Raw genomic sequence first — 72,089 nt, forward strand, 5'->3', positions numbered from 1 at the left:
GGTAATAAAAGGTCAACTTAGACAAGCTAGGAAGACGGCAAAAAGGTTGGCTATTGACACCAACCATCTTCTCAATCTTCCACCAAGGAACAACCCATTTGATGGCAAAGTCGCAAGTTTCAAAGATTATACTCTACTCCCGGCGGCCCATCTTTATGGAGAAGCGCTTCTTCCTTCTTACAAAGAAATTTGGTGTATATTTTTCAATATTGTCAGGGGGACTGATTAATTCAAGTCTCTCCATTAGCCACACCTGCAAAAATTCAATGCAAGTAGTTAGTATTACTATACGAAATTAAATATTTTTGATTTCTGCAATTAAAATTATTTATTTTCTACTTGTAATAAATTGGAGAACGAAGAAGAGGTGCTTTTGGATCTCTTTTTAGCTCATCTAAACTAAGCGTTGTTTCTCCAACAATTAATGGCATTGGATTTCTTCCTGATTCAATTTGCTCCATGACAGACACTAATATTGCTTGACCCTCACGAATATTACCACTAGTGAGAAGATATTGGCTAAACATGCAAAAGAGGAAAGCCCTTCTCTTATAAACATGAAAAGACTCCGAGCGTGGTCTATCAACATAAAAGCGTGCAAATTATTTCAAATTGACCACATTCCCACGCACAATATCTTTTAAGTCCCTATCCTTAAGGTTAAGGAAACGCTCAAAATCTTTATAATAATACTCGCTCACCTTAGGAATTACTGCAAGATTTAAAGAAAGGAAGCCAAGGATGGCACCAAATTCTTCGGGTAAAAGGCATATTTCATCATGACCTAATCTAAAGCAATGAGTGTCTAGATCCCAATACTCTAAGGCGGTATAAATAAAATCTATGTCAAGATCTACCCCCTTAATGCCAAGAAAACCCCCCAAGTGAAAAAAGTCAAGCTCTTTCCTCTCTTTAGCAGTCAAAGATCGACACCACTAACGAGTAAAATCACTAAAACTCTTAGACATGATGAAAACTTAAAGCGGAGATTATTTTTCAGTTCAAATTATACCAAAATCGACGGATTTGGGGGCTACTTATAAACAAAGCTGACGCAAATTGAATCCCGAAAGGATTCGGAAAAATAAACCCAGCGCGCCGCGACTATTTAATTTTTTCTACATCAGAATTACGCGTTTCGCTGACCATATGTTATCCGACTTTGACCCGGATTCGTACTTTGACTGTACGGTTTTGATTCCTTTTGAAGCGTTATCCAAACATTATCCCATATTTTTAAGTTTAATTAAATTTAAGCTTATTTTTAGTCAAATTTGAGTTTATTTTTCATTTCTTTCTTTGGGGGAGAAAGTCGAATACCCTCCATTAATAATAAAAATGACAAAATGACGGAAATTTTTGCGTACAAAATTAGTCACATTTTTCATACACTCATATGCACATAAAATGAAAAAAATACAAAAGATAAAATAGACATAGTAATCATAGGATATATATACAATATGTCTAATATAAGAGTCAAGTCAAAATAAGCAAAGTCCTACAAAGTCAAAATAAAAAATATATACAGACACAGCTATGATGGCGGAGTACGCAAATGAGGAGGAACGTCAAACATGTCAAAGGAACTGTACAGTTCGAGGAGTCAACCCCTCACCAGCATTAGGATCGCTAGTGGTTGGGATCGAAAGAGTGGGGCCAGTCCATCCTGCCTCGCGCTGCCACTGCACTCCCAACTGCTGAGGCTGCTGCGACGATGAGCCAACCTCATACGTCCCACCACCCTCTAAAGGAGTCGATGTCGCGCCTCCTTGGCCAGTCGGCCTCTTCGAAGCACCCTCAGACGAAGAGCCGAAATCCTCCAGTACTACGGTGTGGTCTGACTCCACTCGACCACCCTGGCTCCCAGCCGAAGTACGTCGGCGCCTCGAGCCGATTCCGAATCTCTCCCTCCGATCCTCAAGTCTCGTACGAGTGCATGTCGGAGGAACAGGCTGAAATAGAAAAAACAAATCAAGTTAAGCATGGAAAAATAAGCACATAGAGTAAGGAATAAGGCAAAAAGAAATACCTCCATGCCATCATCTCCACGACGACACCTAGCTCGGTGACTCAATCTCATGAGCTGATAACGAAGGCGTCCATGCCTCTCGCCATTCTCGTTATCACCTCGCGGGAGAACTATCAAGCAATAAAGTTAGAAATAATCAAAAAACATCTATGCAAACAAAATAATGACGAAAGGCTTACTAAGGTCTGGTGGCGAGGTATCGACTGCTCTATCAAGCGCCAGGGCTCAGGGGCAAGTGGAATCATCTCCTCGATCAGGCTGAAAGACCCTTGATAGGTGATAGACACCGGTGGAGGCATAAACTCCCTAGCCGCTGTCGTAGCCTGTCAAAATAAAATCTAGGTGATTAAAACTTGCTGGGGGGGCTATCAAGAGAATAAATCAAAGGCACAAAATTAATCTGCGCCTCCTCCGATATACAAGGTGGTGGAGCCAAAGGCAGCATACGACTCTCGCCATAACTCCAATCCTGATGGATATAACGCTACTAGTCTGTACTAGCAGACAATCTATCTAGATGGACTCTCATGGCTGTCTGGTCCAACATGTGCCGTGGGGGACGAGCAGGAACCACAAAAGACTCGGTAGAGTGTTAAATCGCAACTCTCTCGCCCAGATGCACCACAACGTCATACGTCCCCTGGAAATAGCGACGTTGAGCTGTATACTGGAAAGCCCGTGCAGGAAGGTCGAAATCGGCCCATGGCCGAAATTGGACCTCAGGCCCCTACAAAATGAACACCCGTGAGACAGGATCCTACTAAACAACGGAAAAAGAAAAAATGTTAAGCAAGGCATACCGTGAGAATCAACTCTTGAACGTGGGCAGTAGCAGTCAGGTCATTGTAACGGCCACCCCAACCGGCAGCAATGGGGAGCCCACGAGGCGAGGGCCTCGCCAGTGAAAGAGACGGGAAGTACTCGTAGAACCAGACCTATAAATGACAGAGAAGCATCAGCGAGTGCTAACACATATCTAAAGTAAGCTTTAGTAAAGAGAAACAAGGTATACCTCTACAATCCTCCAAAAACTAGAAAGAGTGACCTCCTCCTCAAACTTATGATGGCGACAAGCGAGTCGCAATCCAAGCAGGAAGTCAGCATAGGCCAAGCTGGCCCAATCATATGTCCCGACCATATGAAGGTCACGAAGAGCAGGCAGGTATTAGAGTAGCACTCGACTACCCTTGTCAGGAAAGAAAGTCCCTGACAAAAGAATCAAAACAAAGATACGCACCCGCTGCTCCGGGGTGGTCGCATCATCTCGGAAAGCCTCTACTAGCATGGTCAGACGAATACATCGGCTACTAATATGCAATGGTCGAGCCTCGCCGCGAGCTCGAATAGCGATAGGACCGAGTAGCTTCTCTACCTCGGGAGAGAAAACGGTGATATAGCTGCCAAACAGAACCGTAGCAGTCGAGAACTCGAGTCCGGTGATGAGAGTGAAGTCGACAAGAGTGATAGTCATCTCACCCCAAGGAAAGTGAAAAGTGTTGGTGGTGTCCCAAAAGAACTCCACCCAGGCTCGAATCAGAAAATGACTCGAGGACAAAGAATAGAGAGCCTGAGTGGCCTGCAACAGTGGAGTCAGACCACAAGACTCCCACAGCTCACGCAACTCCTCGTTGTTGCGAAAATAAGACTCGTACAGCTGCTTGAAGGTGTCGTTGCCCGAGCCATGGCAACGAACTCGCTCGTGGATCATCCCGAGGCGGACTCGCTCCGAGATGTGAAATAGAGGCGCAAAGTACAAAGTACGCCCATCCCACTCAGGGAACTCCCCCATACTGGTGGAAGTACCCTCGCTGGCATCGACAGGCTTGTCCTCTCGGTGAGCCCCACGAGAGTGTGATTCGGAACCGTGTCGTCGAGACATGCTAATTATGCAAGCAAACAATAAATCAAAGGTTCTATAGTATCTAAGGTTCGCCTAGCCGCATGATATTATGTTCGTAAAAAAAAGAGTACGTAGCACGAAAACAGAGCATGATTTTAATTCAAACAAAAATAGCATTTTCATGCAATCAAATAATTTCTTGCAATACTAGGACGAATATTGTCACAAATTGAGCATGAATAGCTAGCAAAAACATGAAGAACAAACTACATTGTTCTCACGAACTCAGGAGTTCAACAATGGCAAATCGCTCATTTCTTCACAAAATTGAGCCAAATAAGTCTCAAAACACTCCTAAGGTGATATACAAACATAAAAAAGCAAATTTATGGCATAAATTAAACAAACAAAGCAAATTGAGCAATATAAGTCTCGATTTTTTCGGAAAACCGCGAGCAAACAAGCACAAAATTCGCACAAAAAGAGTAAGTTTGAGCAAAAATTACATAGATCGGCAAACTAGAGATCAAGAGCTTTAATTTGCAAAAAATTTAAGTGAATTTCATTGAGAAACGAAGGAGAACGAGCGAGAGGAAGTTTTCGAACGAAACGAGCAAGAAATGAGGCATGAACAGCGAAATGAAGGAGAAGGGGTTTAAATTCGGAAAACTCGACTCCAGCGCGAAACGACAGGCATGTCTCATCGCGACAAAGCGTGGCAGCGCGTGCTGGATTCTTTTCCTCAGCGACACAATTTGTGGCCCCCATATTGATTTATGCGGACCTCATGCAACAATTTTGGGTTCCTTGGTACGCCAGTTAACCCCTATAAGCAAATTGGCATGATTAGTAGTCAGCTCAATTACAATCTTGGTAAGTGATCGACCTGATGATGATCGTCTCACTTAGCATAAAGCGTCTAAGCATTGGCTCATCACAAGCACCAAGATATTGGTTCATAAAGCAAACACAAACATCAAAGGCGCATCAAAAATACAAGCAACAGCACAACAAGCATTACAACAAAGCACCAGCAAGCTGAGGATCAACAAGCAGTGATCTTTGATAGCTTTCCAAGGAAAGTTATCACGCCAAATAGGCGATTGCTACAATCAGAGTGATCTTCGACGATAATCCCTAAGATGTGGAAAATCGTCATAAAGGCCGAAGATGGCTACAAGCAGAGCTATCTTTGACGGTTTTTCCTAAGATGTGAGGAATTGTCAAAAATCTGAGGATGAATACAAGCAGAGTTATCTTCGATCGTGTTCCCTAAGATGTGGAATATTGTCACAAAACGGTAGAAGAGTGCTACAAGCAGAGCAATCTTCGATGGTGTTCCCTAAGATGTGGAAGACTGTCACAGCGGAAATTGAAAGCAGCTACAAGCAGTGCAGTCTTCAGGCGATGTCCCCTAGCTTGTGGAGGTCGTTACAATAAAAATGCAACAATAAAATCGGTTACCCCAGAGACGTGTGCTCGACGGTGCAAGATACGCGCTTCTTATCTCTTTTTTCTTTTTAACTAACGCTAATTTGCAGGTATTGGCGTTATAAGAATGATTTAGGATAGCAGAACATTTTGAATCATTCTTCGTCCCTATCGCTACTTTAACTTTTGTTTTCGAAACGTGCGTTTCTCCAAACTCAGTAAAAGTGGGGGCTTCTGTAGACACATAATCGTGTCTCCCAAAAAACCAAACCCAGTGATGAGTACCTTTCACGTCATTTGATTATCGAACAAAGTGAAAGTGTGAAAAGTCTTGTGATGCGGTTGTTTTAATAAAAATAACTCTTCTTTTTGTTTTTGAAAATGTACTCTATTTATGAAAATGTCCAGGACAATTTAGTTTGGTCCATAATAAGGGTCTAATAATAGTGTAGTTGGATGGGCTTGAAAAGAGCTTTCCAACGATATATTATAAGCCCAATTCCGGTGAATAATGAGGAAGTTATGGCTAAAATACTAAATTGGGCTTGATATGGTTTTATGGCCCAATGATCTAGTTATTAGGATTGATTTTAATCTTTTAGAATAATCTAGAAGGTTGTTTTAAGTTCTAATGAGATTAGGATTAATAATTATATCTTTTATGAAAATAAAGAATTCTATTTGGATTAAAACAAGTGTTTTAAAAGAGATGAAATCTGATTTTCAAAGATAAGTACGGGCGTTGTTAATCAAATTTAATTAGATTAAGGATTCCGTATGGGTTTTTAGAAAATGCGTGAATTAGCGCGGAACGACAAAGCTAGCGCACCACGACAAGCCTGTCGCACCGCGACAGGGCTTTTGCGTCGCGCTGGACCCTGTCGTTCTGCGACAGGGGCAATTTTATGCCTGATAGGATTCAGTCTTTTCTGATCGTTTCCGGGCTATTTTCTCTATAAATGGGGTCATATTTCCCCGTTTTGATTAACAACAATCAATAATTTTCTATTCTCTTCTCTCTCAAGCTAATAGCTTTTCTTTCTCCCTCTTTCTAAGCCTTCCCTTTTCAAATACAATATACTGCGTTCTCGAGTTCTAGACACACCTAGCCAAGCTTAAAGTTGCCTTCGCCCTAGATGTGAAAGGTTGATAATTTATGAGGGTTTGGTCCCAAATCCCTATTTCAATTATTTAAATTAATTGTTAGATTTAATATTTTCCTTTAAGTTACTAACGTGGGTATTTTGTTATTAGATTGAGATACAAGGCAACCAAGTAAGTAGTTTTTATTACTATATTTCTTTAGAAAGCATGCTTAGATTATTTTAATTCCTAGTATCATGTTAGGATGTTATTTATTGATTTCTAGTATCATTATTAGGTTGCTTCCTATTTCTTCTATCATGTTAGGGATAAAGCTTTGATCTTTATTGTTTAGTGACATGCTAGGATTTGTTATTAATCTTGTTAGTATCATGCCTAGGATGTTGCTAATAGTATTATTATGCTTTTATGAGATTGAGATTATGATGATGATGATTATTATTATATTACTTGATATTATTATGTTATTGCTTGATCATGCCCTCTCTTGCAGGATTAAAGGGAATTTGTACTTGTGATCATGCTAAATAAGATAATTAATAATCTTGTTTAGGCTAATGTGATTATAATTCAAGTGATCGCCAATAATAGATTTTTTTGTGCATTAATATTCAACCAACATAGATAAACAGGTTTAGGATTAATATATTGATTGTATGTTAGTCAGAAAGCGCACATGAATATGAGAAGTATAAAGTAATGGCCTAATTTTAGGGCAGGTTAAATCTCTTTTAGGTTGGATTTATACCTTTATCCCCGAATATCCAGTCATGGTTCCAGCCACTATGGAGTTAGCGATCTCATGGATCGTGAAGGGGTGTAACCTTCACCCTATGAATGGTTTACAAGTTCCTAAAACTTACTGGCGACTCTTTTGCTCTAGCTTCCTTCCTTTTGGATGCCACCATACGTAAGTGTATGATCACAGTAGGGCTCAAGTGTGGGATGCTTGAAATATTCCCTACACATATTCATAAAGCACTTAATCCCAAGATCGCATGAATAACACACAAGACACATAATCATACCTTTGAAGCGTGAATTCCACGTAGCAATTAGACAGGAAAATCAGGGAAAGAATAGAGCCCAAGCGTTGCTCCTCTACTTAGTCCACGGGATTCAAACGAGTCGTATACCAATACTAGATTGGTCGAGTGAAGGAGGAAAATCGCGATCACCACCTTTAATGGACTGAACTGACTACCACAAACACCACACTGGCGCTGAGGGAGGAGGAGAGAGCCGTGAGAGAGAGAGAGAGAGTTTGAGAGGGGTTTGGTTTCGTGTTTGCTAATTAGGGTTTGATCAATTTGATCACTCAATTTCCAATAATGAAAACCCTAGGCACTTAGTCTGTTTATAATCACATTATAATTAGACCAAGTCTTGAAGCCCGAAACCCTTCATACTACTCTATATGGCCATCCATGCTAGAGGATGAGGCCCATCATAGGCCTCGTCCTCTCGTGCTCGATCTAGGCCCTCTGTGTGACCTTATATGATCCGTCCAATTGGGCTTTGGCCTATTTTACTTGTCCAAAGATCGTTAGTACCTCTAGCTATGATATAACGACGACCAAAATGTATGAACTTAATTATCTCCATAATTTGATCCATTTATCTAGTAATTGCACATGACGAAGACATAAATCTTTCACTTTGCCGTGAACGCGAAAAAGGAAGAAAAGAATGTGACATTTCTAAAGTCAGTACAGTAAAAGGACAAACCTGTCTATGGAAGCTTTTACGTAAAGCACCACTACGGAACGTCTTAAGACACGCTCACGAAAAACGTCCAAATGTATGCTTAAGGCAGGCACAATGCACGGTGTGCATGCAGGATGATACAAAAAACTATCAAAGAAGAAAATAAACTACAGGATGCAAAGAAAATTAAAAGATTTTGATAATTTGTGCGCCATTACGTCTAACAACGAGCAAAAACCTTTAAAAATAAATCAAACGGATCAAAATCAGAGTATCGGTTTTTAGTGATCAGCATCCACGCGCAACTCAGTGGGTCACGCTCGCCAGGCGCGCGCATCATTCTTAGTTACGTTGGGTAGTCACGCGCAACTGATTGAGTTGCGCGAGACATTTAAATCAGCAAAAAGAAAGTCCCTGAGCGCGATTTTTCATTTCGCTCTCTTTCTCCTTCCTTCGCCATTTCGTTCCTTTCTCCCTTTAAAAAGCTCGAAATTTTCTGTTTTTTGAAGCTAAAGGATGTTGATCTCGCCCCTTATTCATATTTGCCATAATCCAATGTAAGTTTCTTGCTTTTTTCTTTCGTTTTTTTGCTGAATTTGGGGGATGTTCGAATCGCAAAACCCCAAATTTCGAATTTGGGGTTTTTTATTTAGTCCATTGTTCTTAAAATTATTTGTTCCATGTTGTTACGCTATGTTTAAGGAATGTTTTGCAATAAATTTCACGAAAATAGTTGAGTATTGAACCTTGTATGAGCATTTCTTTGTTTAAGCTTGTTTTTGCCATGTTCGAACCTCAAGATTGTTTGGTAGACGATAATTATGCTTATGTTATTATTATTCGTCTAAAGATAGTTGATTCTTTGAGATTTAGAAATGTAATCCCTAGAATACTTTAGTTGAAACTGGTACAGGATGGCTTTCTTGGGTGTTAAAAGCCCCCATTTACTAAGTTTAATTGCAGGTATCGTAGCCTCTAAGCGTGGGTGGCATTCGATTTTTGTGTTTTGCACTTTCCACAATCGTTATGCTGCCAAAATGAGTCTAGAACACATATAATAGTCTTTTTAGGAAAAAACAAACTAATAAGGAATTTTATCTGTTATAGCATGGATTCCCCTCCATTCGTCGACGCCGAGGAGGAAATAGGTGGACCCGGACCTGACGAGCTAGTTCGCCCTTAAAAGAGGGTGACACGTCCTCGTGAGGAGGTTCGGGAGCGACGCATCGGAGCTGATCGACATCGCCATGAGGATGTGGTCTTGGAGGCTCCTCCCAACTGGGACCCTTAGGTCCTCAAGTGGGACCTAGACCATCACGTTTCGATTTGGAGTTGGCACGACATAGTGAGTTCTTTTGCGTCTCCATTTTGTTTTATATCATCGTTTCTCTCTTTTTGAAAAGCCATAACCGCATTTTTTCGTATATTTCTTTCTTAGAGCGAGCCTAACATGTGTTTGTACGTCTTGGGTAACTTGAGAGGACGCTTCGAGAGTTTACCCAACGTGGTAAAGGAGGTAGCAGAGCTTTCGGGGATCAGCCCCCAGGTGGTGGCTCTTCGGGATCTATCGAGTCAGCCTGCATTGTCAGCTTTCCTTCGTGGGTTGTTGGAGTGTTGGTGGGATTCCACTAACACTTTTCATTTCCCATGGGGAGAGATGACGGTTACCCCTTTTGACTTTTCTATGATCACGGGTTTTCCTTTCGGAGGTGAGCTTGTGATTATGGAGGTTGTGAAGGGGTTAGACGAGAGGCTGCGTGACCTTGTGGGGGACCGTCTTGTGGCGGCCCTTCATGTGTACGCGCAGTCTTGTCCGTACTCGGTTCTTGCCGACAAGCTGTCAGCTGACGAGGTTGATCGACAGTGTACACCTGAGCAGCTGGCTCGAATATACATTACCCATGTTCTTTCCGTCACTATTCTGAGTGATCAGGGAGAACGTTTCACTGTCGGATTACTCATTTGCCTTAGTGATTTGGGGCAAGTGGGTAACTTGAGTTGGGCGGAGGTGTCGTATGCCCATATGCTTACTGATGTGAGAGCATGGACACTACTTTTGGCCATATTGACTATTGTTGACTTGATCAAGATCGGAAAATATTTGAGCTTGATTTGAATTATTTAGATGATTTTCCTCGTATGTGGGATGTGACTTAGGTAGTATTTTTTATCAGTTATTATCTTGTAATTAATCCTAGCCTTTCATTTTGTATGGTTTAGATTTAATGAGGTTTAGGGTTTTATTTCATGTATTAGTGCCTCCCTATAAAAGGAGTTACTTTATGATGTAAAAACTTAGACTTGTTTTGAATATTGAAATTATGAGAGTTTTTCTCTTCTTTGAGTTCTTTGTGATCTCTCCTTTGTGGTAAAATCTCAATCTTTATCAAACTTTGTGGTTAATTAGATCGAAACTCTTGTTTCTCTCGACTTTGTGATTAGTGAATTAAGTTATTTTGCTAGATAATCTTACTTGGTGTTGATTATTTTAGCTTAGATCTTATTCCAAGATCATATCTTTATTTTTCTTGCATTAAAAAAACTCACAAAAATTCTCAAAAATTCATTATTTTTCTTTGATTAAAAACCCCTATTTCATATATCTTGGTGATTGTTGAGATAGGTTTATCTTATTTTGTTGATTTGAAATTGTTGTTACTTGATTTTCCCCCCTTTTTCTTGTTTTTTCTTGGTTATTTCATATCACTTACAGCTATGGACAATGCGACCAGGGTGATGGATTCTGCGGCAGCTACTGAGGTGCCTCGGAACTCCATTTCATGGCATGGTCGTATCCTCGAGGTGCGTATCTTAATCTTTTGTATTTTTTTCATCATCATTTCGGCTTTCAATTAATCGTATTTTTTTTATTTAGGCTTGGGGGTACTCGTACTTGCCTTTTCTAGCCCCCAAGATACTTGGGGAGGCTAGTTTTCCTATCGGTCATCGTCTGGTCATAATTAGGAAGAAACGAGCGAATTCATCTTGCGACTTTCGCCAGAGGATTCTTTCGGCGACTTGTGCGTTGGCGAGTATTTTAAAAACACACATGTTCATATGTACGCAAATTTTTTGAATGATTTTCTTATGTGGTTGTGTTTTGTAGATCGACCTCCGTCCTTGGAGTTTGATCGTCGGGGTCACTGAGGCTGTCCGCAAGTATTGTTCGCTGCAGTTTTCGAGCCCTTTATCAGGGACTCCCTGTGCTCCAAAGGACGAACGCTTGGTTCTTAGGCGAGCGCATTCTTTGGCAGTCTTCGTCCGAGGAGCCTTTAGTTCCTGTGAATCCTCCGATCCGGATGCTGCGTCTGGACCTGCTGTTTACCGAGGATCGAGCTCAGGTGATCCTTGGTTATCCAGCGGAGCATCTGGTGCTGCTGGGTGCATCTTACCCGACGTTCGTCGCATCCAGGCTGACTCCTTTTCCAGCTTTCGTTCCGGTTAGTATTTTTCTCTTTTTTTTTGTTTATTTTGCGGAACCTTGACTCCTTTGTTATCGTATTTGTAGCGAGTCGATCTGGGTGGTTGGGTGCCTCCCATAGCGGAGATCACGTATACCGATGCTTTTGGGTCAGTAATTCGTGAGATTCTTCTAGCGGCGAAGGATGAGTACATACCGTTCGTACCGGAGACGGTTGAATCGATATGTTTATTTTGTACATGTATATCCCTTTTTTTTATATATATATCATACACAATTGTTTTATAACTGTCCTTTATATTTATTTTTTGGAACAGGTTCCGCGGGAGTCCGTGAACGACATGGTGAGGACTATGCGTGCTTTTCGAGCAGCTTATCAGAGAGCCCTCGTGGCTTTGTCATGTCATGATCATCGGATGGTCGCGATAAGTTTGTTTGCCCTTTTTTTGTTCGAAGTTATTACACATTTCGTATATTAATCTTTGTTTTAGATTTTGCAGGATGTACAGCAGCCTTCCGGGAGTCTCCAAGCATCCTGACCTCCTCTTTTATATATTATTATTATTTTTATGCTTATGGAAATTGTACATATACACATTATTTTTATTTTTATTGTTGTACATATGATACATATTTTGTATATATCATATTTTTTTCATAAGTGTTAACAAGCGAAAAAAAAAATATTCTGAGGGAGGGAAAGGGTTTCCGACTTACGCCCCCTTGAAAAAAATAACCAAAAGAGAAAAGAATTGGAAAAAAAAGGAAAAGAAAACCAAAGGGGGAAAGAAAAAAGGTAAAAGGAAAAATAAAATAATAAAATAATAAAAAAAAGAACTTGAAACAAAAAAGAAAAAAGAAAGTTAGGAAAAAAAAGAAAAAAATAAAATAAAAAGGATGAAGAAGGGAAACAAAACTAACAAAGGCAAGCGTAAGGATTAGTCATAAGATTTTGTTGACATTCCGTTATTGGATAGTCCGAATTACGAAAATAAACCAACCAACATGTCGTGACAAAACAGAGCGCGCACAACTGGATGGGTTGCGCGCAGCTGTCGCGCTCATGTAAATTGGTTGTGCGCGGTTGGCGCGCGCAACTCATGAGGTGCGCGCGCCACCTGCAGGTGAACTTTCCTTTGGGCGACAATTGCCAAAAAAATTACCACGTTTGGGTCTATTTAAACGTGGTTTCGTGTAGGCTTTTGATCTTCTCACATTCATTCGCTAGTAATAGTGTCAAGAAAATTATTATTCTCTTTTAAAAAAAAGGTAACAACCTTTAAGCAACGTTTGAAACAATGGGTCACTTCCCTTTCAACCGAGGATAAATTAGCTTTTAAAATATACCACCTTGACCCCCTATTAAGCTATATGCAACTCAATATAAATTTTGATTTTCTCCATGATGCAATTAATCATTGGGACTCGAACCACCATCTTTTCCTCTTTAAAGGGGATGAAATTGTCCATTACCTGGCGAGTTTGAAGCTCTACTAGGCTTCCCTGCAAATACTCTCCCCGCGACATATGCCCTTACCTTGTCAGATTCCAAACCTGTTTTTCAACGATTTTTTGGCTTGAATGAAATTGATATGGCCAAAATTGGGACAAAAGAATGCGTGAATTTAATTCAATTTATTAAACACATTGTCGCCCCTCGTGACAACTTGACTAAACAACGTTTTAAAATTCATGCTTTATGTTTTTGTCTTGTTATCAATTGTTTGCTTAGGACAGGTAAAGAATAAGGAGATTATTCTATGGTGTCCATAGTGGAGCAAATAGAGGGGTGTCATTCACCCGCTCTCTTAGCTTTGGCGGAAACTGTTCTGTTGTTGAATCGCCTTAGAGGAGACCCTAACGAAAACGGTTTCACGTGCCACCTGCTGGTGTAATATCGCAAATTAATGTTTTCTTCTTTTTTTTATTTTTAGATTTGGCTCATGGAGCGTTTGTGAATCGTGGATCAGCCACAAAATCTTGAGGCCAACGGAGTGAGAACGTTCTCTGGTCGTCGCATTCTCTACAAACATAAGAATGAGGGAGAATGGATGTCTTTTTCTGTCATGGTGTTCCTAACATACGCTTTGTGATTTCTTGGTGGAACATAAGTAGTATGATTGGGAATAGTTTTAATTGTCCCTACATTAGGCTTTTAGGCCTCTCTAGCACTACTTATATCTTTCCTTGCAGGGTGATGAGACAGTATGGGATGAAACAAATTATTCCTCCACAGGATTGTGATGCCCCTAAGGATGTGAACTTTAAACCTGAACAAATTCCCCGTTGGATGGAATATTAGTCTAGTCTTCCAAAGTGGGTGGTGCAAAATCCCACGGAGAGCATAGTACTATCCTCCTTTTACAAGGCTTGGATGAATGCGGCGGACAAAAGGGAGTTAAATAAGGCTCGATCACAAAATCAAGCTGCCTCGGCTGGCAATCCACCAAAGCCTTCGATGCATTAAGCCACTACTACTCCTCCCAATGGCCATAACAAAGGAGTGAGAAGAAAGTTAGACTGCTCCTCATCACCCAAGGCTCGTTCAAGAGAACCTAAAAGAAAGGCTCCTCCTAAACCCGCGCAACAAGGCGTGAAGATTAAAGAACCTTCACCAAATCCTCACAAAAAGGCTCCAACAAATAAAAGGACAAGGGAAAGAGAATTGAAAAGGTCCCTATTCCTAAGTTGAAGCATAATGTTTAGGTCAAAAAGAAGGGCGAAGGGGAAAGCTCTAAGGTTGCCGAAAGTACTGCAATGGAAACTACTCCTCTGTCAACTGTGACGATTGAAAACATAGTAAAACCTTAGAGTGTTACACAATATAAGTAGAGTAATAATTTTTTTGAATAAAGTGTAATCACTACTATGTTTTTTTTTAATTACTTATTATCTCGTTCTATAATGTCTTTTTAATTTTGATTGGAATAAAAATGAGCTCTTTTTTTTTATATGACCGAATCATAAAGATTGCCTACGTATTCGTATCACGAAATCAGGTATTTGCGTAGTTCTTTGCAAAAATTTATTTGTATATATATTTTTTTAATTTTTCTTTAATCTTACTTGTAGAAATTAAATGAAAAATTAATCAAACTTTGTTTAATAACTTAAATCAAAGATTAATTTTGTTTTTTTTCGAGTATGCATAATGTTTGAAAAACGCCCTTATTTTATCACTAGTAAAAATCGAGACTTTAATCAAGTGTGAAATTATGTGTTCGTAGTTCGTCATCAGGTGGCGCGCGCAACTTATTGTGTTGCGTGTGACATCCGCGTGCAACTGATTTAGTTGCGCGCGACACCTGTGCTATGAGTGTTAAAGTTTTTTTTTTCATTATTACCCCCAAGTGTGAAGAGTTTTTCCGTGATGTTCGAAAAAATCTGAACACTTTGAACGGTACATTATTTTTTTAATTCTCCCCCCAAGTGTTATGAGCTTTACCGTGTGATTCGGTAAAGTGCATAACACTTAGAATCTTTAATTAAATGCTAATAGACATGATTGTTAATTATGAATGAACGAGTTTATCCGGATTTTATATGTAATACTTTTTTAGTCGATCAATGTTTATTAATTGACGGATTTCATCGCCACCAATATCCATTAATCAAACGGCTCCTCTTGATAGAATTTCAATTACGCGGTACGGTCCTATTAAATTAGGTTTGAATTTCCTCTTGGATCGGTTGGTGAACCTGTAACCACTTTTAGTACAAAGTCACCTTCTTTAATATTATGGGGTCGTACCCTTTTGTTAAAGTGTCGCGCGATGCGTCGTTGGTAGACTTGAACATGATGCAAAGCTTTTAATCGTCGCTCATCGAGGAATAAAAGCTCTTCATACCTTGCTCGTACCCATTCAGCTTCCGGTAGCTTACTTTCGAGTATGATGCGTAGGGATGGTATTTGTAGTTCAACTTGTTGAACTGCGTCCATGCCGAAAACTAAGGAGTATGGAGTTACTCCTATTGATGTTCGTATAGATGTTCTATAACCTCATAGAGCGAAGTGTAGTTTGTTCGGCTAGTCCTTATAGTTTTCTGTCATTTTCTTAATGATGAATGTTATGTTTTTATTTGCTGATTCTACTGCTTCGTTCATTTGGGGTCTATATAGAGACGAATGGTGATGTTTTACTTTATAATGAGCCAAGAGGGTCTCAACTACTGCTTTGAATTGAGATCCCTAGTCACTAATTAGTTCATGCGGAACTCCATATCTACAAAATATGTTTCGTTTCAAGAAACTTTGCGACATGTTTAGAAGTGATATTAACGTAAGAAGCGGCCTCAATCCACTTAGTAAAGTAATCGATGGCTACTAGTACGTACTCGTGTCCTCTTGCTCCTGTTGGATAAACTTTTCCAATTATGTCAGATCCCCAAGTCGATAAAGGCCAAGGGAAAGTGAGGTTATATAGTTCGGATGGTGGAAGGTGTTGTAAATTAGCAAACATTTGGCACTCTGGACATTTCTTGACATATTGTATGTAATCATGTTCCATTGTGGACCAAAAGTACCCTTGTCGAGAGGTTATTTTAGCAAGCATTTTTCAATTCATGTGAGGTCCACAAACACCTTTATGAGGATTCTCCATAAGGCGTGTGGATTCCGGGTGGTCTATACACAATAAGCTTTGACCATTGGGTCATTTTTTGCAAAATTGACCATTTAATAAACCATATTGGGCTGGGAGTGTTCTCAAAGCTCGTTGGTTTTTCGATGAAGTATTTGCAGGATATGTGCCATGAGTAATGTATTGGAGGATATGATCATACCAAGGACTTTCTCCTTCGATGTCATTTATTTCCTCTATTGTGTTGCAATAAGCTGGTTCGTCTCTTCTATCAACTCATAATGGCATCATATTTAAGTGATCTGGAATGTTGATCATTGAGGCTAATTTTGCTAGCGCATCGGCAAATTGATTCTCATCCCTTAGGAGGTATTTGAAATCAATATAATCAAAATACTTGATGAGTTGTTTTAGGTGTGCTTGGTATAATATCATTGTGGAGTTCTTAATTTTTCATTTTTTAAGTATATGATTTATTATCAAGCTGGAATCTCCATATACCTCTAATTTTTGCACACCTATGCTAGCTGCTGCTTCTAGTCCAATAATGCACGCTTCACATTCTACGGCATTATTAGTAACCTCAAAGTCTAGTTTGACAGAGATTGGAGTATGTGCTCCCTCTAGACTTATGAGTAACACTCCCACACCACACCTTTTTGATTGGATGCACCGTCGAAGTACATTACCCACTTGTCATCTTGTGTCATGAGAATCTCTTCATCCAGAAGATGAGTAGTTTCTGCATGACTTGTTTGAATAAGATGTTGAGTCAGAAAATCGGATATTACTTTTCCTTTTATTGATTTTTCAAGAATATATTTTAGTTCGAATTCGACCAACATTACCAACCATTTGGATATTCTTCCTTACATGGGTGGTTTTTCAAACAAATACTTTATCGGATTTTGTTGTGAAATCACATGAGTGGTGTGGGGTAGCATATAATGTCATAGTTTTCTAGTTTCCCACACTAATGCTAAACTTGTTTTTTCTAAGGTGCTATAATATTTGGTTTCATATTGGATGAATTTTTTGCTTATATAATATGTTGCACGCTCGACTTTTTCTACCTCTTGTGCTAACATGGCTCCCGTGGTTGTTTCTGTAACGGTGATGTATAGCCTAAGAGGTAGTTTGGGTACTGAAGGTGCTAAAACTGGGGGACTTTTGAGATAATCTTTGATTTTCTCAAAGGCCACTTGGCATTGATCGTCCCATTCATGTTTATCTTCTTTTTTCAATTTTTTAAATATTGGCTCACAAGTCATCGTCAATTTATTAATAAATCGACTAATGTATTGTAGTTTGCCAAGGAATCCCCTAATTTCTTTTTCTATTTGAGGGGAGGCATAACAACAATTGCCTTTATTTTAGAGGGATCAATCTCACGTGTGCTAATGATGGGATGAAGAACGGTAGGTCGTTGGGCTACCACCCCACCCAATCAAACAAAATTTGTAACTCAACTAACCCCTATTTAGTGTAGTGGTAAATCAAGGTCGAACCCAAAGGAATGGAGGTCGAATGCACAATGCCTAAGTCAAGCTATTCCGAAGTCTAGTAGGGGTATATGGTAGAAACTAGAGCTAAGCTAGGCAATGCAAAAAGCTTGTACTAAACAAATGCAAAGGCACTAGGGGAATGGATCCACACGCATCAACAACGAAGTTCAATCAACTTGGGGATTCAACCAATCAAGTCAAGCAATGTGAGGGAAAACCGAAATTGCAACCAAGAGAGTATATCAAGCTATTCTCCTAGAGGTCTAATTAGCGTCAACTACATCAAACACTAGCTAGGAAACATCACAAGATATCTCAATCGAGTAAATGTAAGCCACAAATCAATGGTCCGTATCAATGTGAACTCACAATGCAATCTAGTGTGAATAACAAGGGTGATCAAGCCTAATCAAGCACACACATGCACAAAATCAATCAACCAATTTAATCACATTATCAACTCAATCAATTTCCCCCAAATTAATCTCACTTCATCATCAATACATGCTTCACCACTACCCTAGAAAATAAACTACTCACAATCCATGAAGAACATCAAAATCAAAGCTAAACTAATCATCATTCCCATATTCATCAATTGAAATCAAATTGAAACCAACAAATTCAATCAAAATCAATCAAACTATCAATTAACCAAATCAAACAACAATACTAATGAAATCAAACATTTAATTGCATTAAAGAGTAAAGAATCCTTACAAACTTGATAGAAATCAAATCAAATGTAGCAATCTTCAATCATCAATCATCAAACCCACATTTTCTCTCTCTAAAAATGCTAAGAAATAGTGTTTTTCTCTCTCTAAAATCTAATCTAATCTAAATCTCTCTCCTCTATCCTCATTCTCTCACACTCAAAAGGAAAGAAATAGCTATCAATACAAAGAGGAAGTTGGGATTGACGTCCAAAAATAGACCCACGCCGGTGCGGGCGCTCGGAGGAGAGAGAGTGGCGCGCACGGGAACACACCCAGAAAGGTGCGCCCGCACGCACCTGGTGTGCGGCCGCACTCGATAGATGTGCGGCCGCACACTCCTCGAGTGCGCCCGCACAAAGCTGCAACCTCCTTCTCTTCTTCTTCGTCCTAGCTCATGCGGTGCACACATCCTAGATGATGGTGATGGAGGACAAGGTAGGCAGGAACTTTCTTGAATTTCTTGAAGGAAATAAACCATGAAGAAGGCATATACAAGACCTTGAAGCATGCTCCTTTGACCCCCCTTTGACTTGAAACTTCTTGCACAAGCTTTAGGCATGAAAATCAATGAAAAACCATGGAGGAGGCTTGGGAATCCTTGGACAATAAATCACAACCTACAATCAAAGGATAAAAAGCAAGTAAAAGGGAAAAATAGCAAGTAAACTAGAAAATGCATAAAATGGAGAAACTAACTACAAAAAGCATGAAATGAAGAAAACTAGAATAAAATTAAGGAAAACTAAAGAAAAGAGAGATAAAATGAAATAAAATTCATCCAAAAAGGGACCAAATGAGTGCCATAAATGTCACTCATCAGCTAACTACGTATTCGAGTAATTTGCCAGAAGTTACTCCGAAGACGCATTTTTGTGGATTCAATCGCATTTTATATTCTTTTATGAGAGTGAAGAATTTGTGTAAAGCTTTTATGTGTCCCATTCTATCTTTGGACTACAGAATCATGTCATCCACATATACTTCTATTTCTTTATGGATCATATCATGCAAGAGAGTCGTAGTCGTTCTGTGGTACGTAGCTCTTGCATTTTTTAGACCAAATGGCATGACGGTATAGCAATATGTACCCCAAGGAATAATAAAGCATGTGTTTTCTTCGTCTTCTTTTGCCATTAGTATTTGATTGTAACCTGCGTATCCATCCATAAAGGATAACATTGCATGTTCAGCCATGTTATCTACCAATATGTTAATATGAGGTAGAGGAAAATTGTCTTTAAGAGCGCCTTGTTGAGGTCCCTAAAATCGGCACACATGCGAACTCGTCCATCCTTTTTAGGGACTGGGACGATGTTCACTACCCATTTTGGATAATTACATACGCGAATAAAACCTGCGTCTAATTGCTTTTGTACTTCTTTTATTTTCAAAGCGACGTCAGGTTTCATTTGTCGAAGTTTTTGTTTTATTGGTTTAGAGGTAAGGTTCAAGGGAATGGTATGTTCCGCAATTTCCCTATCTATTCCAGGCATGTCTTTGTATGACCAAGCGAACACGTCTTCGAATTCTTTGAGTGTTGATATGAGGATTGATAGCTCTTCCGGATTGGGTTAAGCCAATTTTGACTTCCTTTTTGTTCTCATTTAGTCCTATATTAATTGTTTCAGTTTCTTCAATTATAGGATTCTTTTGTTCTCGTTCATTCATTAATTCAACTAGTTTGTTAATGTTATCATCTTCATTAGATTGATTATTATAAAAGATTCGAGAGAAGGCATATACTCGGAAATAGAGCTCATATTATTAAAATAAAAAGAAAGTACTCAAGAGGAGAATCCTTTTTGGGATCCTCATCCTTAGAACTAGAAAATAAAGACTCAGAACGGCCACAAGGCCTAAATTTTCAGCTTCCTTAATTAAAATCTAGACTAGACTCATCATCATATTCTTCAAACATCTTCCCTTTGCCTGTAGTGATCTCCAGCTTGTCACCTTTACGGTTAATCCACTTGAAAGTCTTCCTCCATCCATGCTTGAAAGTTTCATTGAAAGAGGTGATCAACGAGGTTGGATCAAAAGCTTCATCTTGGATGACATTTTGATTACTCATTGTAGCAACATGGTTTTGCTCTAGTCTAAACAGCAAGTTAAATGCTTGCCTATCATAGCACCTTAGAGTTGGGTGTTTTGATTAAACGATTCTGAAATCGTCATTCAAGAAGTAGCAATCGTGGAATATTTGGAATCTAGGCTTCTTGATACCTTCAAGAACTAATGGTTATGGAAAGTCATAGCATGGGTAATCTTCTCCTCCCTAACAAATTGGTCGTTGAGGGTTTGATTGTAAGATGGGAGTAAAGAGATAATCCCTTTCTTATTATTGTCTCTACGTGCTTTGATCATCTTAGCATCGTGAGATTCGAGTTCTTCTTTGGTTGGCTTATATCCCAATCCAAAAGAAAGGCTTTTCTTTGGGATAGGAAGTAAAAGAGATTTCTTTATTCCTATTCCCAAAGGCATCCCAGGAAAGCAACTACTCTTGAACAAGATGTTGTTTACTATTGGGGTGGAATTTGGATCAAGCTTGAATGGTTCATCAAGGCTTTCCTCCATTTCTAGTGTGCAAATTGCCTCCGCGGCGAATCCCCACATTGTTGGGTTTCGATGAGTCCGACTCATCGCGGAAGAAAATTCGAGCCAAGATCACACTCACAATAACTATAACCATAAAGCATAATTAACTTAATTAACAAGATTAGGAAAGAGATTATTACCTTTGGCACGTGCTTCGCTCACTAAAAGAGCTCTTACTTCGAAAGCTCTAAGCCTCGCTCACACGAGGACCTCCAACGAAGTCCACCCGCAACCCGAGCCCCGAAAATGGTCCAATGCTTAAGAGTTAGCTAAGCCCGACCTAAACCCGAGTAATTAATTGTGTTCAAAGGTTTTCACAATGGTGATGCCTTTTTCAACACTTACTCAAGCAATTTTCCCAATACCCCAACTTGGGTATTTATAGGGAAAACAAGAGTGAGATTTGCTCTTCCATCAATGTGGGATAATTGATTTTTCCATTTTATTTTTAAATCAAAACTAAAATTAATTATCAAGCTACTAATAAATCAATAAGTGGCATATTCATGAAAGGGGTTAGGTGAGGACCATTTGGAAAGGGGGGACCAAACTTGCTCCCCAATCCTCTCCCATAGTCGGCCACCTCAAGCCTGAAGCATCCAATCCACGCACGCCACGTGGCACCCACACTTGGGCACCAAGGCACCCCAAGTGTGGGTTGCTTTCTGCTGCCGCACACTCAGCCCAACAGGCCACACACATATGTGCGGGCTGCTTGGCCGTGGCCTGCTGCTAGCAAGGCGCAGCACAGCACGCCATACTACTGCTAGCTGCTGCGGGCTAGCGCGCCATGCGTGCTGGCCCTTGTAGCTAGCTGCTGCGGCATGGCTACTAGCAAGCACGCCCATGCGCTCTTGGTGCTAGCGTGCTGCGGCCAGCCTAGCTAGCCATGGAGCGCTAGCACGCACCGGTGAGCCTGGGGTCGGCTTGGTGCGCTTGCTAGCCACCTTGGTAGGCCATATGCCCCTAGCACTCGATTTTCTCGGGGTATTCCGATGCTAGGGGTATCTTGGTAATGTTTTTGATTTATTAGTAATTTTCTCGTTTCGTCTTTTATTATTTTCGACTCGACTTTCGACGCTCAATTTCGACACTCCAAGCTCGAATTTCCGACGTCTAAATATTAATTACTCGGGTACTCATTTATTCCTTCCGATTTAATTCGTCTCATCGGTTCGTTAGTTGCTTGGGTGTGACCCGAAGGGTTCAGTCAAGATTAAGCTGTAATGTTAATTATTTATTAATATTACTGATCGGAAGCGGCCTCCACCCAGACATTCCGATCACTTGACCTTACTGAATAATTAGCTTTCTAATAATTCTGAACCCTCTATCGGAATAATACACTTGTTTGAAGGACACCATTCCTTTCACACATGTCCTCTTCATCATTATCGTGGTTTATTTCAAGAAGTGATTGATCGTTTATTGCTATTTTAAGAGGAGAAGAATGTATAGTCATAGGAAGACCTTGATAGTTCAACCTAATCATTTGATGGAGCGAGGATGGTATTGCTCCAAGCTCATGTATCCAAGGACGTCCAAGAAGAAGGTTGAATGTAAGTTTAATGTCCATAACATGGAATTCAACCATTTTTTGTATTGGGCCTGTGGTAATTGGTAGCTTGAAAGTTCCACACACCGATCTCCTTGAATTTTCATAGGCCCTAATGCTTTGTGTTGTTGATTGAAAGTCTTTTTCTGGAGTAAGGCCTAAGTATTTCGCAGTTCGTAATGGGCATACATTTACGGCAGACCCATTGTCAACTAAAGTAAGAGGGATGTTGTATCCTTTGCACCCCACAGTTAGGTATAATGCATTGTTGTGGATAGCATCTTTTGAGGGCAAATCATCACTAGTAAAGGTGATTGATTTGTTGGATTTTTCTCTAGTAAGCAAGCTAATGAGATCCTGTGGAGTTGTGTCCGTACTTACGGAAAAAGCTGTGAGAGCATTCATGAGAGAATTCCTATGTTCTTTAGAAGTACTGAGGAGTTCCCAAATGCGAACATTTTCCATAGATTGGCAAAGTTGTTTGACCAATGGATCTTCTACCTCAGGTGGAGGTGGTACTGGATTTTGAACTTGATATTGAGTGGTCGAAGATCCATTTGGTTGTGTTTGATAAACTCGTCCAGAACGAGTTAGATGATCAATCTCATTTGGGTTAGTTGTAGGACTCGTGAACCAACTTTCTTCTAGAGGCTTCGAATGTGCCTCTATTTCAAGATGTTCCATGAGTTGTGCTTGATGCCATTGTTCATCCAAGGAGAGATTCGATAAATCATGTGATTTCCCCAAGAAATGATCCCAATCAAGCGCTCCACTTGTTTCGTTTTGTAGACAATGTGGAGGTGGGACGGCGGCATACTTAGAGACATATTAGTCTTGGAAGTCGTCATCCGATAACCCACACACTTCATTAGTTGCCCCTATGAGTGTTGTGGTTAGAGGCTTCTCTATGGGAGTGATATAATTCAAAGGATTGAACGTATCGCTTTCCATATGGTTCTCATCAATGTGAAACGTCCCCAATAGGGATACATTATTGTTGGGTTTAGGCGTGGGAATTATGCCATCGTCTACTAGATCTTGAATTTTATGCTTTAGGACAAAGCAACGTTCAGTATCATGCCCAACACCTCTATGATAAGCACAATAGCATTTCCATCCCATTGAGAGTTTCTTTTTTCTGGAGAAGTGGGTGGCATTTGCCCTGTTGGTGCGAGCAATCCTTTTTCATTTAATTTTTCTAGCAACTCTTTATAGCTCATAGGAAATTGTGTAAATCTTCTTTCTCTTGTCCATCTATTCCGAGGGTCATTATTATGATATTGCATTGTGCCATTATATTGCTTGGAAGTCGCAAATACATCAATAGAGGATGAAGTGTTATCATTCCCCTTTTTGTAGTTGTTCTTAGGTTGATGATGATGAGGCTTATTTGCCTTTTCTTTAGCAAGATCATCTTCAATCCTAGTAGCCATACAATAGACCTTTTGAAAAGTGTCTAAACCAAGGTAGCGTAGATGTTTGTTATACTTTTCATGACAATTGTCAATGAAATTTTATACTAACACTACCACAAAAATAGGAATAAGTAACACACAATACACAACTGTCAAGTTGCATAGGCGTTCTCTAGAATTATACAGAGCGCCTATGTAAGATAAGCGCTTAGTATGTTAAACCCTTAGAGCGCTTATCAAAGTTAACCGCTCTATTTTATACATACAAAATTTTAACTGGACAATATAGAGAGCCTCTCTTGGTTAACCGTTCAATAAGTATTACAAAAAAATTAAAAAAAAAAAAAAACCGTGTATACCACTAAGTCACTAACCCTAACTCCTTTCCTCTTAATCAAGCCGTCACTTCTCTAATTTCTTATTTCATTCCACATCTCCCTCCTCTAACCCATACTCCTTCTTTGAGTTCTCTCTCCTCTAAGTTCTAACTTCATCCCTCAATTACACCATGTTCTACTACCATCATCACCTCCAAGGCTCCAACCCGCAGTAGATTAAAGCAAATCAAAACCCTCGTTCATCACCATCATGGCAGCCCCTTCAACCTTGGTTTGTCGGCGGTGGGTTGATCTGAATCTTTCCACGAACTAACGCCGTCGATCGAGCCGGAGAAGCCTAATTTTGTTTTCTAATTTCTATGTACAAATGTTGCAATAAAACTCATTGAGAAGTCTACATATGCAATAAGGTATATCAAGATTAGTCTCATTTGTGTTCTAATTTCAATGTTCAAATTTTTTTTTGGTTGTTTTAAAGTGATTGATATGATTTTTTTTTTTTTTTTTGGCTTTTTTTCCGATCTAAAGTTCATGATTTCATTCTTTTTCAGATATCTGATCTGATTTTTATTTTAATATTTCGTTTTACTTCTCAATTGTTTTAGATCTGTGGGTTTTTGGTGCGGGTTCTCTGTGGGTTTGATTTTCAAGTTATAACCTTTGATTTTATCAATTTTCTATCGATATTTTACTTTAGATTTTATTCTAATTTGAATTTCTGATTTTCATTTTATCATTTCGTTTTAAGTTTCAATTGTTAATTTTAAATCTCAAACTTCTTATTTACACCTTTAGATTTGGTTTAATTTTTATTTTTTGTTAAGTAAATTGGAGTACTCAAAATAGCAATAATTATGTATCTTTTTTATTTTTTTATTTTTTTTTTTTTGCTGCAGTGTTGGTTCTTGGTTGTTGTTTTGATTTTTGGGTGGTTGATTCGTGAGCAGGGGTGTGGGTTGCGGCTGCTCTGATTGTAGTGGTGGTTGTCTGAATTGTTGCTGCATAAATTAGAACGCGGGTGCAAAGGAGGTGGTTGTATCACTGATTAGGGCGGTGCTTGGAGGTGTTGCTGGCGTTTGGTGTTAAATTAACTGTTAATAGCAGTGGTGGTCGCCTAAACTTGTACCTAGCAATAAAATTGTTTTTATAATTCATTATGGTGTTTTATTAATTTTCCATGTGTACTATAGCTTAATTGTATCAATATTCCTTTTTTTTTTAATGTAATCAATATTTCGTATGATTTTTTTTATTAAACGATGTAATCAAATGCGATTTGAGTATCATACTTTGTATATACAAGTACTAGTCTTTTATTTATCACGGAATGCAGTTATTATTGTTATTACTAATTATTAATTAATTAATAAATAATAATAACAACAACAAAAATAATAATAATAATTTTTTTTAATAAAAAATAAGGAAAACAAAACTGTCATCTACTATAGGCGTTCTGAAACTATACAAATAGAGAACGCTTTTCCTAAGATGACAGTTCTGTTTTCCATGTTGTTTATATATTTTGTACATAGTATAAGAATCGTCTATTCAAGATAGGCGTTTTGTATTATAATGTATACAGAACACCTCAAATAGGCGTCTAGTATACTTTATAAGGCACCCTAGTTGAAGAACACCTCTAAAGTGTTCTATATTGCCTATTTCAGGCGTTCTATTTTGCTTATTTTGTGGCAGTGTAACTCGAGTTCAGGTGACCTTTGGGCAAGGTGGGCCGCCTTTTTTCGCCATCTACCATAGAAAGCAAGGAAACCTTCATCGTCGCCTTGCTTAAGCATTTCAAGTTCACGTGAAGTCGACTTGAACTCTATGTTACTCTCCTATTGGGTGATGAAAGCCGAAACTACATCTTCCCATGATGTTTTAAACTTAGCATCTAGTCCATAGTACCACTCTCTCGCGGCTGGGTCTAGAGATAAAAGGAAAGTCAAAGCATAAAGCTTAGGATCAACTCCCTTTAAAGCCATGGTGCCAGTAAAACTCATTAAATGGTTTTTTGGATTATTGGTCACCTTGAATATTGGCAAGTCCGTAGCTATGAACTTTTATGGTAAAGTGAGTCCTGTAGGAGGAGCAAACTTTTCGCATAAAAGTACTTGTTCCCCATTGTGGAACAAAGAACAAGCTTCTCTAATGACTTCTCTTTTATGGATAGTTCATCTATCTTTTGTTGCAAAGCCAAAGCTTCGGCATTTTTCTTTTCAGCTTTTTCTAGTTTCTTAATTCTTCTCTCCTCGGCCTCTTAAGCTCTTTCCTCTCTCAAGCGAACAATCTCTTCTTGGAGTTGCTCTATGATTGACATCGTTGTTGGACTAGAGTGAGTTGTTGAAGGAAGATGGTTTGAAAGGGGTGAATTGTTTGATGGTAAACGTAGAATGCGAGTGTCCGGGAGTCTTCATTCCCAAGCTTTGAAACCTGCCCTAAAGGAAGTACAAAAGGTTAAGGAAATCGATACGTTTGTGTTTGAAAAAATAAGAAAAAAGATGTATTCGAATGTATACCATCGCCTTTAAACAATTCATTAATAATGATATTATTTGTACGAGTCAATTATTCTTTGAGAAATCAAAAGTACCTCGTAACAGTAGGCGCACGCAAGTAACCCGGTTGCGCACGGAAGGCATGCGCATCCCTGGCTCTTGCACTGGTCATGGTTGTGCAACTTCATCATTTGCGCACGCCACCTGCTCGTACATAATTTTTTTTATTTTACGAGCAGTTTTTTTTTGGATTGCGTCTTCTTTTTAATGATTTTTTAACGATTTTTTTTATGATACCCTTCGAATGCGACTCAAAATTGCAAAGGGACAACTTCGCAATTAGGAACCTAACCAAACTAAAGAAAAGCTATCCTAAACATTTCGCATATAGTCATATAATTACATAAACATACCATAAGCCAAGATTCATATAATGCCTTTCTAAGGTCAAAAGCTTGGGTGTCCAAAGGTACCATATCTTAAGGAATGACGCACAAATCAATCACTCAACGTGTTGATTCATGACATAGCCCTCCCAACATTTTGTTGATGATATGGGTGGGATGATTGTTATTGATTTCGGGATAGAAGCCTAGTGTTGGCAACCCGCCAACCCCTAGTCAATGAGCCAATCCCCAAAGGTTATAATGTGCTATGATTTATGCATGATGCAATGTTGCTTGTTTGGTTTTTACTTTTGTTAAAAAGGAAGATATTATGCGTTCAAGTCTCGCTCTCTAACTAGAGATTATCCAAGTTAATTCCCGTGACAACCCATAGGCAACCTAGTGTTGGAAACCTTGGACCATAACTAAAAATTAATCTTGTAACCTCTAAGTCCCCAGTGGAGTTACCATTGTAAGGAGGGTGCGCCCATTGTAGGGGATCCTTCTCCTTAAATGTCCATGGCCCTTTAAAAGCCTATAACTTTACACTTATTAGGGTGTATTAGGATTTGAATTCCTGACTGTTTGGGGGACCTTGAATTAGAATTGATTCTATCATTACGCTTTTTTATAAGAAACAAGTAGGAGTCACCAATGAGTTTTAGGAAAACTCATGAACCTCGTTCATGTCTTTCTCCCAAGTAGAATTCAAGGGATATTTAGCACAAATCGTAAGTTTACCCATGCCCAAATTGGTCTACGTGTACCAGAAATGAGTTCGAAAGCGAGGATACTAAAATAACGTTCCCTTTAAGGGGAAATCGCTATTCTAGCCTAGTACGGCCTCTACTAGCCCTTCCTTTTTCACAATGTCATCACCAAACAATATATGCAATGTGATACCTAAAACTAAGTTAGTTGATTTTATTTACAAGCATTAATCACGTAGCAATTACATTGCAAACATCGTTATTCTTATTTAATCAATATTCGTGAAAAGAACGATAAGTAAACAAGATTCGCCTTGACTTTGGTGATCAATCAACAATGAATTATTCAATTCTATTCTATATTTAACACAAGTACTATGTGGATTTAATTAATTAAAAGTTCGTTTAAAGTGATCAAGCAACATTAATTAATTAATTAAAATTTATTTAAACAAGAAAAATAAAGGTGATTGATCTAAGTGCTCGGGAATTTACCACTTCTCCTTGCTAGATCTTCGTTTAGAACACTTATAGACTCCTTCATTTAGAACACTTAGTAACAAGTATCGAGAAGGTGGGTGTTTAGGACAAGAGGGTTAAGAGTACACAAGTTCACAAAGTTTCTGCTAGAGTTTTAGGATAATTTCTGTCTGTTTCAGCCTCGTATTAAGCCTTTATTTAGAAGGAATGGATGCATTTAGGGTTTCGGGGATTCTGCCACAGCAGGTGTCACGCGCATCAGAATGGGTTGCGCGCGACAGCCCAGCGGAAGTGATTTAGATGCGCTGCTCAGGGCAGCGCAACTAGATGTCTTGCGCGCGGTATTATGGTAAGATTCGATTTTATATTTTTATGAAATTCTGAATCTTTCGCAAGCGATCACTAGACATTGCGCTGGATGTCCTTGTGGGTTGTGCACACCAGACTAGCACGACTCATTGAGATGCGGGCGGATTTCTCTGCGATAGCATTGATTTTTAACCTAGGCGCCTCTAAATCCGTCATAATTAGGTTTTAACCTCGAGCTTAAGCCTAATTATGACCGGGCTTAGTTAACTTGGACCTTAATTCATTTTGTTTTGGGTTTGGCTAGTTATTTTGCAGTCTTGTGACTTAATTAGTTGTCCATAAGCATTCCTCACGTTGATCCAACCTAAAGATGGCTTTATTTATCGTCATACCACTTCCTGTCGAGAGAGGAAGCCAAAAGTAGATGTCTACACCCCCCTACTTGTAGTATAACAACAATTGATATGTGGGATATTTTAGTTTTTTGAATAGCATGCATGTACAATATAATATTGAACCCTGAAATTACGCTAATCGTTAATTTGAATTTAACAAACATTAATACTAATTCTAGTGACCGCATTGAAGTAGACTGATTGAAAAGGATCGATCCTAGCTAATACCCATAATACATCCTATATTAATTATTTGGTCTTAATTAGAAATATTTAATTCAATGGTGATAGTAAATATGTAAAGAAATAAAATTATACACAATAATACAACAATACATATAAAATATACAAGAAAAATGATAAACATAGCTCTAAGGGCTATGTATAGCCCTAAGGGCTATGTTTAAGAAGCTAAAAAAAGAAATATTAAGGATAAATATTAAGGATCGGCACATGATTAGGTTATGAATTTCCAACTTAATTCGACTTCAGGAAGTATGTATTTAATGTTTATATATAGCTTTAAGGGCTACATATGTTACTATACACTATACATCTAAAATATATTAATCAATGAAATAAATAGAAAATGTTTTAATAGAAACCAATTCAAACAAGGAAAATGTTTTAATTAGTTTTTGAAAAAAAAAATTAATTAGAATAAAATACTCTCACAATTGTAACTTTATTGTCTTTTGGCCATAATTTAAACTTGAATGGACCTTGGAATATCTAGGTTAATGTGTTGAGCCTTTATGTATTTAGCTATTAGGCTTTTTGGGCTAATGTTAGTTTCGTCTCTAATGTAGATAATTAGGTTGTATGTAAACCTCACTTAACGTTAATATAACTCAAGGAAAATCAATTCCTAACATGGTATCGGAGCTCTAAACCTTAAAAACTGAATTTTTTTCCCTTAACGATTCTACAATGGGTGATGAAGGGAAAATTAATTCTTCTTCTCCGTTCTACCTAGGCGTAGAAGATCAACCCGAAAACTTGATTACTCACGTAATCTTGAAGGGTGACAATTACTTAGCGTCTTCTAGGGCAATCCCTTTGTCTCTACAATCTCGTCCAAAGTTCATCTTTGTGGATGGAACCATCACAAAGCCGACAGAGAAGAATAAACTCCTTGATTGGGAGATAGTGAATTCAATGCTTGTTTCATGGATTCCCCGATCTATGGACCTAAAAATAGCAGCGACTACTTCGTACTTTGAAGAGGCAAAGTGTTTGTGGGATTATTTGGAGAAACGATTTTGCGTCTCCAATGGTCCTAGGCTACAACTATTGCGGTCAAAAAATACCAATTGCAAGCAAATAAACCACAGGAATGTCTACTGAGGACCACTATACTAATATCATGGGCTTATTTAACGATCTCACACGACTCAAGCCACCCCATGGTTGTGAATGTGCGCACTGCACTTGCGATGCTTCCGAGAAGTATGCTGCCGATAGAGAGGAAGAAATTTTACACCAATTTCTAATTGGTTTTGACGATGATTCATATGCTGCTATGAGAACAAATCTGTTATCCCAATAGCCTCCCACTGACTTAAATCGTGCTTACCAAGCACTCCTTCATGAGGAGGAGAATTGCTCGTGGGAAGGTTGATAATAAGAAAGCCAAGGAAGCAGCCCATGTGTTTGTGATGTTTGCTGACCGTGGAAAGAATGGTGCGGCACGTTGGGATAAGTCGAAACTCACTCGCTATCACTGTTGCAAACCAGGTCATGACAACAGTGGCTGCTTTGAACTACACGGGTACCCCCTTGGTGGCTCAAAAAGTATGGTAACGCAAGCAAGGACGCTGCTTCTACTCGCCCATCATTTACAACATCTTTGTCTTATCGAGGTCGCACATATCAAGCTGGGAGTGCTCGTGCTAATGGTATGGGCAACGATGTTGGTGCACCTTCTGAGCAGGCCCCTTCCATCGCTACCAACATTGTCAATTTATCTTTGGCAGACCTCAAACTCGAGGACGTTCGGGTTTTTCTTAATATGGTGAATCACCGTCAACAGGGTAGATTTCTAGGTGAGTCTTTGTGTTCATCTTGGATTATTGATACCGGTGCATCCCATCATATGATTGGCACTGAATCGTGCTTGGTTGATGTCCAACCTATCGCACCTTGTCTCGTGGGTCTTCCTAATGGTAATCAAGCAATAGCATCAAAGGAGGGTCAAGTTCTTCTGGCAGACAACTTGATTCTGGAGCATATCTTATTTGTTCCTAACTTACAATGTAACTTATATCGGTGTCTAAAATGATTGATAATTCACATTGCTTTGTTGATTAATTGATTCTTTATGTGCTATACAGGACCAACGATCGGGGACGGAGCCTGATTGGAGCTGGTGAACGGAAGGAAGGACTCTACTAATATTGACGTATTCCTATAGTATGTGCAGTGCAAGTTCCCGAGGTATTAGATTTCGAGCTCTGGCATCAAAGACTTGGGCATCCATTGGATAGAGTGGTCAAGTTAGTTCCTGCTATTCATAATAGTTCTAGTTCTCTGAAGTCTTTAAATAAAGCTTGTGATGTATGTCCTCAAGCTAAACAATCTTGTGATAGTTTCCCTACTAGTGATAGTAAAGCTAGCCGTATTTTTGAGTTGATACATTGTGATTTGTGGGGGTCATAAACAACTCCTTCTACTTCTGGTGCTCATTATTTCTTGACATGGGTTGATGATAATTTAAGAGGTGTTTGGGTTTATTTAATGGATTCTAAATCTGATGTTCATTTTGCTTTTCTTTCTTTTTTTGCTATGATTGAGCGTTAATAATTTGAGGTTTCTGTTAAATTGGTGAGAAGTGACAATGGTACTAAATTTCGTTGTATGCTTGTGTACTTTGATGAAAAAGGAATAATATTTCAAACTTCTTGTGTTGGTACACCTCAACAAAATGGTCGAGCTGAGTGTAATCCCCCATTATTTTAGAGTAAATTATAATATATTTCTTTATTATTTACATGAATATTTTATTTTGATTTCAATATATAAATTATTTTATGCAAAATTTATTTGAACTTTATTAAATAAATAAGTTTTATTTTAAATTAAATCCTCTTTCTATTTAATAACCATGGTTGTCAATAATGTTATAATATTAGTAGCCCAAATTTTAAGTGAATGGAGCCTATTTTTTCACTTAACCCAACATAGTGTGGCCCAGAAACAATTCATAACCTTAATAGGATTAGAACAAGGGTTTAAACACCTAAGCCCATATACCTATATAAACCCCAGAACCCTAAAAAATTTCCCCTCTACTCTCACGTAAAACTCATATTGCTACTGCTTGCCTCTTCTTCTTCTCATTCATGCAGCCAAAAAGAAAAAATTCTTCGCTGTTGTGCTATTGCCGGCCACGACAGGCCACCACTGGCGCCCACCTGCTACTCCGACGTCAATCGCAGCCCACCCACGACCACTAGTTTGCCCCCCTTCTTTCTCCTTCTTCTTTCTTTTTTTTTTCTCTTTTGTTAAATTGATTCAAGTTTCAATCTTTGTTAACTTTTTGTTCTTAAATTGTTTTTATTATGATTTGATTATGCATATGAATTCCAAAAGATTACAAATTTATGAATTATACTATGTTTAGATTATTGAATAATATTTCAAAATTGATTTAATTAAGAATTAAGGGTTTAAACCTTGGGTTTTCATCATGATTTTAGGTCTTAAAACGTGTTAGTCAAGTTACTTAAGTATATAGTGTTTATATTATGTTAAAACTATATTTTTGATGATTAAAACTAATTTTCAGATTATTAAAAATATAGATTTGGGAATTTAAAGCATTCTAAATCATGTTTCTTAGAGTTTTCTATACACTACATGACCGTTAGTTATGATTAATTTATGTTGATAGCTTATTAAAGTATCAAGTTTAAAGTTTAAATTAATTTTCTAGATTTTTGTAATATGAATTTTATTTTTTTGGTATAAAAAATAATAGGTTTTGATGTTTCTACATGTATATTCAAGCTATTATTCCAGTATTACAAGTATGGGTTGTTAAATTTGCAAAGGATGCGTATAAACTAAATTTTCAGATTTGGTTAGTAGCTTAAACATGCTGTAATTTCATATATAAAGGTGAATTTTAAGGTTTTTATGAAGAAAACTTTAAGAACTATATATCAGCTTTTGATTTTAATTAAAGGGAAGGTTTTAAAGTGTTGTCTAATCGGATTTTTAAGGTTTAAAGTAATTTAGCATTGCTATAAATTTTATTGTTTGGGTATTGATTGAGTTTTATTACTTGGTTAAGGAGAGGACTTCATAGAAGGCGAGTTTTAGTTGGTAATATGGCCAACCAACTTGTTTACTAAAGGTACGCACAAGGATACGAAAACCTTGACTTTAAGAGCATGTTTAAGGACTTGGAAAATTTAGAATCATGTTAGGAAACTTGTGGATTGGTTGTAATTGTATGGTAGCAAGTTTGATTGGTGATTAATGTGATGATTGGTTTTGTTTCATGTATGAGAAATGCGTATTGATTTATCTTGTAAGTATTATTTATGCATTAACTTGCAAGATGAGCTAAGAGGCAAAGGTACGTAAATGTGTGGAATAAATTATTTTTATTACTTGTTCATGTTTATTGAAATGGAATGAGTAAAGGGAGAATTGAAGTCTTATAAGACGAGGTTGAGGATTTGAGGTGCCTTATGCACTTAAGGTGTTTATACACCGAGATAGTTAAAGGATTCAATAATAAATATTGTTTGTCACTAATAAATCAAGAATAGAATTGGAAATTTGAATTTCTTGAATGATAAATGTTTGATTGGTTGAATTATTTTGCATTTGAGTCATCACCAAATTTAAACTTGTAAATCACGTAAAGTGCAAGATGGATGAACAATAAAACTCTAGATTTGTGCACATCTAGAGTATTGACAAACAGAGGTTGGGGTTCATCAGGTGTTAGCTGTGTACTTTTTAGAGGCCGTCTGATCTATGAGTCTCTTGTTTTCAAATATTTTTAAAACTATAAGGAGATAGATGAGATCTCATACTTGCTATGGCCATGGAGTCGCGCCCGTCTTCCATTGAATGTGTCTTGATGTTTCCAAAAGGAGACATGGGGTTTTTCTTTTATTGATGTTCCATATTAGAGCATGGGGATATAACCTTGTCTATTGCTTAATCCAATGACCAAAATGAAATGAGATCATCAGTACTACTTAAAGAAGTCTTAGTAATGTTAACAGTTGAGTCATGTGCATGAGTCAATAATTAAATTATTGTGTGTTGATCTATAATTAGTATCATGCTAGGAATTCTTTGTTATACTTTGTGGCTTGTATGTACTCAGCGTTGCTGATTGCGTGCTTTTATGTGTCATTTTCTTGGTCGTGGCCTTCGCCTTGCAATGATCCTATAATGATCCAATTTTTACACTTGTAATATTGGGGAGCAGATTAATCACAGGTATTTGCATAAGTGGGACTTGCATCAAGTGATGGGAAATTGAGTACAGAGTTGGTTTCTACTTATGTTTTTATTTCTTGCATAAACATTAAATTTCTTAAATTTTGGTTTGATTTATTAGCTACTTTATTTATAAGGTTTTGAATAAGGGCGTTAATGGTTCCAACTTGTAAGACTTAATTCGATTTTTATAGTTGGTTTTGAAACTTTATTTAAATTGAGTTGGTTTTCCGCTACTAAATTCTGAAGTAGCCTTAACATTTGAACACGTGGCAGTAACACGTCAGTAATTCTCTTGCATCTTATTAAAGGTATTTACAGGTTTCAAGTGAGAATTATTGGGGTGTTATATTGAGCGTATGCATCAACATATTTTGAATGTGGGCCGTGCTTTGATGTTTCAAGGGAATTTCCCAATCCGTTTTTGGGGTGAGTGTGTTCTTGGTGCGGTTTAGTTGATTAATTGCACACTTTAGGGGATAATTTCAAGCATCCCACACTTGATCCCCACTGTGATCATACACTTAAGTATGGTGGCGTCCAAAGGGAAGGAAGCTAGAGCAAAAGAGTCGCCAACAAGTTTTAGGAACCTGTAAATCGTTCACAGGGTGAAGGTTACACCCCTTCACGATGCATGAGATCGCTAACTCCATAGTGGTCTGTACCCATGAATGGATATTCAGGGATGAAGGTACAAATCCAACCTAAAAGAGATTGAACCTGCCCTTAAAATAGGCCTCTACTTTATTCTTCTCATATTCACGTACGATTTTTGACTAACATACAATCAATAGGTTAACCCTAAACCTGTTTAATCTATGTTGGTTGAAAATTAATACACAAACAAAACTATTACTTGCGATCACTTGAATTAAAATCATATTAGCCTAAAATAAAATTATTAATTATCTTATTAAGAGTGACTACAAGTACAAATTCCCTTTAAACCTACAAGAGAGGGCGTGATCAAGCAATAACAATATAACATGGTAGAACAATAATAACAACAATCATCATAATAATAATATTCTCAATAAAAGCATAATGTTATTAGCAAGATCCTAGGCATGATACTAACAAAATTAATAACAAACTCTAGCATGTCACTAAACATTAAAGATCAAACCTTTATCCCTAACATGATACTAACATGATAGAAGAAATATAGGAAGAAACCTAAGCATGATACTAGAAAGCAATAAATAACATCCTAACATAATACTAGGAATTATAAAGACATCCTAACATGATACTAGGAAAGACATCCTAACATGATATTAGGAATTAAAATAATCTACGCATGATTTCTAAAGATATATAGCGATTAAAACAACATACTATGTTGCCTCGTATCTCTTTCTATCAAAACAATACACACGTTAGTAACTTCAATGAAAATATTAAATCAAACAATTAATTAAAATAGGGATTTGGGACCAAACCCTCAGAAATTATCAACTTTTCACGTCTAGGGAGAAGGCAACTTCGAGCTTGGCTAGGTGTGTCTAGAACTCGTGAACGCGGTATTTTATTTGAAAAGGGAAGGCTTAGAAAGAGGGAGAAAGAAAAAACTTATAGCTCTGAGAGGGAATAGATTAGAAAATTGTTGATGATTGTGAATGAATAAAAACGGGGAAATACGACCCTATTTATAAGAAAAATAGCCCGAAGACAATCAGTAAAAGACCGAATCCTATCTGGAATAAAAATACCTTTATCGCGGAGCGACAGGTCCCAATGCAACGCGACAGCCTTGTCGTGGCGCACTAGTTCTGTCAACTCGCGATGGTTCACGCGTTTTCTAAAAAACGTACCGAATCCTTAATCTAATTAAATTCGATTAATTAACGTCCGTACTTATCTTTGAAAAATCAGATTTAATCTCTTTGAAACACTTGTTTTAATCCAAATAGAATTCTTTATTTTCTAATAACATAATTATTAATCCTAATCCCATTAGAATTCAAAATAACCTTCTAGATTATTCTAGAAGATTAAAATCATTCCTAATATTTTTAGGAATATTAATTAATGGGCCCTCCACCAGATCATTGGGCCATATAAAACCATTTTAGGCCCAATTTAGTATTTAGGCCATAACTTCCTCATTATTCATCGGAGTTGAGCTCATAATATATGGTTGGAAAACTCTTTTCGAGCCTAATCCAACTACACCATTATTGGACCCTTATCATGGACCAAACTAAATTAGACCGGACATTTCCATAAATAGAGTTCATTTTCGAAAACAGAAAGAAAAGTTATTTTTATTACAACAACCGCATCACAAGACTTTTCACACTTTCACTTCGTTCGATAATCAATGACGTGAAAGGTATTCATCACCGGGTTTGGTTTTTGGGAAGACACAATTAGGTGTCTACAGAAGCCCCTACTTTGACAAAGTTTGGAGAAACGCATGTTTCGAAAACAAAAGTCAAAGTATCGATAGGGACGGAGAATTATTCAGAACGTTATGCGATCCTAAATCATTCTTATAACGCCAATACCTGCAAACTAGAGTTAGTTAAATTGATAAAAGAGTTAGAAATGCGTATCTTGCACCGTCGAGCACACGTCTTTAGGGTAACCGTTTTTGTTGTGACGACCTCCACAAGTTAGGGGACATCGTCTGAAGACTGCTCTACTTGTGGCTGCCTTCATTTTCCGCTGTGACAGTCATCCACATCTTAGGGAACACAATCGAAGATTGCTCTGCTTGTAACAATCTTCTGCTGCTTTGTGACCATCTTCCACATCTTAGGGAACATAATCTAAGATAACTCTGCTTGTAGCCATCTTCAGCTTTTATGATGATCTTCCACATCTTAGGGAACATCGCCAAAGATCGCTCTGCTTGTAGCTATCCTCTATTTTTGCGTGATAACCTTCTTAGGAAATTTATCGAAGATTAATGCTTGTTGATCCTTAGTTTGCTAGTGCTTTGTTGGAATGCTTACTGTGCCGTTGCTTGTAATTTTTTTGTGCGACTGATGTTTGCGTTTGCTTTATGAACCAATATCTTGGTGCTTGCGATGAGCCAATGTTTAGGCACTTAAGCTAAGTGAGACAATCATCATCAGGTCGATCACTTACCGTAATTGTAATCGAGCGGACTACTAATCATCAATTTGCTTATAGGGGCTAACTAACGTACCAAGGAACCCAAAATTGTTGTATGAGGTCCGTATAAATCAATATGGGCCACAAATTGCATCGCCGAGGAAAGGGAGCCAGCGCGCGCTGCCACACATTGTCGCGGCGCGATGGATTTGGGTTTTCCAGATTTAAACCCCTTCTTCCTCATTTTCGCTGTTCGTGCCTCCTTTTGCTCGGTTTCGCTCGAAACTTCTTCTTGCTCGTTCTCCTTCGTTTCTCAACGAAATTCACTCAAATATTTTGCAAATCAAAGCTCTCGATCTCTAGTTTGCCGACCTATGTAAGTTTTTCTCAAACTCACTCTATTTTGTGCGAATTTTGTGCGTGTTTACTCACGGTTTTCCGGAAAATTCGGAACTAATATTGCTTACTTCGCTTTGTTTGTTAAATTTTATGCCATAAACTTGTTTGTTTATGCTTTTACATCATCTTAGGAGTGTTTTGAGACTTGTTTGACTCAATTTGGTGAAGAAATGAGCGTTTTGCCATTGTTGAACTCCTTAAGTTCGTGAGAACAATGTGACTTGTTCTTCATGTTTTTGCTAGCTATTCATGCTCAATTTGTAACAATATTTGTCCTAGTATTGCAAGAAATTGTTTGATTGCTTGAAAATGCTATTTCTGCTCGAATCAAAATCATGCTCTGTTTTTAATACTACGTACTTTGTTTTTTTTTACGAACGTAGTATCATGCGGATATGCGAACCTTAGATATTGTAGAACCTTTGATTTACTTTTTGCTTGCATAATTATCATGACTCGACGACGCGGGTTTAGCTCACGCTCTCGTGGGGCTCACCCATAGGACGAGCCTGTCGACACCAGCGAGGGTACTTCCACCAGTCTAGGGGAGTTCCCTGAGTGGGATGGGCGTACCTTGTACTTTACGCCCTTGTTTCACATCTCAGAGCGAGTTCGACTCGAGATGACCGGCAAGGGAGTTTGTTGTAACGGCTCGACAACGACACCATCGGGCAGCTGTACAAGTCTTACTTTCGCAACAACAAGGAGTTGCGTGGACTGTGGGAGTCTTGTGGTCTGACCCCACTGTTGCAGGCCACTCAGGCTCTCTATTCTTTGACATCGAGCCGTTTTCTAATTCAAGCCTTGGTGGAGTTCTGTTGGGACACCACTAACACTTTTCATTTTCCCTAGGGTGAGATGACTATCACTCCTGTCGACTTCACTCTCATCACCAGACTAGAGTTCCGGACTGCTGCAATTCCATTTGGTAATAATATCACCGTTTTCTCCCGAGGTAGAGGAGCTACTCAGTCCTATCGCTATTCGAGCTTGCGGCGAGGCTTATCCATTACAGATTAACAGCCGATGCATTCATCAGACCATGCTCGTAGAGGCTTTTCGAGATGATGCGAGCACCGCGGAGCAGCAGGTGTGCATCTTTGCTTTGATCCTTTTGTTAGGGACTTTTTTCTTCTGACAAGGGTAGAGGAGTGCTACTCTACTACCTGCCTACTCTTCGTGACCTTCATATGGTCGGGACATATGATTGGGCCAGCATGGCCTATGCCGACTTCCTGCTTGGATTGTGACTTGCTTGTCGCCATCGCAGGTTTGATAAGGAAGTTACACTTTCTAGTTTCTGGAGGATCGTAGGGTATACCTTGTTTCTCCTTACTAAAGTTTACTTTAGATATGTGTTGGCACTTGTTGATGCTTCCCTGTTATTATAGGTCTAGTTCTACAAGTACTTCCCGTCTCTTTCACAGGCAAGGCCTTCACCTCAAGGACTCCCCATTGCTGCCAGTTGGGGAGGCCGTTACAGTGACCAGGCTTCTACTGCCCATGTTCGAAAGTTGATTCTCTCGGTATGCTTTGCTTAACATTTTTGTTTTTTTTTTTGCTCCTTAGTAGGATTTTATCTCATGGATGTTCGTTTTGTAGGAACCTGAGGTCCAATTTTGGCCATGGGCCGATCTCGACCTTCCTGCACGGGCTGTCCAGTATAAAGATCAACGTCGCTATTTTTAGGGGACATACGACGTTGTGGTGTATCTGGGTGAGATAGTTACGATTCAGCACTCTTCAAAGTCTCTTGTAGTTCCTGTTCGTCCCCCACGACACATGTTTGACCAGAAAAACATGAGAGTCCATCTAGGTAGATTGCCAGCTGGTATAGATTGGCAGCGTTATATCCACCCGGACCAGAGTTATGGCGAGAGTCACATGCCGTGTTTGGCTCCACCACCCTGTATATCAAAGGGGCGAAGGTACATTTATCTTTGATTTATTCTCTTGATAGCCCCCTAGCAAATTTTAATCACCTAGATTTTATTTTGACAGGCTGCGGCAGCAGCTGCGGAGTTTGTGCCTCCACCGATGTCTATTACCTACCAGGGGTCCTTCGGCCCGGTCGAGGAGATGATTCCTCTTACCCTTGAGCCTTTGCGCTTGGTAGAGAGGTCAATACCTCGCCACCAGACCTCGGTAGGTCTTTTATCATTATTTTGTTTGTATGCATGCTCTTTGATTGATTCTTGCTTGACAGTTATCTCGCAAGGTGATGACGAGGATGGCAAGAGCCATGGATGCCTTTCGTTACCAGCTCGTGATATTGAGTCACCGAGCTAGCTGTTGTCGTGGTGATGACGGCATGGAGGTATTTCTCTTGACATCCTTGCTTACTCTATTTGCTCATTTTCCCATGCTTGACTTGATTTGCTTTTCTATCTCAGTCTGTTCCTCCGACACGCACTCGTACGAGATCCGAGGATCAAAAGGAGAGATCTGGATCCGACTCGAGGCGTCGACGTACTTCGGCAGGGAGCCAAGGTGGTCGAGCGGAGTCGGACCACATTGTAGTATTGGAGGATTCCGGCTCTTCGTCTAAGGGTGCTTCGAAGAGGCCAACTGGCCAAGGAGGAGAGACCTTGGCTCCTTAAGCGGGTGGTGGGACGTATGAGGTTGGCTCATCGTCACAGCAGCCACAACAGCCTCTGCAGTTGGGAGTGCAGCAGCAGGGTGAGGCAGGAAGGACTGGCCCCACTCTTCCGATTCTGACCATCAGTGATCCTGATGCCGGTGAGGGGTTGACTCCTCGGGTTGTACAGTTCTTTGACATGTTTAGAGTTCCTCCACATTTGCGTCCTCCTCCATCATAGTTGTACCTGTATATAATTTTTATTTTGACTTTGTAGGACTTTGCATATTTTGACTCGACACTTATGTTAGACATATTGTATATATATCCTTTTCTTAATATGTCTATTTTATCTTTTGCACTTTTATTTTTCATTTTATGTGCATATGAGTGTGTGAAAAAAATTATGGCTAAATTTTTGCGCAAAAATTTCCGTCATTTTTACTATTAATGGAGGTTATCTGACTTTCTCCCCGAAAAAGAAAAATGAAAAATAAAATTGGATTTGACTAAAAATAAGCTTAAATTTAATTAAACTCAAAATAATCAAATGGGATAAGTGTTTGGAAAATTTTCCAAAAATATGTTTGAATAAGGCTTTGAAAAGAATCAAAACCGTACAGTCAAAGAACGAATCCGAGTCAAAGTAGGATAACATATGGTCAGCTAAACGCGTAATTCTGACGTGGGAAGAACTAAATTGTCGCGGTGCGCTGGCATTTGTCGCGGCGCGCTGGTTTTATTTTTCCGTATCCTTTTGGGATTCGGTTTGCGCCAATCTGTTCATGAATTGCCGCCAAATCTGTCGATTTTTGTATAACCCGATCTCATCTTTAATTTTCCATCATGTCTAAGAGTTTCAGCGATTTTACTCATCAGTGGTGTCGGTCTTTGACTGCTAAAGAGAGGAAAGAGCTAGACTTTTTCCACTTGGGAGGTTTGTATGGCATTAAGGGGGTAGACCTTGACATAGACTTTATTCATACTACCTTAGAGTATTGGGACTCAGACACTCATTGCTTTAGATTAGGTCATGATGAAATTTGCCCTTTACCGGAAGAATTTGGTGCCTTCCTTGGCTTCCCTTATTTAGATCTTTCGGTATTTCCTAAGGTGAGCGAGTATTATTATAAAGATTTTGAGCGTTTCCTTAACCTTAGGGGATAGGGATTTAAAAGATATAGTGCATGGGAATGTGGTTAATTTGAAAGAATTTGCACGCTTTTATTTTGATAGACCACGCTCGAAGTCTTTTCATGTTTATAAGAGAAGGGATTTCCTCTTTTGCATGTTTAGCAATATCTCCTCACTAGTGGTAATATTCGTGAGGCTAAACAATATTAGTGTCTGTCATGGAGCAAATTGAAGCAGGAAGAAATCCAATGCCATTAATTATTGGAGAAACTATGCTTGGTTTGGATGAACTAAAAAGAGATCCAAAAGCACCTCTTTGAGGTTCTCCAATATTATTACAGGTAGAAAATTATTACTTTTAATTACATAAATAAAAATTATTTAATTTTTTATAGTAATATTATTTACATTGAATTTTTGCAGATATGGCTAATGGAGAGGCTTGAATTAATCATCCCTCCTGACAATATTGAAAAATATACACCAAATTGCTTTGTGAGAAGGAAGAAGCGCTTCTCCATAAAGATGGGCCGCCAGGAGTGGAGTAGAATCTTTGAAACTTGTAACTTTGCCATCAAATGGGTTGTTCCTTGGTGGAAGATTGAGAAGATGGTTGGTGTCAATAGCCAACCTTTTTGCCGTCTTCCTAGCTTGTCCAAATTGACCTTTTATTACCCTTCTAGAGTGAAGAGACAATATGGACTTGCTCAAACTATTCCCTCCGGAGATCTTCATCGTCCTTATGAATTTCCAGTTTCACAAGACATAGAGAGTTTTGATGACTATTGGTGTGCTAGACCTTTGTGGAAAGTTGTTATCCAAAAGGTTCCTCCTTCTTTATCTAGGGATGTGAAGCAGTTGCTAATTGGTATATCTCAAAAGGACAAGAACAAAGCCCGAAATATGAGCAAGACTAATGTGAAAGACCGCCTAGGAGATAGGAAAAATCCTCCTAAGGAACGCTTAGTTGAAAAAGTTGAATTTAAGACCCATATTATGCCTAAGAAGAAAAATACTACCAAGGGCAAGGAAAAAAGAAAAGATGACTCTACAGAAAAGAAAATATGGGTTGAAAAGAAACATGGTGTAATGGCTATTAGAGAAACTATCAATTCTAAGATTGTGTGCAGATCTTCTAAGGGATCCCTATTGGTGAAAGAGATGGATGATGAAGAAGAAGCGGAGAAGAATTGGAAAAGGGCCAGAAAAGAGAAGACAAATAAGAGCATTGCTTTTACTATCAATTTATTAGTCAATTTTATTTTCAAGTTAATTTTATTTTTAAGCCTTTATTTTTATTTCCATCAATAATGTAATTTTACATTTATTAATGTAATTTTTAGCTTTTTAAGTTAAAAACTTTTTTACATTGAATCATTTATTAAAGCGCTGAAAAAGACTTGAATTGATTTCGAAAATTATTCGAGTACGGAAGTCGAAAATTCTCGATATACACCGAAATTCGCCCAGATTAATGAAAAAATATTGGCGCTGGAATTTTGAATTTGTCGTAGCGCAACGATCCTGTCGCGGTGCGCTGGATCATGTCGTTGGGTGACAGATTCTGACGTGCTGCGCTGGTCTTAAATTCTGCGCGCCATTGGTTCTGCGTTGACGAACTGATGCGGGGATGCGAGATTTGTAAAAATTAAAGTGGCTGCACCCTGTAAAGGGCTGCCTACGTATCCTTTCTTTAGGAATCAGGCCAAATGTAGCTCTCTTGAGTATGTTACTCAAGTTATCATGGGTAGAACTTCTTAAGTTGGTCAAGATTTGTCATATTTGAGAATTCATTTCCATCCACATCAGTCAGTTTTACTACACCTCCTGATAGGATAGTTTTGACAATGTATGGTCTGACCAATTAGGCCTAAATTTACCTCTTGGGTTTAGAACATTTTTCTTTAATGCTTTTAACACTAAGTCTCCTACTTAGATGTTTCTTATCTTGACATTTTTGTTAAAGTGTCTAGCCATCCGAGTTTGATAGCATTAAGTATGATGTAGAGCTTCTATCCATTTTTCATCGAGTAGAATTAGCTCCTCATATCTTGCTCTAGTCCATTCGACTACATCGAGTTTACTTTCCAACGCGATGCATAGGGAAGGTAGTTCTACCTCTACAAGTTGTACGGCATCTATTCCATAGACTAAGGAGAATGGCGTATTTCCTGTGGATGAGCAAATTGACGTGCGATAACCCCAAAGAGCAAAATGGAGTTTGTCAGGCCAATCCTTGTAATTTTCTGTCATTTTTTCGATGATAGTCTTAGATTCTTATTGGTTGCCTCTACCGCATCATTTGCTTCTGGCCTATATGGGGAAGAATGATGGTGTTGAATACCATACTTTTGAAGCAATTCTTCACATTCCGCTTGAAAGTGAGTTCCATTGTCACTTATCATTTCATGTAGGACTCCATACCGACATATTATGCTTCTTTCGATAAAGAGTGCTACATGTTTTGCGGTGAGTTTTGCATATGATGCTGCTTCAACCCATTTTGTGAAGTAATCAATTGCCACTAGGATATATTCATGACCTCTTGTCCCGGGAGGAGTGATTTTTCCAATAATGTCTATACCCCATGTTGAGAATGGCCATGGTGATGTATAGTAAATAAGTGATGGAGGAACATGTTGCAAGTTAGCGTATATTTGGCATTTAGGGCATCTTTTTATATATTGATGGCAATCCCTATTCATGGTAGTCCAATAGTATTCTAGACACATTACTTTTTGGGCTAGCATTTTGCCAGTCATATGAGTTCCACATACTCCTTCGTGGATTATTCTCATTGCCTTTTGAGCTTCCTTTTTGCCTACACATAGGAGAGCTCTACCTTTAGGTACCCTTTTATGAAGCTCATCGTTTATGAGTATATATTGGGAAGCCAAAAGCCTTAGTGCTCACTTTGCTCTCTTGTCAGCGTGAGGTGGATATTCTCCTTTGGTGACATAGTTGAGGATGACAGTATACCAAGGTTCTTCCTCTTCTTCTTCTTCTTGAATTACCTCGTCATCTTCTATAGCTTGGATGTAAGCTGGTTTATGCCTTTTTTCTATTGTTAGAGGCATTTACTCAATTTCCTTAGGAATTCTAACCATTGAGGCTAGTCTTGCCAAGGCATCCGCAAATTGATTTCCCTCTCTTGGTAGATATGTGTATTCCACCTTTTCGAGTTGATCAGTAAGAGTTTCCAAGTATGTTTGATAAGGAGCTAAGCTTTCACTCCTTACTTTCCATCTTTTGGAAATCTGATTGATGATTTAAGAAGAGTCTCTGAATATTCGAAGTTTCTTTACTCCTAATACTAAAGTGGTTTCGAGGCCTACCATACATGCTTCATATTCCGCAGCATTGTTGGTAACGTCGAAGTCTAGCTTTATGAGATTGGGACGTGTTCTTCCTTAGGTGATACCAATAATACTCCTACGCCACGACCCTTTTGGTTTGAGGCTCCATCGAAGTATAATGTCCAAGTATCATCTTCCGTACGCATCAAGTCTTCGTCAGGAAAATCATTTTCTTGCATTGGTGTCGAATCTTCTATTGGGAAATCTGCTAAGAAGTCCGAGACCACTAAACCTACATCAAACTGGGCTAAATTGACTATCCATCTTGATATTCGTCCGTTGAGTGTAGATTTCTCGAAGAGATACTTTAGTGGGTCCATCCGAGATACCACATAGACTGTATGAATGAGCATGTAGTGTCTTAACTTGGTTGTAGCCCACACTAATGCGACGCACAATTTCTCAAGTGGTGTGTAGCGTACTTCTTACTCGAGCATCTTTTTACTTAAGTAGTAGATGGCATTCTCTTTACCTTCTACTTTCTTGCGCAAGCATAGCTTCCATTGTCTCTTTAGTGACTGTTAGGTATAATCGAAGAGGAATTCCTAGAAGCGCTGGTGCTAATACGGGAGGATTAGCGAGATAGGCTTTAATCTTTTCAAAGGCTTTTTGGAACTTATCGTCCCATATTACTGGTACATTCTTTTTGAGTTTCTTGAATATTGATTCACATATCGTGGTTAACTTGGATATGAACCTACTTATGTATTGCAACCGGCCAATTAATCCTCGAATATGTTTCTCGGTCTTGGGCGGCGACATTGACATGATTGCTTTAATTTTAGTTGGGTCTATCTCTATTCCTCTAGAGCTAATGACATAGCCCAAGAGTTTTCCTGAGTTGACTCCAAAAGCGCACTTAGATGGGTTTAGCCTCATGTTGTAATTCCTTAGCCTTTCGAAGAATTTCCTTAAGGCTACTGGGTGTCCTGGACGATCTTTTGATTTTACAATCATATCATCCACATAGACTTCTACCTCTTTATGCATCATGTCATGGAGTAAGGCAGTCGCTGCTCTTTGGTAAGAAGCACCCGCGTTTTTCAACTTGAATGGCATTACCGTGTAACAGTAAGTGCCCCATGGTGTTATGAATGTCGTCTTTTCCATGTCTTCTTCTGCCATGAGAATCTGGTTGTATCCTGCATACCCATCCATAAATGAGAGAAGTGTGTGGTTCGCTGTATTATCTACCAAAATATCGATGTGTGGAAAAGTCGTCCTTTGGAGGTGCCTTATTTAGATCTCTGTAGTCGACACACATTCTTACCCTTCCGTCTTTCTTAGGGACTGGTACCACATTTGCAACCCATTCGGGGTATTTGGATATCCTTATAAAACCTGCTGTTATTTGTTTTTGAACTTCTTCTTTTATTTTAAGGGCTACGTCGGATTTCATTCGACGTAACTTTTGTTTTACAGGTTTCATCCCTGGAATTAGTGGTATTGTGTGTTAAGCTATTTCTCTATTTATTCCTGGCATATCTTCGTATGACCAAGCGAACAGATATATGAATTCCTTTAGTAGATTTATTAAATCGGTTCTTTCTTATTTATTAAGAGTTAGACCAATTTTAACTTCTTTTTTAATGGTTGGATCTTTTGAGATACAACCGTTTCAGTATCTTCAATTACCGGTATTTTATTCTCAAGTGTTTCCAATGCCTTAATTATTTCTTTATCACTTTCATTGTTAGTTAAGCAATGCTCATCATCTTGAGTAAGGGAATGACACGAGGAGTAAGCAGAAGAAGACATGTTATTAAATTCGGAAATCATTACATCAAATAAAGAAATGTCCGTGGGAACTTGACTACTAATTATCCTAGGAGTAGACTTTGAAGTAGAAGGGAGAGAAGGAGATGCTACTATAGAAGATTTAAAGGACTCGACTAAAGAAGACTTGAATTCAGACTCAAACTCAGATGACTCAAACTCGTCGAACATTGGTCCTTGTCCTGTTGTTATGGAGATCTTTCTTCCACTTGGTGTAGTCACCTTCACTGTCTTTCGCCCTCCTTGAACTAATCCCTCTGCCGGAGTAATGAGCTTTGTGGGATCGAAGTCTTTGCTTTACAAGATCGTTTGGATAAGCGCATAATTGACATCGATACGCTTAGGCTTTTTTTTCTCGTAGCCAAAGAGTAATCCCATGACATTAAAGTCAAAGCCGGAGGGGCTTTTTCCTTATGGATAGGAGTTAGGATATCATCTAAGATATTACAATCCAAGGAGATTTCGAACCCCGGTTGTCTTATCCCATCTTTGACAAAGGGCTCAGGAAATTTGTAACATGGGTAGTCCTCACCCTCTCTTATGAATTGACCATTTATAGTGAGAGGATATTGGTCCATTGGGATTGCTTTCTTTTGAGTACGAGCATTTCTCCGTGTATTAATCTTTTCTCGGGCTTGCTTATAGTCTTTCGGAGTCGGTTCAAAACCAAGTCCAAAAGTATCAAATTTAGGAAGGACAGGCGATCCTATTTGCGTTGCTACTCCTTTCTTCTTTCCCAGAGTCATTCCCGGAAAGTGTCCTTGCTTTCGGAGTATACTATTGACTATCATATTTGAATGGAGGTCATAGTGAAGAGGGTTATTTTCATCTTCATCGATAAAAGAGACCTCTTCTGCGTTAAAGCCCCATAAGTTTTCATCGTTTTCATCGTGCTCCACATTTATAATAAGCTTATCAATTGCCTTAATTCTTATTGGAGAAGCATTGATTGTGACAGGAATTCCTCTAACTATGGCCTTCACTTGTTGATGAAGGGATGAGGGGACGGCCTTAAGGTCATGAAGCCAAGGGCGTCCTAACAACAAGTTGAAAGAAGCTTTGATATCTACCACTTAGAAAGTAGTAGCATGTTCAATGACTCCTGCCATGACATTCATAGTGATAGTCCCAAGAGCTTGGCGACGAGTGTTGTCATAAGCCCTTATTCCTTGTGTAGATGGAGATAAGTCTTCATCTCTTATTCCTAAGTAACTCGCAGTTCGAAGTGGGCAAACATTAATTGCTGACCCATTATCTACAAGAGTCATTGGGACATTCATTCTCTTGCAGATTACTGTAAGGTTTAAGGCCTTATTATGTTTATCACCCTTTGGAGGTAGATCCTTGTTTGAAAAAGTGATTAGGTTGATGGGACTTGGAAGATCACTTGTGAGGAAATTAGCCAACCCCTCAGGAGTTATTTTTGAATCTATTCCTACTTTAGCCAAGGCATCCATTACTGCAACTCTATGCTCACGGGATGTGGCTAGTAGTTTCCATACGTTCATCTCGACCTTAGTACTCTTGAGTTGTTTTACAACATCATTGTCTTCTTTGATGGGTATGGGAATTTGTTGGGTAGTAGGAATAGGTTATGTTGTAATGGGAGGTTGCATTCTCCCTGATCTTGTGAGGACATCTATGGGTGAGTCTTCTTCATCCCAAATGTCATCTATTGGATAGATTGTGGAAAGTGGGGTTTCTTCTAAATCTTTGAGGTAGACATCCTCATCATCACTTTCCCAAACTCCATTAATACTAGCATCTTTTTCTAAAGTTATTGGGACCAACTTCTTTCTATCAATTAGTCCTTGGACTAGATCCTTGAACTTGAAGCAATGTTCAATGGTGTGTCCCCCAGATTGATGGTATGGACAATAGAATCTATCTATCCTTTTTAGTGATTCAAAAGGTCTTGGCTCGAGGGGTTTAATCTTCCCATTCTCAAAGAGCTTTTGAAACATATTTGCATAAGAGGTCCCAATTGGAGTATAAGGCTTATTGCTCCTTTTGGGTTTTTCGACTACTTGGAGAGAAAGGGGTTTTCTCTCAATAGTGTTAACAGTTGTCATCTTTTCCATACCACGCTTATTTTGAACCATTTTTAGATGGTCGAGAGTTTCGCGACATATATCAATTGCCTCTCTTAGCGTGTTTATGAGGTACCATACCTCTTCTTTACTGGTCGACGACTCGCCTATAGTGTGCTTCTTGGCATCGAAAAAGATTTCCTCTTCTTCTTCGATGGCATGAATCTCTTCAACTGCTTTAATGAGGGATGTTGGATGGCATTATTAATACTTGGCTTCTTTCTTGCAGGAGGAAATGGAAGTTTGTTATTGTCGATGAGATCTTGAATAGCTTCCTTTTTCTTACAGCAATTTTTAGTAAGATGGCCCCTGCCTTGATGGTATTTGCAATGTGCATTGGGATTCCAATTAGCTGTCCTCTTTTCGACCAATGGATCCCCAAATGGTCCAATGGGAGTTATAAGACCTTTTGCATGAAGGCGATCAAATGCGGTGTCATAACTCATGCCAATAGGTGTCAAGTTTCTCTTAAATGGCTTCTTTTGTCCTTGATTGTTCATAGCTAGGACCTCATTCAGATTAAAGGTGCTAACATTGTTTGAGTGGGTAGTTTTGGAAGAAGAAGGATTGTCCGTTCTTCTTTCCTTTCCAGCCCTGTTGGAGTTGTTAGCAGCTTATTGCTTTGCAAGGTCGTCTTCAATGTTAATTGCTACGTCATAGACGGCCTTGAAAGTGTTCAAATTGCTTTGATATTTGAGATGCTTAGAGTACTTTTCTTGGAGATTCTTGATAAACATCCTTACGGATTCTCTCTCAGTGGGCACCTCAACCATTTTAGCGGAAGTGTCCTTCCACTTATTAAAGAAAGAAGTAAAACCTTCATTCTCTTTTTTCTTCAACATCTCAAGTTCTCTATGGTCAGTTTCGACTTGGACGTTGCGTTTGTATCTATCTATGAAAGCGTTTATTATGTCATCCCAAGAAGTTGTTTTCTCCTTTTTAAGGGAAAAGAACCATTGTTGACAAATGGTTTCTAGAGATAGTGAGAACAAAGTATGGAAAACCTTCCTATCAATCCCCTTAATGTTCATTATAGTTTCAAAACCTCTTAGGTGAAAGTAGGGGTTGTCAGTTGGTTTGAATTTAGGGATGTCATTGGCATTAAACTTCTGCGGAAGAAGTTTCTTGTCCACTGAGACCCCTTGTGAGCTAATCCCCTGGAACTTATAGTCATTGGAGAGCTTGTTCAAGCTTTCCTCCATTCGCTCCATTTGTTGTTGTTTCGCAAGGTCATTGACTTGAAGAGCAAGGGTTTTCATCATCTCAATTTGACTAGCAAGGTTTTGCCTAAGCTCATCACCTTCTTGTTGTGTTTCCATTAGTACGAACTTTTATCTGCGTCTGATGGGCTTATCGAAGAGTAGAACTTGAACGAAGGTGTTGTCTTTGATTAATCGTCCTTCTCTTCTTGACCAAGAGCTGTAAATTAAACCGTATTGTTTTAATGACTTGACTCAAATTGACTTTGACTTTATTGGTTTTAAAGGCAAAAAAGCAAAAATAGGGTGCATATTTTTGGGAATCAAGTATGAGGTTTAAACAACATGGTTATGTTTGGAGGATTAATATCCAACTTACCCCCCTAAAAAAATGACAGAAAAAACACGCGCACAAAGACTTTCTAGACATGGTCAAGGTGTAATATGTATATAAAGTGTGTGCTTTTTAAATGAGTGAAAGTGACATGATTTGACACTTGTGTAAGACCGTGGGACTATGTACTTAGACTCAATTAAGGACTAAATACGGTTTCTGCCATTAATAAACTGATTAATAAACTCAGCGTGAAGACTCGAGCAGGAAACTGGACCATCGTGCAAATAATGGGACTGTCGCGATACGCCATTACCGTCGCGGCGCAACATTGCTGCCGCGTTGCCCCGGACACTAGCGTGTCACGCCACATGCCAAACTTCGGCGTCATCGTTGAAACGTTGTTCTGGGCCTGTTTCTAGTGTTCTACTTTAAAGGAAAAAATCTTATAGCCGTACTAAGTCAGGTTCGATCAATTTATTTAGACTTTAAAAAATCATATTAATTTGTTAATTAATTAAGAAAAGTCTTTTAGTCATTAATTAGTTTATTTAGACTCTATCACAAGTCAAACAAACGGTTAGTGTAAACATGCACAAGCAAGAGATGCACAAGTAGTCAAGTAAGCACAATATGATGCAATGAGTTTGCAACCTAACCATGGCTCTAGTTCTCTAAAGTCCAAGGATAAGGGTTAGTCAAAGAGGGTCCATGGTTATGAATCTGGATGCATCGTGCGGAAGCGTTACCTTTGGAAGGGTTGGCGCGTATGGATGGGACCCTACAAGATAAACTTGCTTCCACGGTTTGGTGAATTTTCACAAACTCGGATGTACCCTTCGTTGTTAAGAGCGTTCGATTAGGTAGAAGGAGCGTGAATTCCAAAAGGGTTATAGCCATATGTAGAACACATATGAGTTCAGAAAAGTGAGAAAAACATAATCAGGAAGTAGAATGGAGCAAACAGTACTAGAACTGGTCGAAGCAAGAAGGTAGATTTTTGGCTCGGTATAGCGCGAGACAACAGAGCTTTTTATACATATGCCAATAATGTCAATCACAATTACGCACATGAATACTTAGAACTTTTCGAGTCTCATCCACTCATTCTAAAATATTGCCAAAATAAATTTTAGGAATTAAAATAGAAATCCTCCTCGGTGGAGTCGCCAAAAATTGTAGGGAATAATTTCAAGCATCCCACACTTGAGCCCCACTGTGATCATACACTTAAGTATGGTGGCGTCCAAAGGGAAGGAAGCTAGAGCAAAAGAGTCGCCAACAAGTTTTAGGAACTTGTAAACCGTTCACAGGGTGAAAGTTACACCCCTTCACGATCCATGAGATCTCTAATTCCATAGTGGTCTGGAACCATGAGTGGATATTCAGGAATGAAGGTACAAATCCAACCTAAAAGAGATTGAACCTGCCCTTAAAATAGGCCTCTACTTTATTCTTCTCATATTCACATACGCTTTCTGACTAACATACAATCAATGGGTTAACCCTAAACCTGTTTAATCTATGTTGGTTGAATATTAATGCACAAACAAAACTATTACTGGCGATCACTTGAATTAAAATCATATAAGCCTAAATTAATTATCTTATTAAACATGATTACAAGTACAAATTCCCTTTAAACCTGCAAGAGAGGGCGTGATCAAGCAATAACAATATAACATGATAGAACAATAATAACAACAATCATCATAATAATAATATTCTCAATAAAGCATAATATCATTAGCAAGATCCTAGGCATGATACTAACAAGATTAATAACAAATCCTAACATGTGACTAAACATTAAAGATCAAAGTTTTATCCCTAACATGATACTAACATGATAGAAGAAAATAGGAAGCAACCTAAGCATGATATTAGAAAGCAATAAATAACATCCTAACATGATACTAGGAATTATAAAGACATCCTAACATGATACTAGGAAAGACATCCTAACATGATACTAGGAATTAAAATAATCTGAGCATGATTTCGAAAGATATATAGTGATTAAAACAACATACTTTGTTACCTCGTATCTCTTTCTGTTAAAACAATACACACGTTAGTAAATTCAATGAAAATATTAAATCAAACAATTAATTAAAATAGGGATTTGGGACCAAACCCTTAGAAATTATCAACCTTTAACGTCTAGGGAAAAGGCAACTTCGAGCTTGGCTAGGTGTGTCTAGAACTCGTGAACGCTGTATTTTATTTGAAAAGGGAAGGCTTAGAAAGAGGGAGAAAGAAAAAACTTATAGCTCTGAGAGAGAATAGATTAGAAAATTGTTGATGATTGTGAATGAATAAAAACGGGGAAATACGACCCTATTTATAAGAAAAATAGCCCGGAAACAATCAGAAAAAGACCAAATCCTATCTGGAATAAAACTACCTCTGTCGTGGAGCGACAAGGTCCAGCGCGACGCGACAGCCTTGTCGTGGCGCGCTAGTTCTATTGTCTCGCGATGGTTCACGAGTTTTCTAAAAATCGTACGGAATCCTTAATCTAATTAAATTTGATTAATTAACGTCCATATTTATCTTTGAAAAATCAGATTTAATCTCTTTTAAACACTTGTTTTAACCAGATAGAATTCTTTATTTTCTAAAAACATAATTATTAATCCTAATCCCATTAGAATTAAAAATAACCTTCTAGATCATTCTAGAATATTAAAATCAATCCTAATATTTTTGGGAATATTAATTAATGGGCCCTCCACTAGATCATTTGGCCATATAAAACCATTTCAGGCCCAATTTAGTATTTTTGCCATAACTTCCTCATTATTCATCGGAATTGGGCTCATAATATACGGTTGGAAAGATTTTTTCGAGTCCAATACAACTACACCATTATTGGACCCTTACCATGGACCAAACTAAATTGGACTGGACATTTCCATAAATAGAGTTCATTTTCGAAAACAGAAAGAAGAGTTATTTTTATTAAAATAACCGTATCACAAGACTTTTCACACTTTCACTTCGTTTGATAATCAATGACGTGAAAGGTATTCATCACTGGGTTTGGTTTTTGGGGAGACACAATTAGGTGTCTACACACACCACCTCGATTGTTGAAAAATAAGACTTCATATGAGATTTTGTTAGGCAAAGAACCTACACACACCATCTCGATTGTTGCAAAATAAGACTTCATATGAGATTTTGTTAGTTCCCTTTGCTTTGCTCACAATAAAAAAATCCAAGGGTGATAAATTTGCTCCTCGAAGTCGTAAGTGTGTGTTTTTGGGTTATACAAATGGGGAGAAAGGTTGGAAATTATATGACCTTGAAACGAGTGAAATATTTGTGTCGCGAGATGTTAAATATCGTGAGAACGAGTTCCCATTTGCTTGTGCTAAAGACTCAAATGTGGTGTCCGAAAACACTATAGAAACTTCTAATTTTTGGGACACTAATGTGGGGGTCGATCAGGATTTTTTGACGATTTGGAGAACATTTTGGAAGTGAATAAAGCAGCTCATGAGGCTGCTGCTGCTAACTCAGCCTCAATAGAAGCTGCTGCTGGCAGCAGTGACCGTAGCCCCCCTGCGACAACCATGGAAAACCATAGCCAGCGTGCGGATGGGGATGCCAGTCAACCCCAAGTGGTTGCTGCTCCTCTTGGTAGTGCTGCTGCTACTCCTTTGGTCGATTCTCGGCCTATACCGTGAATGAGAGAGCGGGTACTATCTCTAGTGATTCTCAGCGTGGTGTCCATGAACGCCGTTCACCGGGTAAGCATAAAGACTATGTTGCACATACTATTCAGGTTACGAGTTCTTCCTTAAGTTCATCTACTCCACGCTCCTCAGGTACTCCCTATCCCATAGCACATTTTGTGAATTGTGACATATTTTCTTCGCAACACCGTATATTTCTTGCAGTTGTGCTTGCAGGAGTAGAGCCTTGTAATTTTAAAGAGGCCATGTCTTCTGCTGGTTGGAGAGAAGCAATGCAAAAAGAAATTTCTACATTGGAAGACAATGGCACTTAGCTCATGGAAGACTTGCCTCCCGAGAAGAATTCACTTGGGTGTCGATGGGTCTACAAGACTAAATATAATTTTGATGGCACAATTGAGCAATTGAAGGCTCACCTTGTTATATTTGGTAATCATTGATGAGTCATATTTATATAGAGTTTATAGGCACGTTTATGCTAGTTTTATAGTTGCTTTATGAGTCTTTTATCGCGTTTTAGGTCGAATTGCATAATTTTTCCATTTTATGCCCTATTACACTTTGTTTGTGTTTTCTTAATGTTTCAGGTAGTTCCTATAACTATTTGGACGCTTTCGGAGAGGTTTTGGAAGAATCGGACAATGAAAGGATGAAAAGTCGATGAATCGAGGTTGCTCAATGAAGGATATATGTTTGTGGAAGCTTATTTTGAGATTTATATGCATAAGGAATGAATATAGCATCCACAAGAGTCGTTATGCTCTTTTCAGAAATGAATTTGAGTTAGAAACGAAGTTAAACGATATTCTACGAAGTGTCAAAACAAACCTTTGCTCACTCTTTTGATCATAACTTGAGTTCTACAGATTGGATTGATGCGATTCAAGTTGCATTGGAAACTAGACTTGAAGATATTTCCAATTATAGGTCACACGCCACAAGAAACTTTCTAGAGCAAAAGTTATGGCAATTTTAATCCGAGCTATGTAGCCTGCGACCATACCCTGTGCCCAATCGAGGCTCCGTAGCCACTGCCAGCCCGCAACCAAACCTGCGGCCACAGGATATGGCGAGTGCACGACCAGCGCACGACCACGAGGCTTTGTCGCTGCACATCTTCACACGTACCTTGACTTATCGATCTTATTCGTGCCACGTCATCTTTTATCATCCAATAGCATTGCAACTTTTGTAAATATTATTTTCTTATTTATTTTCTTTATTTATTTTAAGATTAGTTTTAGGATTTTATAAATACTCAAGGGATATTATTTTTCCCTTACGCTTTTTGTATCTTTTATTATTTTACGTTCTTTTTAGTTTTCGCTCTAACCCTAGTTTCTCATGGCATCTCCATGGAAGATTCTTGGGTTTATTATTTTAATTCATTAAGGTAATTTTATTTCTATTTCTTGCTTTTAATTATGTTTTATTCCTTAGATTTAGTTTTAATTATTTATTTCATGCTAGAGTAGTTTATTTCTAGAGTTTGGGAATCCATGTTTATATTATGAATTTTGATTTATATTATTGATATTTTGATTATTGATTTCTCTAATTGATATTATTTTATTGTTAATCTTGCAACCTGATCAATTGTTTGATTAATTATTGTTAATAAGAGTTTGAATCAAAAGAGCTTACTTTTAGAGGCTTACCTACAATTAGCAATTTTGATTATGTTAGCCACCAAACTACATATGTTGAATTGAGAGCGTTAAGACCCGACCGTAGGCTTAGCAATTGCTCTAGAAAATTGATTGATTGAATTGTTATTGATATTTAATAGATTTAGAACTATAAGCATGGTGAACCATAATCCTGGGTTTTTTTATCTCTACTTTATTTTAAACTACTTCTCTATCCCAATTTCGTGACATAGTTTAGTTTTTCCAATTTCTTAGAGGTTAGATTGAATATCATCTCCCTGTGGAATCGACCCTACTTACCCTACTACATTGTTAGTTGGTTTTGTTAGGAATTTATTTTTGACGGGTTTACGACAATCTATCAAATTTTGGCGCCGTTGCCGGGGAGACGGCTTAATTCTATTTAGCTTCTTATTTGGTGAAACTAATCTTTATATATTTTTTTTTCTTTTTTTTTCTCTACTAATTCTTGTGTTTGCAGGTTTCTCTTTCTCATTTGTGGATTTATTTTAATGGCTATTTTTTATTTTCCGCAATTTTGGAATGAGGTGTTTTGGAGATATTATTATAGGCTTGGTCACTTTGTTGGTCCTAATCATGGAATTGAATAATGGGATATGTGCTTAGTGATTTATAAGGGTCTAAATGAAGAAACTAGGTTTATTGTTGAGTCTATATTATGTAGTGGATGATCTTTTGATTAGGATTTTATTGAGTGGTTAGCTAGAGATATATATGAGTGGGAAAAGACATTGTATGCTAAACCAACTCTAGAAAATTTCTCTTCCTTAACTAATTTGACCAATACTCCATCCCCTTGCTATTGTCCCCATTGCAATTCATATAATCATGATGCCTCTTCTTGTTCTTATAGTAACTCTTTCATGCACGTCCCGAATCCCTCTCCCAAGTATGAAGTGCAATTTATTGTAAAATCTACTGCCTTACCATACATTTATGATGATGATGAAGGGTGGATTAAGAATGAAAATTTTTAAGAGAGCGTTTATGAATTAATAGATGTTCAGGATGAGAACAAGATGGATATGTGTGATATTTTTGAGGATGATGAGCCATTATTTGATGAATTAGTGGTTGAGGAACCATTAGTTACAAAGCTTCAAGCTAAAGAATCTTGTGTTGACAAGCTTTTAAAAGAAGTATCTCCATTGCATGACAGTGGCGAATTGGACCTTGATGTTCATTCTAAAAGATTTATATTGCCTAAAGAACAAGTAGAGAGAAGTTGTAAATTCTTCTCCTTTTCTTCTTATTTTGATTTTTCTTCCTCTTATTTTTCTTCTCATTTCTCATTTTATTCTTTTAATCCCCTGTTTGTGAAGATTTGTGTGCTTGCAGTCAAGCCATATGTGGTACTCAATGATATGTTTTCATGGGCGTATGATAAGTTACTCAAGGCATTGGATTCTTCCAATTGATGATTTGAGTAGGGTCGTGTGGGACCTTAAAAACTAGCGCTAATCGAGAGGCAACCTGTAGGGAATATTTCAAGCATCCTACACTTGAGTCCCACTGTGATCATACACTTAAGCATGGTGGCGTCCAAAGGGAAGGAAGCTAGAGTAAAAGAGTCGCCAACAAGTTTTAGAAACTTGTAAACTGTTCACAGGGTGAAGGTTACACCCCTTAACGATCCAGGAGATCGCTAACTCCAATAGGTCTGGAACCATGATTGGAAGTTCGGGGATAAAGGTACAAATCCAACCTAAAGAGATTGAACCTGCCCTAAATAGGCCTCTACTTTATTCTTCTCGTATTCATGTGCGCTTTCTGACTAACATGCAATCATTAGGTTAACCCTAAACCCGTTTAATCTATGTTGGTTGAATTTAATACACAAACAAAACTATTATTGGCGATCACATGAATTATAATCATATTAGCCTAAACAAGATTATTAATTATCTTATTAAGCGTGATTACTAGTACAAATTCCCTTTAAACCTGCAAGACAGGGAGTGATCAAGCAATAACAAAAAAAAAATATGTCAAGCAACATAATAAATAATAACAATCATAATCATCATAACCTCAATCTCAAAACAATAATATTAGCAAGATCCTAAGCATGATACTAATAAGATTAATAACAAACCCTAGCATGTCACTAAACATTAAATATCAAAGCTTTATCCCTAGCATGATACTAACATGATATTAGGAAAGAAATAGGAAGCATCATAAACATACATAATATTAGAAATATTAGTTAACCCTAAACATGATACTAGGAATCAATAAAACATCCTAACATGATACTAGGAATCAACAAAATAATTTAAGCATGATTTATATATCAAAAGATCAAAAAAATAATTAAAGTACTTACTTCGATGCCTTGTATCTCTTTCTAATAACAAAATACACGCGTTAGTAACTTCAAGGAAAATAATAAAATCAAACAATTAAATTAAATAATTGAAATAGGAATTTGGGACCAAACCCACAGAAATTATAAACCTTTCACGTCTAGGGCGAAGGCAACTTCGAACTTGGCTAGGTGTGTTTAGAACTAATGTATGTGGAATTTTGAGAAAGGGAAGGTTTAGAAAAAATAGAGAAAGAGAAAGCTTCTAGCTTTTAGAGAGAGATGATTATTGATGACTATTGATTGTTATTGAATGAATGAAAACGGAGGAGATACGACCCCTATTTATAAGAAAAATAGCACGGAATCAAATCAAGTCCTATTCAGAATAAAACTGGAATCTGTCGCCAAGCGACAAACTTAGCGCCAGGCGACAGACTTTTTCGTTTGGCGCTAATTAAAAGATAAAACGCGCTTTTGTACGGAATCCTCTTCTTAATATGATTAAGCAGCAAATTCCGCGTTTATCAAATTAAAATCAGGTTTATCATAAAACACTTATTTTATTCCAAATAAAACTCTTTAAAATATAATTATTAATCCTAATTCCATTAGAATTAAAAAGAACCTTCTAAATATTCTAGAAATTAAAATCAATCCTAATAACTTTAGGAGTAATAATTAATAGGCCCTCCTCTAGATATTGGGCCACATATAAAAATCATTTCGAGCCCAATTAATATAATCCATAACTTCCTCATTATTCATCGAAATTAGGCTTATAATATATCATTGGAAAGCTCTTTTCGAGCCCAATCCAACTACACTATTATTGGACCCTTATAATGGACCAAACTAAACTAGAATGGCTATTTTTCATTAATAGAGTGAGAGAAGAAATATTTTTGAAAATAGAAAGAGAAATATTTTAATTAAAACATGCTCGTCACTAAACCTTTCACACTTTCACCTTGTTCGATAATCCAACGACGTGAAAGGTATTCATCACTGGGTTTGGTTTTGGGGAGACACATTTGGGTGTCTACACAACCCGACTTTCTTTTTGTTTTTTTTATCTCTTTCTTTGTTATTTAAATAATAATGCTAATGTGTGTTCAAGTGATGAACTTTGTTGCTAGGTACAAACATAGCTAAGCTCCTTGGCTACGTCAGCTACCCAATTACAACTACCAATTGTGGTTGAGGTGTCTATACCTTTGACGCTCCCTTTGCTTACCCACCCTTTTGTGAGTTGTGCCTCTCCCTTATGTATGCTTTAGTTTGCTCTTTGTTCACATTGAGGACAATGTGATGTTTAGCTTGGGGGAGGATGATTGTCATCATCACTTTGTGCATGTTAGTTGTGTTAGTTCTTTTGCTTTGTAGGTGTTGTATGGTTTGTACCATTGATTAGGAGTGGGAGTTTATATACAACGAAAAATAATGTATTGCTTTCTTAGTTTTTTTTTAAGTTATTTTGTTAGTGCATACTTGTGTCTATCTTTCATATTTTAACTTCGAACCGTGTGCGGATTTGGTTTTACTCTCTTAAGCTTCTTTTGATCTTAGTTATAATTCTAAAATTCAGTTGGTTTGTGCTATACATTGCTAACTGCTTGATATTGTGTGAATCAGTTGAATGGTTTGTGGAAAGAGTGGTTGTCCCATATCAAGTATAGCTAGCCAATTCTCTTATTAAGTCACCTTACTTTGTGTTTGTGTGATTGATATACTTTGTTATTTCAATGACTTTGGCTTGAGATTTATTAGTAATTTGAATATGATTCACGCATGCCGCATATGATAAAGGTCATGTTCTTTAGGTAACCTTTAGATAATATTTAGATACATTTGTTCCCTTTGCTCACCCATGTTGTTGCTTTGCCCATTCGTTGATATTTAGGTACATTACAAGCCACTTTAGCCCCATTGGTTACTATTCCCAAGTCTAGCTAGCTTGGGGAGTTTATTGATGTAGTGTTGTTATTTGTCATTGTCAAGCTTTATTTTTATGCAAAACATGATGGAATAAATATTGAAAAAAAAGAAAGAGTTGTATTTATAGTTGAGAAGTGTTACTTTAGCTAGAAAAAAGAAATAAAAAAAGAGAGAAATAAAAAATAAAAAATAAAAGCTTGTTTATATGTACTTTATTGAAAAAGCCGAAAAATTGAAAGAAAAAGGCAAAAAAAAAGGAAAAAGAAAGAAAAAAATTATTCATGACGATGTATAATTGATTTCAATCTTAGTTCTTTATAATGTTTTGGAGAAATTTGGTGATGTCAATTGGGAATAAATTGTTTAGATCATTATTTGGTCTCGTTTACGTTTTTGCTCCCCAAGTTGGCGTTTTACTCACATCTTCCTAAATTTTATCCTACCCCTTTACCGTAGCCCCATTACAAGCTTATAAAGTCCTTTTGATCGGCATGTGTGTTTTGTGATTGAGTGAACGTTATCTCTAGCTATCGTCAAATTACCCTTTGTTGAATCAAATATTTATATTCTATAAGGTGTGCGGTGACGACTAGCTTGATTGGGAATTCGTTTGTGGCCAAGTTTGGTTTCAATTGTGGATCATGATGTTGAGTGGTTCTATTTGTATCCGAGCGAGATTTTGGTCTTAATAACTTTGGTTTGATTGTTTGTTCGAGAGTTGAGTCGGTATTATTCTAGTTCCCTGAAAGTCCTATTTGTCTTGTTTCTCCGTCTTGAGTCTAGTGTTGCTTGGGGACAAGCAACAATTTAGCTTGGGGGAATTTGATGAGTCATATTTATATAGAGTTTATAGGCACGTTTATGCTACTTTTATAGTTGCTTTATGAGTCTTTTATCGCTTTTTAGGTCGCAATTGCATAATTTGTCCATTTTGTGCTCTATTACGCTTTGTTTGTGTTTTCTTAATGTTTCAGGTAGTTCTTATAACTATTGGGACGCTTTCGGAGTGGTTTTGGAAGAATCGGACAATGAAAGGATGAAAAGTCGATGAATTGAGGTTGCTCAATGAAGGATATATGTTTGTGGAAGCTTATTTTGAGATTTATATGCATGAGGAATGAATATAGCATCCACAAGGGTCGTTATGCACTTTTCGAAAATGAATTTGAGTTGGAAACGAAGTTATACGATATTTTACGAAGTGTCAAAACAAACCTTTGCTCACTCTTTTGATCATAACTTGAATTCTAGAGATCGGATTGATGCGATTCAAGTTGTATTGGAAACTAGACTTGAATAGCTTTCAAATGATAGGTCACACACCCTAATAAAACTTTCTAGAACAAAAGTTATGGCCGTTTTAATCCGAGCTATGTAGCCTGTGATCATACCCCGCGCCCAATCGAGGCTCCGTAGCCACTACCAGCCCGCAGCCATACCAAAGGCCGCAGGATATGGCGAGTGCACGACCAGCCCACGACCACGAGGCTTCGTCGCTGCACAACTTCACTGGTCCCTTGATTTATCGATCTTATTCGTGCCACGTCATCTTTTATCATCCAACAGCATTGCAACTTTTATAAATATTATTTTCTTATTTATTTTCTTTATTTATTTTTAGATTAGTTTTAGGATTTTATAAATACTCAAGGGATATTATTTTTCCCTTACACTTTTTATATCTTTTATTATTTTACGTTCTTTTTAGTTTTCTCTCTAACCCAAGTTTCTCATGGCATCTCCATGGATGATTTTTGGGTTTATTATTTTAATTCATTGAGGTAATTTTATTTCTATTTCTTGCTTTTAATTATGTTTTATTCCTTATATTTAGTTTTAATTATTTATTTCATGCTAGAGTAGTTTATTTCTAGGTTTGGGAATCCATGTTTATATTATGAATTTTGATTTATATTATTGATATTTTGATTATTGATTTCTCTAATTGATAGTGTTTTATTGTTAATCTTGCAACCTGATAAATTGTTTGATTAATTATTGTTAAAAAGAGTTTGAATCGAAAGATCTTACTTTTAGAGGATTACCTACAATTAGCAATCTTGATTATGTTAGTGACCGAACTACATATGTTGAATTGAGAGCGTTAAGACCCGACTGTAGGCTTAGCAATTGCTCTAGACAATTGATTGATTGAATTGTTATTGATATTTGATAGATTTAGAACTATAAGCATGGTGAACAATAACCCTAGGTTTTTTTATCAGGTTTTTTTATCTCTACTTTATTTTAAACTATTTATTTATCCCAATTTCGTGACATAGTTTAGTTTTTCCAATTTCTTAGAGGTTAGATTGAATACCATCTCCCTGTGGAATCGACCCTACTTACCCTACTACATTGTTAGTTGGTTTTGTTAGGAATTTATTTTTGACGGGTGTACGAAAACCTATCAATCATCAAGTAGAAGGCATTGACTATAATGAGACATTCGTTCCTGTTTCTAAAAATTGTTACAGTTCATGCATTCTTAGTTGTCGCTGGGAATTGCATCAAATGGACGTTCATAATGCTTTTCTTCATGGTGACCTTGATGAAGAAGTGTATAATAAGCACCCTCGGGGTTTGCATGGCTCTAGTTCTAGTCAGCTGTGTCGTTTGAAGAAGTCATTATATGGTTTGCGTTAGGCACCGCGATGTTGGTTTGCCAAGTTGGCAAGTTTTTTGAAAATGTACAAGTTTTCTCAATCATATTCAGATTACTCTTTCTTTACTATGACTCGGGGTACCATTTATCTCAGCATTTTGGTTTATGTGGATGACTTGATTATTTCTAGGAATAATTCTTATGTAATTTATGAATTTAAGAATTATTTGAGCGATTCTTTTCATATGGAAGACTTGGGCCACTTGAAGTATTTTCTTGGCATCGAAGTTGCACAGAGTGCCGAAGGAATTTTCTTGTGTCAAAGGAAATACGGTCTTGATATAATTGCAGAAGCAGGTTTACTTGGGGCAAAACCATCTGGTTTTTCGATAAAGCAAAATCATACTTTAGCTCCATCTTAGGGTGAGTTCATTGAGGATCCGGAAATGTATAGACGACTAGTGGGTCGTTTGATTTATTTGTCATTTACTCGCCCTGATTTGGCTTATACGGTTCATATCTTGGCACAATTCATGCAACATCCTCGGCAAGAGCACTGTGATGCGGCTCTTCGTGTTGTGCAATACTTGAAAGGGTGTTTGGGTCTGGGAATCCTTCTTCGTGCAGAGTGTGATTTACAGTTGACTAGTTAGTGTGATTCAGATTGAGCTAGTTGTTCGTTGATGAAACGATCGATTACAGGGTGGTTGGTGTTTCTTAGCTTGGTGCCTCTCCGGTCTCTTAGAAAACCAAAAAACAACTTACAGTCCCTATTTCTTCCGCCGAGGCAGAATATCGTTCCATGGCAGCGATTACCTCACAGTTGAAGTGGCTTAAGGCCTTGCTCAAGAGTCTAGGGGTATATCACCTCCGTGCGATGAAGCTTTTCTATGATAGTCAATCGGTTTTGCACATTGCTCAAAATCCTGTATTTCATGAGCGTACCAAACATATTGAGGTGGATTGTCATTATGTTCATGATGCTATTTAGGATGGCACTATTAGTACCTCACATGTCACAACCGATGAATAGCTCGCTGATATCTTCACAAAGGCTCTAGGAAAACGACATTTTTTGTATTTACATGACAAGTTGGGCATTGGTGATCTACATGCTCCAACTTGAGAGGGGGTGTTGAGCCTCTATGTATTTAGCTATTAGGATTTTATAGCTAATTAGGTTGTATATAAACCTCACTTAAGTTAATACAACTCAAGGAAAATCAATTCCTAACATAATGGAATCGACTCAAATTATGTTTGAACAATGATTGAATCGACTTAAATTGACTTGAAATTAGAGTATAAAGATGTTTAAGGAGGTTTATGGAGTATAAAGATGTTTGAGGAGGCTTAAGACTCGATACCGACGTTTAGGTTTTGTAATGCGTAATTGTCCATGTGAAAAAGAGAGGTCGAAAGGTCATTACATAGGCAAGGGCCAAGGAAATTAGGGTTGTTGTTGAGCTGATGGACCAATACGTGCACCATTATTGCAACACGCTGGTGAAGAGCCCCTTCCTCACCGACTCATTGCCATCTCCAATATCTAGGTGGAGAAAGGGGTTGAAGGAGGTTTATTTTTACAAAATGAAAATAAAAAATAAAATAATAGCCAGTGTATAGAGGTAGAGCCAGGATTTTTAAGTGCTTGGGGGTTGACATCCAACAGTTGAATCAATATATAAATATACTAATTTTGTGCCCTGGCGATGCCCGGATTGTCCAAAACTTTTTAGCTTAAATACGATCATAAAACCCTTTTGATAATGTAAAGTATTTAGAGATACGATATTATATCGCTTATTTATATATTAGTGTACTTTTGTAGTTTTATTTATAAATAGATATCTATGTTATTATTAACTTGATTTGTTTTACCAAACTAAAATTATTTTTTCTGATTAAAACTTATTTTTACTAATTTTCTATTTTTTATTAAAATATTTTATAAATGGATGTCATTTTAATGAACTTTTTACAGCGAATTTTATGATGGAAATAGTATTGAGTTATAATATATTTATTAAAAGTTATATTAATTTTGTATATATGAAATATAAGAAGTATATCAATAATAAAACACTATACAACATTTTTATCTTAAAAAAATCTATCCAAAATTTGCTTACTTAGCATCCGTGTGTCACAATAATACCTATTTGTCGCCTACGTGGCTCGACACTTGGCGAAAAACTGGAATGTCAAGTGTTGATGTCTCGTGACCTGGTTGCGAGACCGACATTATATATTAGTGATATGATGGCTTATCATTATAACAATTTTTTTTTTCTAAATCGCAACTTTATAATTTTTCATGTTAAAAAATTGGCAATCTATTTTCATACGTATAAAACTGGTGTTGATCCGCTTGTTGACTATCAACCACTCACTTTAAAAATTACGAGTTTCTTATTTCACGATTATACCAATCATAGCATCCCTAAAAAAGGTGGTATCGAGACAAATTATTAATGAACAATTAGACAAAAGTAAAATTTGAATTTTGATAAAACAAATATGGTAATTTATAAAATTTAAAATAAAAAAATTATACATAAATAAGAAAGAAAAATTGCTCGATTGAATAAAAGTAGAAGATTGAAAAGATAAATCACTTATAGAAGAGTTCAAGAAGTTTAGTATAGAATTTGGGTAAAAATAAATAAATAAAATGAAAGATCTAATATCAATTTTTTTTTCTTTTTTTTTTTTGAAAAAAGTCGTAAAAGACACTATATATCATTAATTAAAGCTAGGGCTGAGCAGAGTGCGGTTTAGACCGCACCAAACCGCAAACTAAACCGCAAAATTGTGGTCTGGTCCGGTTTGCGGTTTGAAAATTGCAGTGCACTTTTTAAAAATGACCAAACCGCGGTTTTACGGTTTGGTGAGGTTTCAAAAAAAAATAGACCAAATCGCACCGCAAACCACACTTCAATGTGGTTTGCATTTTTTAGATTATATTTTTATTAAAAAAAAAATAAAAGAACTGAAAAATATGAGCTAATTTTTTATTATTAGCTAATTAAAGGTTAAAAAAAGAGTTTACTATTTGAATTATAAATTAATACTTACAAAATAAAATAAAAGTTTTGTTTTAGTATTATAATTTTAAAAAATATGGTGCGGTTTGGTTAGAAGTGTTGTAAGACCCCGTATTTTTATACGTATTTCTAATTTAAATAGTATTTCTCAAAGTATTTAAATAAGTTGAAATCAATTTATTTCTGAGGTTTTATTAATTTAAAGAGTTTTATTAAAAGTCCACTTTATTTATTTAATAATTTTGAAATACTTGATTTTATATTTAAAAATATTGGGGCATATGATTTTATAAAAGGTAATTTTTTTTAAAGTCAATGGAATTTTAAGAAAAGTCAAATTGTAGTTGGAATAGAAAAGGGATCATTAAAGGTAGGAAGGGAATTTTAGGAAGGAGAGCTGGAGTAAAAGAGTCGCCAACAAGTTTTAGGAACTTGTAAACCGTTCACAGGGTGAAGGTTACACCCCTTCATTATCCATGAGATCGCTAACTCCATAGTGGTCTAGCACCATGACTGGATATTCGGGGATGAAGAGATGAACTTGTCCTAATAATAGGCCTCTACTTTATTCTTCTCATATTCATGTGCGCTTTCTGACTAACATACAATCAATATGTTAACCCTAAACCTGTTTAATCTATGTTGGTTGAATATTAATGCACAAGCAAAACTATTATTGGCGATCACTTGAATTATAATCATATTAACCTAAACAAGATTATTAATTATCTTATTAAGCGTGATTACAAGTACAAATTCCCTTTAATCCTACAAGAGAGGGCGTGATCAAGCAATAACAATAATATATCAAGCAATAATAATAATATTGACAACAACAAATCATCAATCATAATAATCTCAATCTCATTAAAGCATAATAATATTATTAGCAAGATCCTAGGTATGATACTAACAAGATTAATAACAAATCGTAGCATGTCACTAAACATAAAGATCAAAGCTTTATCCCTAACATTATACTAACATGATAGAAGAAAGAATAGGAAGCATCCTAAACATGATACTAGGAACATATATGATATTAGAAATTTTAGTTAATACCCTAAACATGATACTAGGAATCATAAAGACATCCTAACATGATACTAGGAATTAAAATAATTTAAGCATGCCTTCTATAGAAAAATAAAGTAATTAAATTACTTACTTGGATGTCTCCTATCTCTTTCGAATAACAAAATACACACATTAGTAACTTCAAGGAAAATATTAAATCAAAAAATTAATTTTAATAATTGAAATAGGGATTTGGGACCAAACCCTCAGAAATTATCAACCTTTCACGCCTAGGGTGAAAGCAACTTCAAACTTGGCTAGGTGTGTTTAGAACTTGTGAATGTGGAATTTTGTAAAAGGGGAAGGTTTAGGAAAAGAGAGAAAGAATAAGCTTCTAGTTTTTTAGAGAGAGAGAATAGATGATTGTCGATGATTGTGAATGAATAAAAACGGGAAAATACGACTCCTACTTATAAGAAAATAGTCCGGAATCGATCGAAGCAAATCAGAATTTGAATTTGAATAAAACTGCTTCCTGTCACGAGCGACAATTAAAAGATAAAACGCGCTTTGTACGGAATCATTTTCTTAATATCATTAAGCAATTAAAACTCCGTTTTAATCAATTTCAAATCAGACTTTATCAAAATAAAACACTTGTTTTATTTCAAACTAAATTCATCAATTATCAAAGATATTAATTATCAATTCTAATGCTATTAGAACTCAAAATAACCTTCTAGACTATCTTAGAAGACTATTATTAATCCTAATAATTTTAGTAATAATAATTAATGGGCCCTTCACTAGATCATTTGGTCATCAAACCATTTCAGACCCAAATTAACATTTGAACCATAACTTCTTCATTATTCATCGGAATTGGGCTTATAATATATCGTTGGAAAGCTCCTTACGAGCCCGACCCAACTACACTATTATTGGACCCTTATCATGAACCAAACTAAATGAGACTGGCTATTTCCATAAAATAGAGAAGTTTTTTCAAAAACAGAAAGAAAGATTTTTATTAAAAACTAACACATCACAAGGCTTTTCACACTTCACCTTTGCTCGATAATCAAATGACATAAAAAGTATTCATCACTGGTTTTTGTTTTTGAGGAGACACATTTGATTTTCTACAGAAGCCCCCACTTTGACTGAGTTTGGAGAAACGTATGTTTCGAAAACAAAAGTCAAAGTAGTGATTGGGACGGAGAATGATTCATAACGTTCTATAATCCTAAACCTCTCTTGTAACGCCGATACCTGCAAACTAGCGTTAGTTAAATAGATAAAAGAGTTAAGAAACGCGTATCTTGCACCGTCGAGCACACGTCTCTGGAGTAACCGATTTGTTGCTGCATTTTTTATGACAACCTCCACAGTGCCTCATGAACGCCATCGTCGAAGGCCGTTTCTTGTAACCATCTTCAACTGCTTATGACAATCCTCCACATCCTAGGGAACATCGTCGAAGGTGACTGCTTGTAGCCATCTTCAGTTTTGCTGCTGTTGATGTAGTGGTCGCGCTTCGCTGCTGTTGATGTTCACTTGTCTCTGAACAAAAGAGCTTCTTTCTTTTTTAGGAATGTTCGCTCTTCTCTGAACAATGGAGCTTCGATAGGATGCCCACACGTCTCTAAGCAAAAGAGCTTTGAAAGAAATGTCCACGCGTCTCTGAACAAAGACCTTCATGATATGTCCACGCGTCTCTAAACAAAAGAGCTTTTGATATGTCCACGCGTCTCTGAACAAAAGAGTTTCATGATATGTCCACACGTCTCTTAACAAAAGAGCTTTTGATAGGATGCCCACGCGTCTCTGAGCAAAAGTGCTTGATAGGAATGTCCACGCATCTCTGAACAAAGAGCTTGATAGGAATGTCCACGCGTCTCTGAACAAAGAGCTTCATGATATGTCCACACGTCTCTAAACAAAAGAGATTTTGATACTTGAATGTTTGTTGAGATCGTTCGGTTGGTTGCGAAAAGGAGCTTTGCTGAATGATTGTAACCTGTAAAAATCAAAAGATTGCCAGAAGTCTTTGCAGGTGTTTTTCTTAGGGTTGACCTAAGGTGATTGACTGACTTGAGGTTGACTCAATGTGTTTTGACACGTGTGTGACTCTTGTGTGACTTAATGTGTTTTGACACATGTGTTAGACTCAATTCGAGGTGACATGACTCAACGTACATGACTCGTGTGTGCATTATAATGTGATTGTGCGACTCGAAAAATGCCAAAAAGTGAAAAAAATTCCGTCATTTTTTGTGGAGGGTACCGACTTTCTCCCGAAAAAGACAGACATAAAAAGGAAGAAGTGAAGTGTTGGATGGTATGTTGAATGAGCTTAGTCAAGTGTATGCATCAACGTTGTATCCTAGGGTGTGAAGATTGTAACAACCTAGGTTATCTCAATTGTTGATTTTTGATGAAAGTATTTAGGTAACTTAGGCACGGAGGCTAAGCACTTCATACTTTGTGACACAATGATGATTATGACCTTAATATGCCAAGATATGCTTCAACATTATGTTAAGATTTCATGACAAAGGGTTCCTAAAGGAAGTGTTATTTGGTCTATGTGTCTGTGCAGTGTGTGAAAGTAACACTAAGTTAGGCTGTAAAGGCTAAGGTGTGTGGAAAAATATTATTTTGAGAAAAGTCAAATGATGGTGACTCTTAGGCTAGGTAAGCTAATGATGTAGGGATCAAGCCCCCAAGTCTAGCTCTAAATGGATAGGGATGAGCATCGAAGATTGATATGATCAACTATGAATGTAAATATGAATGCATTTTTTATTACGGCTGCATCTCAATGTGAGGTTACCTATGTATCCGTTAGGAATCAGGCCGAACGTAGCTCTAGCTGAACCTCGCACAAGTGTGTGTATACCTCAAAGAGGTCTTTTAAGGGTTGTAACGTGGTTAGGCTAAAGGTTTGAAGAAGAAGGGGATAAAGGCTCAAGACCCTAGATAAACCCCCAAGGTGTGCAACCTTGCTTTTGAATCTTTGTATTATTATGCTAGAGGTTTTTCACTTTTGAACTCTTTTTCTTTTCATTATTTTTACTCTTTTTTTTTTTTTTCTTTGCATTTTTCATATTTGAATCTTTTCCAATAAGTGTGGGCAATCTCGATCATGCGGTCTATCACTCACTTGGCATTCATATTTCTCAGGCATGGTACCGAGCACTCGATAAGAGACGCAACCTGAGACGTGTTCATATCAGAGACATGTTCATATCAATGACATTGGAACACTTGCCCTTTTACACACTTTTATATTGTTATTGCTTTTTGCTATTTTAATCTTTTGAAATCACTTAAGCTTTTGAAATTGCATAAGTTGCACACCATCCCTTCCCAAGGTTAGGTAGATGTGGGTTGAAAAAATAAAGGTCTATCGTTAGACGAGGCTCAAAGTGGCTTGTCAAGAAAGGATTATGTATTTGAAAGGTAAAAGTGATATGACATGGTTACAAGAGGTGCCTCAAATCATTGGTATACCTTGTGCTTAGTTCGGCATGATTTTTTTTTTTTAAAAAAAAAAAAGCAATGATCATATGCAAGAAAAAGAAATGCTCATTTTATTAAAAGGAAAAAAGGAAAAACCTACAAAATATAATCTAAGGAAACTAAAAGGTGTCTATGCTAGACTTTTTGGGGAAAAGAGGAATTAGAAAAGAAAGGAAAAAAAAAGGTCACGAAATCTTGTCATTGAAGCCTGCCTCGTGTCTTGTGGTTCATCACTCGGTCTTCTTGCCAGCTGGTGGGAATTGAAGCTTAAGCTTATTTGCATCGATGAGGTCTTGAATGAGATTTTGAAACTTATAACATTGATTTGTAGTATGATCGTTGCTTTGATGGTACTTGCAATAGGAATCTGGAATCCATTCAAGTGTTCTCCTTTCAGGAGAAGGATCTTGCATAGGTCCAATTGGTGTGATGAGTCTCTTAGCAAAAGGAGTCGATCAAAGGCGATATTATAGCTCATTCCAATTGGGGTGAACTTCCTTTCTTGTTCTTTGGTCTTCAAAATCTTTTTATCGATGCAACTTCCATTCTGATAGGAAGAAACAGAAGAAGGGTTGTTGTTCTTCTTGCTCTTGCCACCATTGTTATAGATTTTGACCTTCTTGTTGCTCGAAGGAACACGAAGGTAATTTGAATCAACAAGATATTAAATTCGGTCTTTGAGGGTGAAGCACTCTTTGGTGGTGTGACCATGGCCTCTATGATATTTGCAATAAGAGTTTGGATCCCAGCTGGGAAGCCGTTTCTTTGGTGATGGGTCTTGGATTGGACCAATGGGACGGATAATGTTTCGACCATGAAAATAGTCAAAAGCTTCATTATAAGTCATTCCTATTGGTGTATATTCTTCAATGGTCCATTTTGCCCGTGGCTTAGGAGCATTGAGTTTTTCATTAAATCCTTGGTGAGAATTTTGTTCGATAACCATTACCCGAGTTTCTAGTCCTTCTACCACGTTCAAGAGCATGGCAATGACATCTTGTAGTTTTCGAACGTCTTCTCTTAGACTTGACAAATTTCCTTGGTATCATCTAAGAAAACCCCTTCGTCTTCCTCAATCATGGTCACTTCATCAATAGAGGTTATATAGACTGTCTCGATCATGGGCTCTCCTACAGGTGTGATAAGGAGCGAAGGATCGAAGGATATTTGATCTTCTGCGATGGCTAGAATCTCGGAAATATTATTATTATCGATCAAGTCTTGTATAGCTTCTTTGAGTTTCCAACATTCCTCAGTGTCGTGACCCTTTCCTTGGTGATATTTGTAGTGTTTATTAGGATCCCACTTAGGTGGCCTGGCTTCTGGAACTGGGTCTTTGATGGGTCCTATGGGCATGACTAGTCCTTTGTGGTGTAGCTTTCGAAGGTTGTCTCGTAACTCATACCAAATGGAGTGAATACTCTTTTCGACCTTTGGATTCGTTGTTTAGAAGTGTTCGTAGCATGTATTTCATTAATGGGATGGGAAGAAAAAGGATGGCCGTTCTTCTTTCCTTTCGCATTATCAACTTTCAAAAGGTCATCTTCGATTTCAATGCCTACATCGTAAACAGATTTGAAAGTATTCAAGTTGTGTTGGTATTTCAAGTGCTTTGAATACTTCTCTTGGAGATTCTTGATGAACATCCTTACGGACTCCTTTTCAGTAGGAACCTCAACCGTGCTAGCGGAAGTCTCCCTCCACTTGTTAAAGAAAGAAGTGAACCCTTTGTCTTTTTTAATCTTTAGCATCTCAAGTTGTCTATGATCAGTTTCAACTTGAACGTTACATTTATATCTATCAATGAAAGTGTTTACTATTCCATCCCAAGTAGAGATCTTCTCTTTATCGAGAGAAAAG

At 37.6% G+C, this 72,089-nt stretch overlaps 1 protein-coding gene and 1 long non-coding RNA gene across 3 annotated transcripts; both read left to right on the forward strand.

The window, feature by feature from the left end:
* The first annotated feature begins 24,244 nt into the window (after positions 1-24,244).
* LOC145590905 (uncharacterized) lies at positions 24,245-25,525 on the forward strand. Of its 2 annotated transcripts, none has more exons than XR_014102202.1 (2): positions 24,245-24,652; positions 25,139-25,525. It is a non-coding gene; the product is annotated as an uncharacterized LOC145590905 (long non-coding RNA). The 2 variants fall into 2 exon arrangements; XR_014102201.1 differs by having other exon boundaries at positions 25,190-25,525.
* Positions 25,526-29,953: 4,428 nt separating this feature from the next.
* LOC145592176 (uncharacterized) lies at positions 29,954-30,370 on the forward strand. Its single transcript, XM_081648637.1, has one exon. It carries the CDS (start codon positions 29,954-29,956, stop codon positions 30,368-30,370), a length of 417 nt encoding a protein of 138 aa, XP_081504763.1.
* The last annotated feature ends 41,719 nt before the right edge of the window (positions 30,371-72,089 follow it).

This window comes from Chenopodium album, chromosome 18, assembly GCF_948465745.1.
Source record: "Chenopodium album chromosome 18, dcCheAlbu1.1, whole genome shotgun sequence".
NCBI classification, from domain to species: domain Eukaryota; kingdom Viridiplantae; phylum Streptophyta; class Magnoliopsida; order Caryophyllales; family Amaranthaceae; genus Chenopodium; species Chenopodium album.

Bases quoted from the DNA above. Each gene is read 5' to 3' on its own strand.
- LOC145592176 (XM_081648637.1), top strand. From the start codon at position 29,954: ATGGGTGATGAAGGGAAAATTAATTCTTCTTCTCCGTTCTACCTAGGC.